Below are 72089 nucleotides of genomic sequence, written 5' to 3' on the forward strand. Positions count from 1 at the left end.
AACAAGTGAACACCTAAAACTAATTTTACATAAATTATACTACTTATGTGACAAGTTGAGAAGTTAGAACAGAATCCTACAAGGTATGATATACTGCATAGTCCATTAGTCCATGATGCTCCAACAGTTTTAATGCCTATTGAGTTATCAGGAAAAAGCCACGGAAACAGAGTAATATTCATTTCTGAAGGTAGGATACTAGACGACTGAACAGAAATGCAGAATAGCTTTTAAATGTAAAAGGTAAAGGAATAGTTAAAATTGTGTGAACATGTGTGGGCCTGTTGGAGTTCTTATTTCTTAATGAAACAGAACAAATTCAGGAACGTCATAATAAGAAAATTTCAACTATTTAATTTGGTTTCTTTTGTCTCCCAGGGCTTCATTCTTAATCTTTAGTTTCCTGAATAGATCAGCTACAAGAATGATAAGTCAGAATCAATTTTAACTCCTTAGTATCAAACTGATGAACTCAAACTAGATAGATATAGCGAAAGAATGGTCAGTGATCTCATTCTAAACCATTTGATTTTTCCTGTTGCTAAATGAATTTTCTTGACTGCAGTTACTATACATTTCATATTCCTTATTCCAATGTGCTTTTCATTATCCAAATCAGGAGTGGCCCATCAATTGTAACCAAGAGGCAAGTCAATACTAACTGTTAGGCTAGCATTCAGCTTTTGCCATATAAATTATTCATACAAGCTATGAATACAGCAAGTTAAGAGAGATGGAGTAATTAGATATTTTTGGTATTATTCCTGCTAATTTTCCAAAATATAAAATGTGGGCTACCTTGTGTTCATTGCATGTGAGATATTATTTCTAGGCAGAAACCACATCAGAGAATTTAATAAACTCCTATTAAATAATTTACGTTTTGTCTTGATGTTGTCATGGAAGTATTGCTGGGTTAATTGATCTCAGGTCATTACACATTCTTAATGTGTGAGATTTTTCATTTGGGTTTCCAAATCCACTTGTAGCTTGAACTAGGAAGTTGTACATAAGAAGATCACCAAGTGACTTGTGATAGAAATATTGTTTCGAAGGAAGAAGGGGAACAGAAGGGAAAAATGGAAAAAGTATAAATAAAGAAAATATTAATTTTTAACTTGACATCCTTGCTTTTAATATTTAATGCTTATATAGGAAAAAGAGGTATGTTTATACTGAATGCCTTGTTTATTGTGCTGAGATAATATAAAAGCATAAGAAATAAAAAGCAGGCCTTTTGATTTCTCATGGCATGCACTGCACTTCTATAAGATCTTGGAAGATCTTTTTTCTTTATTGCACTCATCATTGATTTCCTTAATATTTGTAGCTCTCTATTTTGAATATACTCAATGACTGAGCCTTTTTGGGGAGTGAATATTAACGATTTATTATACTCTATTGAGGGCATTTTTTCCTGATTCATGTCCTGAACAGTTTACAATTTCTTTTGAATTTATACCTCTTCATTCAAATCACTACACTGATGCAACTGGCAAGGTGTGGCACTTGTAACTTGGAACCTCCCACCCCAGTACCTCAAATAGTCAGTCAAGAATCACATTAAGTCCCAGAAGTGCAAGTGTTTGAACCAGAAATTAATTATAGAGACTCACTGCTGAGTACAAATGTAAACAAAACTAACTTCAATGATTGAGACACTAGAGATTTTGAGCATGCTGAGAGCTAAGTGTAATCTTAAATAGGAAATTAACACTTGTTAAAAAGAAAATGCACTGCCCGCCGTAAGAAATGGATTCCATCTGATGTTAATTCATTATTACTTTAAATCATGAGAGTTTCTTCCATGCATGTGGTGGATAAACTCAAATGATGTTGCATATGAGAGCATTGGGTGTTATAACAACTAGCATTGATCAATTATTTTCAACAACCCTGAGTCCTTCCGTTCTGGGTTCATTGACACTGAATGGTTGTTTTGAAGGCTTGAAGGATGACACCTGTGATCATATGTGAATCATGCAGTGATGTGAACTTTGTAATGGTCACTTTGAATACTGAAAGTCATAAGAACTTTGTAGTTTGTGCTTCAGGAGAATTGTTTTCCCAGGTGATAATGAAGTGGATCTGAATTCCACATGCCTCTGAGGAACTTTCAACTGCTTTTCTTCACTTCATAATTCTCATATACTTTAGATGCCGATCATATATCTTGTAGGGTACCTCTGCAGACACATGCACAAATCTTGTGCAATGATATTCACTGGCTTCCTACTCAGATTTGTTAAAGAAATATCAGGATATTCCCTTAACTACTCTTTCTTTCATATTGTGTGGGGCCTATCAGCAGCAGCAACTGAACTCGACGAAGGAGTGCTTCTCACAGGTCAGAGGCGGTTATTTAATACAAGAGCTTCAGGAGCATGAGTCCATTGTGCGGGGCCTATCAACTGAGGTCAATAAACTAAATAAAAGTACAGAGGGATAAGTGGAGCGGCCATTGTCTGGAGTAGGCCAGTGGCAAGAGTAGAAGTGACAAGCTTTGGCTCATTCAGGCTTCAGCGAGGTAAGTGGGTAGGTGGACTTCGTTTTTGGTTTTTCTTTGCATATTTTTGAAGAATAGAGAGCTTGTCGGTAGGGTTAATATTTTGCTCTAGGTGTCGGATGTGGGAATCCTGGGAATCTTCTAGTCTCCCTGATGGCCACATCTGTACCAGGTGCACCAAGGTACAGCTCTTGAGAAACTGTGTTAGGGATCTGGAGCTGTGGCTCGATGACCTACAACTTATTAGGGAAGAGTGAACAGGAGATAAAGAGGAGCTACAGGAATTTAGTCACCTCGTGTCTGCAGGAGTTAGATAAGTGGGTGACAGTCAGGGAGGCAAAGGGAAGAGCTCAGATAGTAGAGAGCACCCCTGTGGCCATCCCCCTCAGTAATTGTCATCTCGTTTTGGATGCGGTTAAGTGAGATGACCTGACAGAGGACGACCACAGCGATCGGGTCTCTGACACTTGTAATGTATTGTATGAGTATTCGTAGGTCAGAGTGCATATGACATCAGGATGTAAGTAAGAAAAATGGGAGTCTGTTGAATGAACGCGGTTGTTCAATCTACAGTGGTGTCCGAGTCACGTCAATACTACATGGTGTCAGAAGAAATCGCGGGAAAAAAAAGGAAGAGAAGACACGTAAAAGCTGTCACAGTTACAGCCACCATCAAGTTTAAGCCTACAAGGTAATCTTGCTGAGAACTGGAAAGTACAGATCCAGCAGTTTGAGCTGTTTTGCACCGCTAGCGGCGTAGCTGACAAGATGGAGAAAGTGCAATGTGCTACGTTTCTGCATGTGGCGGGGGAAGAGGCAATAAAGGTTTCCAACATGTTTGTCTTCCAAGATGATGAGCAAGATAAAATTTAAGTGTTAAAGAAAGTTTCAAGATTACAGCGAACCGAGAAAAAACCTACTGTACATCCGACACATGTTTTTCACGAGAGCTCAAGGACCATCAGAGACCATAGACGCCTATGTAACAGATTTGAAGAACAAGGCAAAAGACTGAGTTCAGACAACTGTATGATTCTTTAATACGTGACAGGATTGTATGCGGCATATGAGATGATCAAGTGAGAGGCAGGTTATTGAGAGAGGCGGATCTTACATTAGAAAATTGATGTTTGCCGTGCCAGTGAGATCAGCAAGTCAGGTTAAGGTGCTTAATAAAAAGATTGAAGTGCACAAAATAAAAACTGTGAGAACTGGCAAGAGTAGGACAAAGCCAGCTCCACAGGATGATCAAAAGGAAGTTAACTGCAACAGATGTGGTTATAAACATGGATAGAGAAAATGTCCAGCCTTTGGTCAGACATGCAAGTTATGCCAGAAAAGAAATCATTTTGCAAAGATGTGCAAATCGCAGGAGCATGCAAGGAAAATGCATGCTGTGGAATAGAGTGAGGGCAACAGTGACATGTTCATTGGCACAGTTGAAGTGGAACAGGAGATATGCATCAAGAATATTGACAATGCAGAGATGGAGGATGAAGATGATTGGACTCAGGATCTGATGATAAACAGGAGGAATGTGACATTTAAGCTTGACACTGGGGCAAAGTGCAATGTAATGGCAGCAGAAACATTCAACTCACTGGACATCAGAGGAAGACTGAGAAAATCCACCTGCAAGCTTGTTGCATATTTCGGCCCCGAGACAGCGCAATTGGAAAAGAAAACACTCACCTATGTGTACAAAGGACAAACACACAGGATAGAGTTTGAGATAGTACAGCAACATGTTCCAGCAATACTGGGCAAAGCAACATACACAAAGCTAGGCCTGGTGAAACAAACCTATGGTACTGAGAAAGAAAATGACATTCTCAAAGACTTTGCTGACTTGTTTTCTGGATTAGGATGTTTAGCAGGGAAACACGATATCCAGATTGATCTAACTGTTGCACCAGTCGTGCATGCCCTGGGAAAGATTCCAGTAGCTCTCAGGGATCGAGTAGTGGAGGAGCTACACAGAATGGAACAGATGGGAGTCATAACGAGACAAATAGAACCGACTGACTGGGTGAATAGTATGGTGACAGTGGTCACAGAAAAAAAGATGAGGATTTGTATGGATCCACAAGATCTCAACCGAGCCATCAAAAGAGCATTATCAGCTGCTCAGGGTTGAAGAGGTTGTGTCCCGCATGTCTGATGCGAAACAGTTTTCAGTATTAGATGCAAATCAAGGTTTCTGGCAGATCAAGCTGGATGAGGAAAGCTCCAAATTATGTACCTTCAACATGCCCATAGGGAGATATTGTTTCCTGCGTCTACCCTTTGGGATTTCTTCTGCATCAGAGGTATTCCAGAGGTCCGTGGCACAAATGATTGAAGGCCTGGACGGGGTGATCAACATCATTGATGATTTGCTGATATGGGGTGACACAATTGAGGAACATGATCAGAGACTGAGGAAGCTCCTGGAGAGAGCATGTGAGTACAACCTAAAACTGACCAAAAGTAAATGTAAGATCAGAACTACAGAGCTCAAATACATAGGTCACATACTCAGCGCTGATGGGCTAAAACCAGATAATGAAAAGGTCAGAGCTGTGGTACAGCTACGACCACCCAAAGACAAGCAAGGACTATTGAGGTTCATGGGCATGATACAGTGTCTTGCCAAATTCATTCCCAACTTATCGGAGGCCAGTGCTCCACTTCGAAAGCTACTAGAGAGCAATGCTGAATGGCATTGGGAAGATGAACAAAAGAAAAGTTTTGACACATTGAAGCAGTTGGTTACCAATGCACCAGCACTCAAGTTCTATGATGTCAATAAACCAATGACGATGTCTGTGGATGCCAGTTCGGAGGGAATAGGAGCTGTTACACTGCAGGATGGGAGGCCTGTGTCGTATGGATCATGAGCACTTATAGACTGTCAATGCCGATATGCTCAAATCAAGAAAGAATTACTCGCCATAGGTTATGGGTGTGAGAAGTTCCGCCAATATGTATATGGCAAAGAAATCCAGGTTGAGAGTGACCATAAACCGCTCGAGAGCACCTTCAAAAAGCCACTCCACCAAGCTCCTAAGAGGCTGCAAAAGATGCTTCCCAGGCTACAGAGGTACACTCTCACAGTCACCTATAAGCCAGGAAAAGAACTGCACATTGCTGATGCTTTGAGGCGTGCTTACCTCAAAGAGCAAAAGGAAGAGTTGCTAGGAAGAGAGCTGGAGGTCAACTGGGTCACACCTCAGCTACCCATCTCTGAGGAGAAGTTGAACATGTTCAGGAAAGCGACTGCAGATGATCCTGAAATGCAAATGCTAAGAGACATAATGAATGGATGGCCAAGAGAAAGAAAAGATGTTCCAAAGGAAATGCAGGAATACTGGACATTTAAAGAGGAAATCAGCTATGCATCAGGACTAATGTTCAAAACGGCAAAGCTCATCGTACCAAACCAAATGAGACAGAAAATGCTCAACAGAATTCATGAGTCACACCTGGGGATAGTGAAATGTAACGAAAGAGCAAGGGACATTCTCTATTGGCCTTGCATGTTAACTCAGAGGACATTGTGTCTCAGTGTGCAGTCTGCAATGAAAACAAAAACCCCAACCCAAGAGAGCCTTTGCTTCCCCATTCACTACCAGGAAGACCATGGGAGAAGATTGGCACAGATCTCTTTCACTCCAATGGTGCAGAATATCTGCTTTGTGTGGACTACTATTCAAAATATCTGGAGATCACCAAGTTAAGGGACACATCCAGTCAAGGTGTCATAACCACAATGAAGTCAACATTCGCAAGACATGGTATTTCAGATATTGTCAATAGTGACAATGGTCCACTATATGCCAGTGGTGAGTTTAGAGGGTTCTCAGAAAGCTGGGAATTTCAACATGTTACTTCCAGTCCAGGGCACGCTCAGTCTAACGGACTGGCAGAGAACTGTACAAACTGTCAAGAACATGCTCAAGAAGGCACAAAGCAGCAACGGTGACCCTTACATTGCTCTGCTTGACTACCACAACACACCGATTGAGAGTGTGGGGTTCTCTCCTGCACAGCTGTTGATGGGACGTCGTCTGAAGTCCAAACTGCCAACATCCACAACTCTACTGACTCCTGAAGGTAATGCTCAAGTACATGACAAGCAAATAAAGCAAAAGAGCTACTATGACAGACATACAAGACAGTTGCCAGATCTGCATACAGGTGAAAATGTCAGAACACAGAGAGGAGACACTTGGCAACCAGCTGTCGTTGTGAACAGACATCAGCAACCAAGATCTTTCATAGTTCGCACGCCAGATGGAAGAGTCTATAGGAGGAACAGGAAGCATCTACTGAAGACAGGTGAGAGGGAATTTCCACGTACAGATGCACAGGACATTTCCACATATACAGACATGGAAACAAACAACACCAAGAGTGATGCAGACCGCAAAGACTCGGAGGTAACTCGAGAGAGTGACACTGATGAAGGACAAGCACAGTCACAGTTGTGTTACACATGGTCTGGGAGTCAAGTCAAACTTCCAGCTAGATACAGAGACCAGATCTACCTACAGTCTCACACAGTTTGAGGCAAAGTCACACATATTATAAGTTCCAAGGTGTGAAATAAAAGGTTTTATTAGTCTGTTAGTAAAAGAAAAGCCACTGCTGTTAGTATTGTAAGATACAATGTAGAATACAGCATAAGAAGTTAAGATTTTTTTTAGTTTATGTCATGGCATACCTAGAGGCATTGTTTTGGTAATTCAGTGTTGTAAAAAATATATATATATCTTGAGAAGGGGGATGTAATGTATTGTGTGAGTATTCGTAGGTCAGAGTGCATACGACGTCAGGACGTAGATAAGAAAAATGGAAGTCTGTTGAATAAATGTGGTTGTTCAATCTACAGCGGTGTCCGAGTCACATCAATACTACAACACTGAGCCTGGTTCCATGGTGCAGAAGGGCAAGAGGAAGATGGGGAATGTGGTAGTCTTAGGGATTCCATAGTGAGAGGAACAGGCAGGAGGTTCTGTCAGCCTGATAGAGATACCCGCATGGTGAGTTGCCTCCCAGCTGCCAGGGTATGGGATGTCTCGGACGGGGTGGAGAGTACCCTAAAGGGAGAGGGTGAACAGCCAGAAGTCTTGGTACACGTTGGTACCAAAGACATAGTTAGAAAAAGGGAGGAGATCCTGAAGAAAGAACTCGGAGTTAGGTAGGAAGCTGAAAAGCAGGACCTCTAGGGTAGTAATCTCAGGATTGCTGCCTGTGCCACGTGCTAGCGAGTGCAAGAATAGCATGATCAGGCATATTAATGTGTGGCTGAGAGACTGGTGTAGGGGGCAGGGCTTCAGGTTCCTGGATCATTGGGGCCTCTTCTATTGGAGGTATGACCTGTACAAAAAGGATGGGTTACACTTGAACCAAAAGGGGTCCAACATCCTAGCAGGCAGGTTTAACAGAGCTGTTAGGGAGGGTTTAAATTAATTTGGCAGGGGGATGGGAATGGGAGTGATATGGTTGAGGAAGGGGAAAACAGAAATAAATCAAAGATAGCATGCAACAGAGATTATAGAAAGAACAGACAGGAGATGAGGCTTAATCACAACCAGTGGCATGAGTTACAGGGCAATAGAGGTGTGGTGCAGTTAAAACAGAAAACAGGAAATATTGGACTGGAAGTGTTGTATTTGAATGCACGCAGCATAAGGAATAAAATGGATGATCTTGAAATTAAGCTATAGACTGGCAAATATGACTTTGTGCCCATCTCTGAAACTTGGCTAAAGGATGGCTGCCATTGGGAGATGAATGTTCAAGGATATACAGTGTATCGGAAAAATAGGTTAGTAGGCAGAGGGGGTGGTGTGACTCGATGTATAAGAAAAAAATATTAAATCATTAGAAAGAGATGACATAGGATTAGAAGGTGTAGAGTCTCTATGGGTTGAGTTAAGAAATGGCAAGGGTAAACGGTCCCTTAATGGTGGTTGTATACAGGCGTCCAAATAACAACTGGAATGTGGATTACAAATTATAGCAGGAGATAGAAAAGGCGTATCAGAAAGGCAATGTCATGATATTCATTGTGGATTTTAACCTGAAAGTGGATTGGGAAAACTAACTCAGTACTGAACCTCAAGAGGGAGAATTTATAGAATGTCTGTGAGATGGCTTTTTAGAACAGCTTGTTGTTGAGCCCACTAGGGGATCGGCTGTACTGGATTGGGTGTTGTGCAATGATACGGAGGTGATAAGAGAGCTAAGGTTAAGCAACCCTGAGGGAACAGTGATCACAATATGTTTGATTTCACATTGAACGTTGAGAGGGAAAAAATAAAATCCAATGTGTCAGTATTTCAGTGGAATAAAGGAAATTACAATGGCATGAGAGGGGAACTGGCCGAAGTTGACTGGAAAGGGACATTTGCAGGAAGGACAGCAGAGCAGCAATGGCTGGAGTTTCTGCGAAAAACGAGGGAAGTGCAAAACAGATATATTCCAAATACGAAGAAATTTTCAAAGGGAAAGAGAACAGTACCGTGGCTGACAAGTGAAGTCAGAGCCAAAGTAAAAGCAAAAGAGAGGGCATACAAGGAAGCCAGAACTAGTGGGAAGATAGAGGATTGGGAAGCTTTTAAAAACTTTCAGAAGGAAACTAAGAAGGTCATTAGGAGGGAAAAGATAAACTATGAGAGGAAGCCGATGATTAATAAAGAAAATACTAAAAGCTTTTTAAGTATATAAAGGATAAAAGAGTTGAGGGTAGATATAGGACCAATACAAAATGACACTGGAGATATTGTAATGAGAGATGCAAAGAAGGCAGAGGAACTGAATGCGTACTTTGCATCAGTCTTCACAGTGGAAGATGTCTGCAGTATACTAGACATTCAAGAGTGTCAGGGAAGTGAAGTTTGTGCAGTGAAAATTATGTCTGAGAAGGTGCTCAGAAAGCTTAATAGTCTGAGGATGGATAAATCTCCAGGACCTGATGGAATGCACCCTTGGGTTCTGAAGGAAGTAGCTGGAGAGGCTGCGGAGGCATTAACAATGATCTTTCAAGAATTGATAGATTCTGGCATTGTACCAGATGACTGGAAAATTGCAAATGTTACTCCGCTATTTAAGAAGGGTGGGAGGCAGCAGAAAGGAAACTATAGACCTGTTAGCCTGACATCAGTGGTTGGGAAGTTGTTGGAATCGATTGTTCGGGATGAGATTACGGAGTACCTGGAGGCACATGACAAGATAGGCCAAAGCCAGCATGGTTTCATGAAAGGAAAATCCTGCCTGACAAACCTACTGCAATTCTTTGAGGAAATTACAAGCAGGGTAGACAAAGAAGATGCAGTAGACATGGTGGACTTGGATTTTCAGAAGGCCTTTGACAAGGTGCCACACATGAGGCTGTTTAGAAAGCTAAGAGCCCATGGAATTACAGTGAAGTTACTAGCATAGGTGGAGCATTGGCTGATTGGTAGAAAACAGAGTGGGAATAAAGGGATCCTATTCTGGCTGGCTGCTGGTTACCAGTGGAGTTCCACAGGGGTTGGTGTTGGGACTGCTGCTTTTTATGATGTATGTCAATGATTTGGACTGTGGTATTAATGGATTTGTGGCTAAATTTGCTGATGATACAAAGATAGGTGGAGGAGTGGGTAGTGTTGAGGAAACAGAGAGCCCACAGAGAGACTTAGATAGTTTAGGGGAATGGGCAAAGAAGTGGAAAATGAAATACAATTTTGGACAGTGTATGGTCATGCACTTTGATGGAAGAAATAAACAGGCAGGTTATTATTTAGATGGGGAGAGAGTTCAAAATGCAGAGATGCAAGGGAACTTGGGAGTCTTTGTGCAAGATACCCTAAAGGTTAACTTGCTGGTTGAGTCAGTTGTGAAGAAGGCGAATGCAATTTTTGCATTCATTTCTAGACGTATAGAATGAAAGAGCAGGGATGTGATACTGAGGCTCTATAAGGCACTCATGAGACCACAGTTGGAGTATTGTGTGCAGTTTTGGGCTCCTTATTTTAGAAAGGGTATACTGACATTGGACAGGGTTCAGAGAAGATTCACGAGAATGATTCCAGGAATGAAAGGGTTACTGTGTGAGGAATGTCTGGCAGCTCTTGGGCTGTATTCCCTGGAGTTCAGGAGAATCGGGGGGATCTCATAGAAACATTCCGAATGTTAAAAGGCCTGAACAGATTAGATATGGCAAAGTTATTTCCCTTGGTTGGAGGGTCTAGGACAAGAAGGCATGACTTCAGGATTGAAGGATGTCCTTTTAGAAATGAGATGCAGAGAAATTACTTTAGTCAGAGAGTTGTAAATCTGTGGAATTTCTTGCCACAAGCGGCTGTGGAGGCCAAGTCATTGGGGGTATTTAAGGCAGAGATAGATAGGTTCTTGATTAGCCAGAGCATCAAAGGGTATGGAGTGAAGGCAAGGGTGTGGGGATGACTGGAAGAATTGGATCAGCCCATAATTGAATAGTGAAGAAGATTTGATGGGCCGAATGGCCTACTTTTGCTCCTAACTCTTATGGTCTTGTTTAAACAGTGGGAATGCTGGGCAGGATAGTTGAATGCTCCTCTAGTGGGATGTGGGAAGGAAGGGAGATCTCCGGTCTCCCTGATGACTTCACCTGCAAGAACTGCATCCAGCTGCAGCTTCCTTCAGTCTGCCTTAAGGAGTTGGAGCTGGAAATGGATGAACTCCAGATCATTTGGGCCATTGAATGTTTGGCAAACAGGACATACAGTGAGGCAGTTACACCCAAGGTGCAGGAAACAGCTAATTTGTGACCATCAGGAGGGGGAAAAGAGATGAGCAGCAAGTGCAGAGTATTGTTATGGCCATTCACCTCAATAACATGTACAGCATGCTTTGGCAGGACTAGAGAGCAGCAGGGGAGCAGTGAGAGAGGGTTTCACTGAACTCCTGTCAAAAGGAAAATTGTGTACAAGATATTTCAGTAATATTTGAGTAACATTGTAAATGATTAAGCATTCTTTGTTTATTTACAAAATTCATCATGCTTTATATGTAAGTACATCATTACACCACCATGTCGTTTGTGAGTGTATTAGGAAATATATGGAAAGTAAAAACTAAGTAGACAAATATCCTGCAACACACACAAAATGCTGGTGGAACGCAGCAGGCCAGGCAGCATCTATAGGGAGAAGCACTGACAAATATCCTGGCTCCCGTGTTTTCCTTTCAATTAGTTTCTGGAGTTACAAAATATGAAAGCTAGCTGCTACTTAATACACAGTGATTAATTCAAAACACGTTTTTCCTATCACCACCAGCTTTGGTTTAAACCCAGAACTGTATTTGTTTTTTTTCATTTATGGCCACTTATCAATTAAATATGCAAAAGAACACTGATGCACAATATTTTATTAACAGGTTTTGTATAATTGGAAGTACTGTTGATTATGATTCAGTTTCCAGTCTGAGCTATTGTACTTTTGAGAGTTGGAGCAACTACTGATGAAGATCTTGGTCATGGCTCTGTACTGAACCACTGAGGTATAGGATGAAGCTAGCATAAACCCACGTTAATGAATCTGTTCATTTCTCCTGAGCTTCGGATTCATTTTTTTGCCATTCATCTCTATTTAATATCCCTTGAGCCTTGTGCCTTCAGCGAGATGAAGACACAAACCTGGGATTACTTTATAATTAGAAGACTTCAGACCACAACTCAGTCAGAATTTTGTTTTATGATCATTTAATTTCTAACTTTTTGTTGCAGGGCTTTATTAAAATCAAGCTGTCCTACTTCTTGGTAAATACAATGCAGGCTTGGAAAGTGCATTTGGAGTAACCAGAGTGAATAACTGTCATGCATTTTAGATATAACTCTTTGCAACCACTGAATAATATAATGGAAGAAATGAGTACTGAGGGTAGAGGATTTAATGCCAATTGAGTGGGCTGCTTTTCTCAGTGTTGAGCCTCTGGTGTGGTTTCATTTTTCACTTATACCCTCTCCCTTTAGAACCATAGAACATTACAGCACAGTACAGGCCCTTCAGCCCTCCATGCTGTGCCGACTCATATAATCCTTTTTTAAAAAAGTACTAAACTCACACTACCCCATAACCCTCTATTTTTCTTTCATCCATGTGCCTGTCCAAGAGGCTCTTAAATACTCCTAATGTTTTAGCCTCCACCACCATCCCTGGCACATCATTCCAGGCACTCACAACCCTCTAAAAGTGTAAAAAAACTTACCCCTGATGTCTCCCCTAAACTTCCCTCCCTTAATTTTGTACATATGCCCTCTGGTGTTTGCTATTGGTGCCCTGGGAAACAGGTACTGACTATCCACCCTATCTATGCCTCTCATAATCTTGTAGACCTCTATCAAGTCCCCTCTCATTCTTTTATGCTCCAAAGAGAAAAGTCCCAGCTCTGCTAACCTTGCTTCATATGACTTGTTCTCCAAACCAGGCAACATCCTGGTAAATCTCCTCTGCGCCCTCTCCATAGCTTCCACATCCTTCCTATAATGATGTGACCAGAATTGAACACAATATTCTAAGTGCGGTCTCACCAGAGATTTGCAGAGTTGCAACATGACCTCTCTACTCTTGAACTCAATCCCCCTGTTAATGAAGCCTAGCATCCCACAGGCCTTCTTAACTACCCTATCAACCTGTGCAGTGACCTTGAGGGATGTATGGATTTGAACCCCAAGGTCCCTTTGTTCATCCACACTCTTAAGTAACTGACCATTAATCCTGTACTCAGTCTTCTGGTTTGTCGTTCCAAAATGCATCACCTCACACTTATCCAGATTGAACTTCATCTGTCATTTTTCTGCCCAACTCTGCAGCCTATCTATATCCTCTTGTAACCTTCGACAACCTACAGCTCCATCCACAACTCCTCCAATCTTCGTGTTATCCACAAACTTACTCACCCATCCTTCCACCTCTACATCCAGGTCATTTATAAAAATCACAAATAGTAGGGGTCCCAGGACAGATCCCTGTAGCACTCCACTAGTCACCGATCTCCAGGCAGAATAATTTCCTTCCACTACTACCCTCTGCTTTCTTCCTTTAAGCCAATTTTTTATCCAAACAGACAAGGTTCCACTTACCCATGCCTCATGACTTCCTAGATGAGTCTCTTGTGAGGGACCTTGTCAAATGCCTTGCTAAAGTCCATGTAGACCATATCCACTGCCCTACCCTCATCAATTTCTTTTGTTACCTCTTCAAAAAACTCAATCAGGCTCATGAGGCACGATTTTCCCTTCACAAAGCCATGTTGACTATCCATGAGTAGACTGTACTTCTCCAAATGCTCGTAGATCCTATTCTTAAGAATCCTTTCCAGTAGTTTGCAGACCACCAACATAAGACTCACTGGTCCATAGTTCCCAGGTTTCTCCCTATTACCTTTTTTAAACAAGGGAACTACATTTGCCATTCTCCAGTCCTCTGGTACTTCCCCTGTAGCCAAAGAGGATTCAAAGATCATAGCTAATGCTCCAGCGATCTCTTCTCTCAATTCCCACAACAACCTGGGGTGTATCATATCCGGCCTTGGCAATTTATCAATCGTGATGTTTTTAAGAAGATCTTCTTCCGTAATCTCCACATTATCTCACACTGAGATATGATTCCAACCTCTAGGATGTTATCTATTTAGAACCTATTGACTTCAGTTTAGCCAGGGTGCCATGACGCCAAACGCTGCTTAAAGCTCAAGCGCGAACATCGTCACCTTACCTCTATAACGCCACTCTCTGGTCCATGATCAGATGAGTTCTGGACCCAAGTGATCCTGGCAAAACCCACAGCTGAATGTTGGTTATTGATGAACATTATCAATGATAGCTACCAATTCTTCACTAATTATTGTGAGTACATTGATTTGATGATGAAGAAGGCATTGAATAAGACAGCTTTCCATGTTATTAGGTAAATGCCAATGTTACATCTGTACTGGAATGGCTTGGTTAGAGGCAGATAGTTCTGGAATGTACCACTGCTCGGATGTTCTCTGGACCCATGACCTTGGCCACATCCAGTTCTCTCAGTCAATTCCTGATATCACATGGAGTGAATTAAATTGGCTGGGAACTGATTTCCATATTGATGAAGATTTCTAGAGGAAACCAAGGTTCACCAGCTATTGGATACTTCTGGCTGAAGATGGTTATTAACAGTTCAGCCTTTTCTTTGGTATACACAACTTAAGCCTTGTCAATAAAGATGGGGACGTTCTGAGAAGTTCCTCCTCCCATTAGCTGTTCAGTTGTCCACCATGATCATGACTAAATGTAACAGGATTACAGAAATATCATCTTATCTGTAGGTTGTTAGATTGCTTTGCTCTGTTTATCGCATGCTGTTTTAGCTCTTTGTTAACTGCAAAAAACAAAATTGCTCTTGGCTTCAAAGGCATAGTGTTAGCAACAGACCAAACATGTATTGTTGAATGTCTCTTTAAATAACAGCTGTCACATTCAGCAAAGCTTTGTTTTCTCTCCATCAGTATGCTGTCATTGGCCATTGGTTTATTATTGTCCCATGTACCAAGATAAGAGTGAAATGTTTTTGCATGCCAATCAGCCAAATTATTCTATCTATAGCTACATTGAGATAGTACAAAAGGGAAAACAATACCAGATTGATACAACATCTTCTGATCAAGTTGGTGCTTGCGTACAACACTCCTTCAGTCGACATCTTCTGGATAAATCATGAAGCCATATGCTTCACTTCTTTTATGTCTTTTACATTTGTTTTTGTGATTCTGGAATTGTAGAAGCCTGTGATTTGCTATTTGGAGATCGCTTGGATGTTCCAGCACTCTGCAGTCTCCAGGTGGATTCTGGGAGGCAGAAGCACGTGCAGGAGCCTCATGGGGGTTCGGCTGCAAGCCAATGTTTGACTCCATTTCGCCTACCAAAGTTTTCATTGTTCACTGATTAAAGTGATGAGGGAATTTGAAACATGGAGGCAAATGTAGAAGCTTGAAGGTCATTTGAGTGCTTTAGTGCTCTGCAGTGTCTGAGAGGATTAGGAGAGATGGAGGTAGCGTGTGTGAACTTTATGGCAAGAATGCTGCAGGATGGGTTGCAAGCCGCTGTTTGACTCCATTTTGCCAATTAAAGTCTCTATTGATCGCCGATTAAAGCAACGAGGGAGATTGAAGCACCAAGGTAAATGCAGAGGGTGAGCACCAGCTGCCTGTCTTTTGATGGTATGCTACAGAGAGAGGTACTGCTCTACCCGGAGAGTGTTGCCTGGCTTGTTCTGTGCTTTGGATGTAGACTTGGACTATAGACTTCTTTGCAAACCTATAGTTTTTTTTTAATATTCTTGGTTTTTCACCTCATCTTTCTTGCTTGTTTCGTGTGGGGTGGGGGATTTGGTGGGGGGTTGATGTATCTGTTCTGTTTTATTCATTTTTGATGCGGAAGGAGGGATTTGGGGGAGCGTGGGTTGCTGGGCCTGTTCTATTTTTGTTCATTAGCTTTGTGCGGGGGGGGGGGGGGTTCTGGGGGAGGGTTGATGATTGTGCTGCCTTTCTTTTCTTTCTTGGTTTTATGGCTACCTGGAGAAGAAGAATCTCAGAGTTGTTTACTTTGATGATAATAAAATGAACCTTTGAATACAGAACATAGTGTCACAGTTACGGAGAAAGTGCAGTACAAGTTATCAGTAAGATGCAAGGGTTGTGATAAGATAGACTTCTATCAGCAAGTATAGAGTTCAAGTCCTTGTTTGTTGTTATCAGTGACTCCTGGGTCGATAATTGAAGCCTGAAAGTTGCTTGGAAGTCTGGAAGTGCAGACCTGATTGCTGGAAATCTGCAAACCCAGCAAGTCCACTGGAGAAGTCAAAGGCTCAATGGTTGTGAATCCATGGATCTGCTGGGGTCTCTCCTAGAATTAGAAATGTGTATATGTGTAGGCGGGTGGGTGCATGGGAGGAAGGAGTAGGGTTTGCTTTGCTGATGTTTCTTTGTCGCTCGGTATGTTCTGTTTTGTGGTGTTTTGTGTTGTTCTGCCGAGCATAGCAGGCATGTTATGTTGGCATCAGAATGTGTGGTGACCTTTGCAGGCTGACCCCAGCACATCTATGGCTGTGGTGTCTGTTAATGCAAATGATGCATTTCACTGTATGTTTCAATATATGCATGACAAATGCATCTGAATCTGAATCTGACTAAGTGAATGGCCAGCAAAGTACTATAAAACCTCCTTCCACAAGCAATTCCAGGCAACTTTAGTGGCATATTGAGCCTTAACAAGGGTTTAGATTAGGGGAATTGATGAAGAGAAGAGATGGGAATTCTGAAACCTTAATTAAGAAAGGTCAAAATGCCCCTTGGTACAATCCCAAACAGAAGTGTGCTTTGCATATGAAAATTGGTGTTCCTCCAACACTACTAATTTATAGCCAATTCTATGTAACTTAACACCCATTGGCACCGTGATCCCTAAATCTCTGGAAGGATCTTTTTGACTATTTTTTTCTAGCATAAAACTACTTTAAATATTGTTAACATCAGTAGAACTTTAATCATTTATTTGCAGTGACATCGTCAACCTCACTTGTCTGCATAATAAAACTTCTCACATAAGACAATAAGACATAGGAGCAGAATTAGGCCATTCAGCCTGTCAAGTCTGTTCTGCCATTCCATCATGGCTGATCCCGGATCCCACTCAACCCCATAGCCTTCTTGCTATACCCTTTGATGCCTTTACCAATCAGGAAACGATCACCTTCCACCTTAAATATAGGCTGGACTTGGTCTTCATCACAGTCTGTGGCAGAACATTCCACAGATTTACTATGCTCTGGCTAAAAAATTCCTCCTTACCTCTGTTCTCAATTTTGAGGCTGTGCCTTCCAGTTCGGGATATCCCCACCATAGGAAACATCCTTTTCACATCCACCCTATCTAGTCCTTTCAACATTCAGTAAGTTTCAATGAGATCCCCCGTATTCTTCTAAATTAAGTGAGTACAGGCCCATACTTACAGAAAAGATCAAAAGATTGAAAGAATGCAGAGAAAATATACAAAGATGTTGCCAGGACCTGAGGACCTGAGTTAATAGAGGAAAGTTGAATAGGATAGGACTTTATTCCCTAGAGTGTAGGTGAATAAAGGGAGATTTGATAGAGATATACAAAATTGAGGAACATAGATATGATAAATGCAAGTAGGCTTTTTCCACTGAGATTGGGTGAGGCTAAAATTAAAGGTCATGGGTTAAGGGTGAAAGGTAAAATATTTAAGGAGAACATGAGGGGGAACCTCTTCACTCAGATAGTGCTGCAAATATGGAATGAGCTGCCAGCGGAAGTGATGGATGCTGGTTAGATTTCAACATTTAAGGGAAATGGACAGGTGGGGTATAGAGGGCTATGGTTCCGGTGCAGGTCGATGGGACTCGGCAGATTAATAGCAACACACACAAAATACTGAAGGAACTCTGCAGGTCAGACTGCATCGATGGCTATCTTCAGGACTGAGAAGGAAGGGGGAAGATGCTGGAGTAAAATGGTGGGGAAAGGCGAAAGAGGTGTGAAGGTAATAGGTGCTCCTGCAGTTTCTCTGTGTCACTTTGGACTTCCAGCATCTGCAGACTTTTGTGTGTTTATCATAGGCAGATTAATAGTTTGGCATGGCTGGAAAGAGCTGAAAGGTTGTTCCTGTGCTATAGTGTTCTATGACTCTATGACTTTGTATGACCAACCAATTATGGAGGACAGCATGTGTATAAATGTCACACTCCATCAGACTTCATCATGATCATCATGACTCCAGTATTTCTACTATTTTTTAATGTTTCTTTATTGTACGTATGATTTTTTTGTGTTCTGTCGCTGAGCAGCAGTGAACCATCTGATTGGCCTGTCAGCATTTCTGATCTGGCTATTGTTCACGATTGCACTTAATTTAAAAAAAACTGATTACACTGGTAAAAGGCCAACACTCTCACTGCATTTTTTGTCCTAACTGAGACCTTGAACCTTAATGCGCTCTAATACAGAATTTGCACATCTATGGAAGTTGCAGTAAGCTAAGGATTAAGATAATGTCCAGGTATGGCTAGCTTACAGATAGTGTGCTGTTATCTAGGCAGGAGAGGTCCATGAAGAGCACAGCTTGGGTTTGGAGCCTTTTGACACACCGAGACAAGGTAAATATACGGATGAAGAATCATTGGGTAACACTTACTATTGGTCTTTTAGTTTACTAATTCAGAAGTATTATTGGCCTTTAACATGTAGTAAAGTGGTTAACTCGACACTGTTACTGCTTGGGACATTCTGGAGTTCGGATTCAATTCTGGCACCATTCTGTAAGGAATCTCTATACATTCTCTCTGTGGAATGCACAGGTCCTCCCCTGGGTAGGTTAATGGTCATTATAAATTGTCCAATGATTAGGTTAGGATGAGTCAAGGTTGTACAGTGGCTGTGGTGGCTTTGCTTGAAGGGCCTACTCCATGCTGTATTGCTAAATAAATAAGTGTAGATTGTGGTGGTGGCATCCGTCAGTCTCGAGAGACCATGGATCTCTGCCTGGAGTTTCCAGGGCACAGGCCTGGGCAGGGTTGTATGGGAGACTGGCAGTTGCCCAAGCTGCAGGCCTTCCCCTCTCCATGCCACCGATGTTGTCCACTAGGACCCATGCAGCTTGGCACCGGTGACGTCGCAGAGCAATGTGTTCTTAAGTGCCTTGCTCAAGGACACAAACACGCTGCCTCAGCTGAGGCTCAAACCAGTGACCTTCAGGTTACTAGTCTGATGCCTTGCCCACTAGGCCACGCGCCTGTATTAAGTATGTGAGGAGCAAGAGGATAAGCCATGTGAGAATAGACCAATCAAGAGTGAGAGTGGAAACATGTGCATGGAACCGGAGGAGGTTGCGGAGGTACTTAATGAATACTTTGCTTCAGTACTCATCAGTGAGAAGGACCTTGGCAATTGTGGGGATGACTTACAGCGGACTGAATTGCTTGAGTGTATAGACATTAAGAAACAGGATGTGCTGGAGCTTTTGAAAGGTATTAAGTTGGATAAGTCACCGGGACCAGATGAGATATACCTCAGGCTACTATGAGAAGCAATGGAGGAGATTGTTGAGCCTCTGGTGATGATCTTTGCTTCATCAATAGGGATGGGAGAAGTACCAGAGGATTGGAAGTTTGCAAACATTGTTCCCTTGTTCAAGAAAGGGAGAAGACAAAACCCAGGGAATAATAAACCAGTGAGTCTTACTTCAGTGGTGGGCAGGTTGTTGGAGAAGATCCTGAGAGGCAAGATTCATGAGTATCTGGAGAGACATAATCTGATTAGGGATAGTCAGCATGGCTTTGTCAAGAGCAGGTCATACCTTACAAAGCTGATTGAATTCTTTGAGGATTTAACAAAACACATTGATGAAGGTAGAACAGTGGATGTAGTGTATATGGATTTCAGTAAGGCATTTGATTCCCATGCGAGGCTCATTTGGAAAGTAATGAGACAAGGGATCCAAGGAGACCTTGCTTTGTGGATCCAGAATTGGCTTGACCACAGAAGGCAAAGGGTGGTTGTGGGTGGTTCATATTCCGTATGGAGGTCGGTGACTGGTGATGTTCTGCAGGGACCTATTCTGGGACCCTTCCTCTTTGTGATTTTTTTTTAATGACCTTGATGAGCAAGTAGAAGGGTGGGTTAGTAAATTTGCTGATGACACAATAGTTGGGGGTGGGAGGTGATTGTGTATAGTCTGAAGGGTTATCAAAGGTTACAGTGGGACATAGATAGGAGGCAGAACTGTGCTGAGAAGTGGCAGATGGAATTCAACACAGAAAAGTGTGAAGTGGTTCATTTTGATAGGTCAAATTTGAAGACAGAATATAATATTAATGGTAGGACTCTTGGAGGTATGGAGGATCAGTGAGATATTGGGGTCCGTAAAGCTGAGGACACTCAAAGCTGCTATGCAGGATGACAGTGTTGTTAAGAAGGTGTATGGTGTGTTGGCTTTCATCAACCATGGCATTAAGCTCAAGAGCCATGAGGTAATGTTATAGCTATGTAAGACCTTAGTTAGACCCCACTTGGAGTACTGTGTTCAGTTCTGGTCACCTCACTACAGGAAGGATGTGGATACTATAGAGAGAGTGCAGAGGAGATTTACAAGGATGTTGCCTGGATTGGAGAACATGTCTTATGAGAATAGGTTGAGTGAACTTGGCCTTTTCTCCTTAGAGCATTAGAGGATGAGAGGTGACCTGATAGAGGTGTATAAGATGATGAAAGGCATTAATCATGTGGATTACCAGAGGCTTTTTCGCAGGGCTGAAATGGCTAACACGAGAGGGCATAGTTTTAGGGCGCTTGGAAGCAGGTACAAGATGAAAGTCAGAGGTAAGTTTTTCACACAGAGAGTGGTGGGTGTGTGGAATGCACTGCCAGTGAAGGTGGTAGAAATGAATACAACCGGGTCTTTTAAGAGACTCTTAGATAGGTACATGGAGCTTAGAAAAAAATAGAGGGCTATGTGTTAGGGAAATTATAGGCAGCTTCTAGACTAGGATACCTGGTTGGCACAACATTGTGGGCCGAAGGGCCTTCAATGTGCTGTAGATTTTCTATGTTTGCATGTAATACTTTTATTGCCATAGGGTGATTGGTGATTGATTGTGAAAATAAGGAATTTGAAAATCCACAAAGTTACCGATTGGTCAATATCTGTATTCTCTAGTCACTTCTATATAAAAATAGCATTTAATTGTTCAGATTTTAGAATAGTGTGGTGACAGGGGCAATGTAGTTCCTGTTATGTATGAATAAATAAAGAGTGTTTGTGGAGCAAGTGCAAGTTTTCAGAGTCCAGTTAATCGGTGACAACATGTGTGCCTCGACTGCTTTTGCCCATGATAGTCACAGTTACTCTCACCTTCCAAGTCTCAGATTATTCTAGGATGTTGCTGAATCCTGCAGCAGCAACACTGAAGGACCTCACTTATTTTCCCCTTAGCCTCAGAAACAGACAGAAAAGGCCTGCATTTGGCTGCATCGCAGGCTTCCTCAAGCTGCTGGCATTCAAATATTGTCCTCATCTTTTGACAAGAGAACTTCCTGGCAAGCTTCTGAGAGGATACTTGTTAAATCTTTATGTGGTCTCGTGCACAAAAAAATTGTCTCAGTGAGCACTGCCCAATTCAGCCTAACAACTAAGGAGAATCCTTCCATTCCCTGCCAATTGTTCCGACATGCAATCATTAAACAGCCACACACATGAAGCTGGAGCTGTGCTCCTCATATTCTGCTTTGTCTCAAGAGCTGTCTAAAGAGATCATATCTTATGGCTAAAACTTGGGAACTACATTAACCTGCAGTAGATCTGTAGGAAATCTGTGCTGAACTTAATATTACAAGGCATTAAATAGGTAATTCTGAAAATCTGCTGCATGAATTTTGGAAATGAACATCATGATCTTTACAGAAGTCTCACAAACAGCATCAGTGTACCACAACACTGCTGAAATGCCATTAGTGTAAAAGAATGTTTAATAACATCTAGGTTAAAGTGGTTTTTGATAAACCAAAGCTAAGCAGTACTTTCATGTCAAAAGAAGTTTCTTTACTGCCTAAACAAGTAGTCAAATATTGCCACGCTCCCCAATCTGAAACTCAGCAAGACGATATTAATAGAAACTATAGTGAAGAATATAAATATGAATTAAAATTACCATTTTAATCAGGAAAATATTTTATCCAGCCCTCTAAGACATTGTATTTTAATCAGTTTCAAATGTAAGCCAATGGGAGATTTAATCAAAAACACAGATTACAAAGTTAAAAATTTTAATATCAGTTTACCCAGTGCAAAATTGGGAAATTAAAATTCTATATCAGCTACTTGTCCACAGCTGTGCCTAAAATATACCCACTTTCTTTTATGACAACATTCTCCTTTTCCATTTATTATTTCTCAAGTTAATATGGACTAAATCTGTTAAAAATGTAGTTGCAATGCCTCCACCTAGGTAAGTTCCCTTGGTAACAATTTGATGTTCTACATGCACTAAACAAACTGAACTAAACTCCTTGGAGTGCACATCTCATGCAGCCTCTCATGATTGCAGAACACATCCTTCACAATCAAGAAAGTTCACCAACGCTGGTGAAGAGAGCTGGTCAATGCACATCAATATTCTTAATCGTCTACAGATCAGCAGTGGAAAGATTCTGAGCTGCATCACCACATGGTATAGAAACTGCACTGTGGCGGACAGGGAGGCTCTACAACAGGTAATCAAAACTGTCCAATGCATCAGCAGAACCAGCCTACCTGCCATCAAAGACATATGTACAGAAAGGTGCCAGAAAAAGGCCAGCAATGTATAAAGGATCCCACCCACCTTCCTCATAGACTCCTTGTCCAACTCCCATCAGGTAGGAGACTACATGGCATCCTTGCCAAGACCACCAGACTCTAAAAACAATTACTTTCCCTAAGCAGTAAGGCTGATCGATACCTCTATCCACTGACCCACCCCAGCACTAACCCACCACAAAAGCACACACAAGATGCAGGAGGAACACAGCAGACCATGCAGCATCTATGGAAAAGAGTAAACAATCAATGTTTCGGGCCGAGATGCTTCATCAAGACCCTGATGAAGGGTCTCGGCCCAAAATGTCAACTGCTTACTCACTTTCCTAGATGCTGCCTGGCCTGCTGAGTTCCTCCAGCATCTTGTGTGTGCTGCTTTGGATTTCCAGCATCTGCAGGTTTTTTCCTGTTTGTGACTAACCCACCACCACTATTTTATTATTTCCTGCCAGAGTCAGCTTGTGTACAGACACTCCTGTACCTAGTGTCACAATGTGTACATACAATCAATGTATATAAGCTATCTTATGTACTTATATTTATTGCATGTTTTTCTATTGTGTTCTTTATCTTATTGTGTTTTTCTTTTGCTGCATCAGAGCCAGAATAACAATTATTTCATTCTCCTTTACAGTTGTGTACTGGAAATGACATTAAGCAATCTTGAATCTTGAATGTTCCAGGATTAAAGAAGAAGCTTGTTAACAATAAGGCAGCATCATGACATTTCTAGCCCTCAGAATCCCTTTTATGATTTTATTTGAAGTCTGTTAATGTTTAGTTCAGTTTTTGTCTTATTCTTTCCAGCAAACTACATTGCAAAATCTAGAAGCCAGAAATCATTGCACTGTTTATATTCCTTGAAACATCTCACTAATTATTACATTAATTCAGTCCGAGTTGTTCTTATTAGTTGCAAAAGATTGTGTGACATATTGCTTAACTATCTGGGAATTTTTACAAAGAATTTCTGCTTATCAAGAGGATAATTTGAAACTAGGCAAGTTTTCAGTTTTAATGATGGTAACATCCTAAAAGTGAAATTTGCAGATGCTGTACTTCTGAATTCAAAACAGAAGATACTGGAGATGCTCGGTCGGTTAAGAAGAATTTGCAGAAAATAAATCAGTTTTAACTCTTCAGGTCAAAAATGTGAGGATGAGTTAGAAATCAACCATATTTTACTTTGTTAAAAGGGGGAAAGATGGAGAGAAATAAAATAAATGCTTGCAAAGACCACAAGAGACCGAATGACACGATTGGTAGTGGTGTATTGTTGGAAGATATTGAAGGCTTATTACAAATGAATGGTTTAACCAGAACCTTATATGGCGCATTCCTGCTTCAACATTTTTTGAGGGTTCAAGGTGGTTGCCACAGTTTGAAGGGAATGGAAATTGCATTTAGAAACACAGAAACATAGAAAACCTACAGCACAAGACAGGCTCTTTGGCCCACAAAGTTGTGCCGAATATGTCCCTACCTTAGAAATTACTAGGATTACCCATAGCCATCTATTTTTCTAAGCTCCATGTATCTATCCAAAAGTCTCTTAAAAGTCTTATCTTATCCGCCTCCACCACTGTTGCCAGCAGCCCATTCCATGCACTCACCACTCTCTGCGTAAAAAACTTACCCCTGACATCTCCTCTGTACCTGCTTCCAAGCACCTTAAACCTGTGCCCTCTTGTGGCAGCCATTTAAGCCCTGGGAAAAAGCCTCTGACTATCCACACGATCAATGCCTCTCATCATTTTATACACCTCTATCAGGTCACCTCTCATTCTCCATCACTCGAAGGAGAAAAGGCTGAGTTCACTCAACCTGTTTTCATAAGGCATGCTGCCCAATCCAGGCAACATCTTTGTAAATCTCCTCTGCGCCCCTTCTATGGTTTCCACATCCTTCCTGTAGTGAGTTAACCAGAACTGAGCACAGTACTCCAAGTGGGGTCTGACCAGGGTCCTATATAGCTGCAACATTACCTCTCGGCTCCTAAATTCAATTCCATGATTGATGATGGCCAATACTCTGCATGCCTTCTTGACCACAGAATCAACCTGTGCAGCTGCTTTGAACGTCCTATGGACTTGGACCCCAAGATTTACTGGAAATCTGAAATAAAAACCTGCATGAATCAACATCAAACATTAAATTTACTGCCCTTGTTTGCCTGACCTGTTGAGTATTTTCAACCTTTTAGTTCAAAGTGAAGGTAAATTTATTATCCTAGTATGTGTATAGTATGTTACCATATACCACTGTGAAATTCATTTTCTTGCAGGCATTTACAGAAAAAAGAATACGATAGAATTTTATAAAAGATTATACATAAACAAAGACTGACCAACACCAACATGCAAAAAAAGACAAACTATGCAAATAGAAATAATACTGCGAACGTAGATCCTCTGTATGGTAACATCAAGGAATTTAATGCTACTGATCCTCCCAACCTCAGCTGTATGGTCATGCTGACTTTCAGTGTAAGGTTGTTGTGGTGGCACCAAGGTTGATAATAAAATCTATTATCAGAGTACATACGTGTCACCACATGCAATCCTGATATTTATTTTCCTGTGGGCATACTCAGCAAATCTATAGAATAGTAACAATAAACAGGAGAAAGTTGAGAATCGAAGACAACAGACTGTGCAAATGCAAATATACATAAATAAATAGCAATAAATAACGAGAGCATGAAATAACAGGATAAAGAGCCCTTAAAGTGAGATTATTGGTTGTGTGAACAGCTCAATAGATGAGTGTAGTTATTCATTCAAGAGCTTGATGTGTGAGGGGTAGTAACTGTTATTGAACCTGTTGGTGCGAGTCCTGAGGCACCCACACCTTCTACCAACCAGATTTTCTATATCCATCCTATATGCAGATTTGTCATCATCATTGATTTGGCCAACATCAGCGATGTCATCAGCAAACTTAAATACTCAATATCTGGTCATGCCTGGGTGGCTAAGCACTGCTCCTATGCCAAATTTGAGTTTAATGATTTCACCACTGTTGTAGGCCAAATCAAAGGTGGTGACAAATCAGCATACAGAAGGAAAATTGAAAATCTAGCTGAGTGGTTCACAACAACAACCTCTTACTCAATGTCAGCAAAACCAATGAGCTGATTATTGACTTCAGGAGGAAAAAAACAGAGGTCCATAAGCCAGTCCTCATTGGCGAATCAGAGGTGGAGAGGGTCAGCAACTTTAAATTCCTCAGTGTTCTCTTTTCAGAGGACCTGTCCAGGGCCCAGCTTGTAAGTGCAATTACAAAGAAAATACAACAGTGTCTCTGCTTCCTTAGGAGTTTGTGAGCAGTTGACATGAGATCTATAACTCTGACTAACTTCTATAGATGTGTGTTGAAGAGTATATTAACTGGTTGTATCACAGCCAGGCATGGAAACACCAATGCCCTTAAATGGAAAATCCTACAAAAGGTAGTGGACCCGGCCCAGTCCATCACAGGTAAAGCCTTCCCCACCATTGAACGCATCTACATGGAGCGTTGTCACAGGAAAGCAGCATCAACCATCAGGGACCCCCACCATCCAGGACATGCTCTTTTCTCACTGCTGCCCTCAGGAAGTTCTGCTGTCCATGAAGTTCTCTCCCTGTTCTTAGGTCAAAGAGAGCATAAATGACATTGACCTCATCTGGGAGCCAAACTTTGTAGCTGTTAACTGGATGTCCTTTGTTTTGTTTTGTGGGAGATAGTGGCATTCAATCCTCGCCATGGTTGCTGAGCATGCCTCTGTGATTTAATATTACTTTTGAATTGCCACTTTGTTCATGAAGTGGCCTTCCAGAGGTCATTTCTTGTACTTTCCCAGATGACCAGTTCTAAGCTTATATTTTAATGTCAGCAGAAAGTGCATGGCTAAATTTTTTGAAAGGTGTGATAGAACACAAAGATAGTGTCCTCCAAATGAAGATCATTCTTCTTCACCTGATGCTGAAAAGAGAAACAGTGCTTGCAATTTCATGATTAATTGATAATGGGAACAGAAGTCATAATGTAATGAAATGGAAACATAAGAAGAGAAATACTTTCATTGCGCATTCTTTTTAATGTATATTTATCTGAATGGTGTGTTTATCTGAAAGATAAACACTGGAATAGAGAAGGAGGTCATTTTGAACATCTTGCTAGCCTGCCACAGCTATCAGACATTAACTAGTCCATCAGGCAACTACCCCTGTGCCCCTATATCCTTAATTTGAAAAGTCTCTTTTGAAACAAGTTGCCACTCTGTGCCATTAGAATTTGGGTCCAAACAGACATTTTACTTATTGATCCTAACATTTTTTTTCAGGGTTAACACTTGAATCCATTATTCTGGCTGTTACTTGCTGACTTTGGTTCTGCAGCAACTAAAAATCTGTTACCTAGCTCATTCAATGGTTCAGACAAAATACCTTTGTGTACAATTCCCTGAAACAATCTATATATAGAGTTCCAACCCTGCGTTAGATTAATACTATCTTGAGACCTAAATCAGATACATTCTGAAAGTGCCTCTTTAATCTTTCTATGGACACATAATAAAAAAATTATGAAGATACAAACAGACAAAAATTGTTAAGCTGCTGTATACTGCAGTGAGGAAATGGACAGTTGGGGGAGGTGCATTCAAATTCACTTAATACATTGAGTTAAACATAGCATCAAAACAAAATTGAGGTCATGCTATGTTTCACTGCTTCTTTTGATCATCTTGTTTGATTTGAAGAATATAAATGAATTCTTCCACTTAGTTTTCTGTGTCTCCTGAGGGCCTCTCACTGGTCTACGCCCTGAGTGGTAGCTTGGCACCTCATTTGCAATTTTATAAGAGGTCCTAGATCATAGAAACATAGAAAACCAACAGCACAATACAGGCCATTCGGCCAACGATACTGTGCCGAACATATCCTTATTTTAGAAATTACCGAGGGTTACCCATAGCCCTCTATTTTTCTGAGCTCCATGTACTTATCCAGGAGTCTCTTAAAAGACCCTATTGTATCCGCCTCCATCATCATCACCAGCAGCCCATTCCACATACACTCAACTCTCTACCTAAAAAACTTAACTCTGACATCCCCTCTGTACTTACTTCCAAGCACCTTAAAACTATTCCCTTCTCTGTCAGCCATTTCAACCCTGGGAAAAAGCATATGACTATCCACATGATCAATGTGAGGGTAGCAGACACCAACAGAATCAACAAACTCATTTGTAAGGCCAGTGATGTTGTGGGGGTGGAACTGGACTCTCTGACAGTGGTGCCTGAAAAGAGGATGCTGTCCAAGTTGTATGCCATCTTGGTCAATGACTCCCATCCACTCCATAATGTACTGGTTAGGCAAAGGAATACATTCAGCCAGAGACTCATTCCACTGAGATGCAACACTGAGCATCATAGGAAGTCATTCCTGCCAGTGGCCATCAAACTTTACAACTCCCTCAGAGTGTCAGACACCCTGAGCCAATAGGCTGGTCCTGGACTTATTTCCACTTGGCATAATTTACTTATTATTATTTAATTATTTATGGCTTTATATTGCTATATTTCTACACTATTCTTGGTGCAACTGTAATGAAACCCCATTTCCCTCGGGATCAATAAAATATGTCTGTCTGTCTGTCAATGCCTCTCATCAATTTATACACCACTATCAGGTCACCTCTCATCCTGCGTCACTCCAAGGAAAAAGTTTACTCAACTTATTCTCATAAGGCATGCTCCCCAATCCAGGCAACATCCTTGTAAATATCCTCTGCACCCTTTCTATAGTTTCCACATCCTTCCTGTAGTGAGGTGACCAGAAATGAGCGCAGTACTCCAAGTGGGGTCTGACCAGGGTCCTATATAGCTGTAACATAACCTCTCAGCTCTTGAACTTAATCCCATGGTTGATGAAGGCCAATACACCGTATGCCTTCTTAACCACAGGGTCAACCTGCACAGCAGCTTTGAGGGTCCTATGGACTCGGACCCCAAGATCCCTCTGATCCTCCACACTGCCAAGAGTCTTACCATTAATACTACAAGTATATTCTGCTATCATATTTGACCTACCAAAATGAACCACCTCACACTTATCTGGGTTGAACTCCATCTGCCAATTCTCAGTCCAGTTTTGCATCCTATTGATGTCTCGTTGTAAACTCTGCCTGCCCTCCACACTATCCATAATACCCTCAACCTTTGTGTCATCAACAAATTTACTAACCCATCCCTCCACTTCCTCATCCAGATAATTTATAAAAATCACTAAAAGAAAGGGTCCCAGAACTGATCCCTGTGCACATCACTGGTCACCAACCTCCATGCAAAATATGACCCGTCTACAACCACTCTTTGCCTTCTGTGGGCAAGCCGATTCCCTTAGATCCCATGCCTCCTTACTTTCTCAATAAGCCTTGCATGGGGTACCTTATCAAATGCTTTGCTGCAATCCATATACACTACATCTACTGCTCTACCTTCATCAATGTGTTCAGTCACATCCTCAAAAAATTCTGTCAGACTCATAAAGCACGACCTGCCTTTGACAAAGCCATGCTGACTATTCCTAATCATATTATGCCTCTCCAAATGTTCATAAATCCTGCCTCTCAGGATCTTCTCCAACAACTTACCAACCACTGAAGTATGACTCACTGGTCTATAATTTCCTGGGCTATCTCTACTTACTTTCTTGAATAAGGAATCAACATCTCAAACCCTCCAATCCTCCGGAACCTCTCCCATCCTCATTGATGATGCAAAGATCATTGCGAGAGGCTCAGCAATCTCCACCCTTGCCTCCCACAGTAGCCTGGGGTATATCTCTTTCAGTCCTGGTGACTCATCCAACTTGGTGCTTTCCAAAAACTCCAACATATCCTCTTTCTTAATGTCTATCTGCTCAAGCTTTTTAGTCCACTGTAAGTCATCTCTACAATCGTCAAGATCCTTTTCTGTTGTGAATACTGAAGCAAAGTATTCATTAAGTACCTCCACTGCATCCTTCGGTTCCATTCACACTTTTCCACTATCACACTTGATTGGTCCTATTCTCTCACAGCTTATTCTCCTGCTCACCAAGGCCATCTCATGGCCCCTTCTGGCTCTCCTAATTTTATTCTTAAACTCCTTCTTGCTAGCCTTATAATTTTCTAGATCTCTATCATTACCTAGTTTTTTGAACCTTTCGTAAGCATTTCTTTCCTTCTTGACTAGGTTTTCAACAGCCTTTGTACATCATGGTTCCTGTACTCTACCTTCCTTTCCCTGTCTCATTGGAACATACCCATGCAGAATGCCACACATATATCCCCTGAACATTCGCCATATTTCTGCCATACATTTCCCTGAGAACTTCTGTTCCCAATTTATGGTTCCAAGTTCCTGCCTGATAGCTTCATATTTCCCCTTACTCCATTAAACACTTTCCTAACTTATCTGTTGTTATCCCTCTCCAATACTATGGTAAAGGAGATAGCCTATCTCAGGTAATTGGAGATAAATACAATACTGGAAGAGACAATATCAGGACACTGTCACTGCTGAGACAGACAAACTTATACATTATTACTTGTAATCTTTAGAAAAATATATTTAGTGATTTACCCAGTACCATTAAAACAATCCTTCATTTTTTTTTTACATCCAATTTATATCAGTGTTATATCAAGGTGCATCCCTTCAACAAATTTCTTTCCAGATCACTTTAGTGTAAAATTGATTGCTTCACTGAAACCACATATTTTCAAATTTAAAAAACACCTACTGTACCTCTATTTCTGCATCATTTCATCTATGATGAAACTTCTTTCTACACTATTGTAATTTATAAATTTGCACATTACAACACCTTCCCAGCTAAACTTTTGCCCATTTTGCATGCCACTGTTCCTGAGGAGACATTGGATTGTGCATAATTAGGCGCTTGGCAAGGTCCAATAAAAAGAAGTTAGGTTTAAGCATTGTATGAGTGGGCCAGTGGTAGAGGTGGGGGGTTGAGGCTTTGGTTTATTGAGGCTTTAGCGTGGAGAGACTTAGGCTGTAGGTAGATTGTTTTCAATTATTTATCCTTTCTTAAGTTTTTATTGCACATTTACAATAGTGGTGATGCTTCTCATGTGGGATATGTGAAGAACAGAGACCTCTTGTGTTCTTGACACTGACACCTGCCAGAGTGCATCCAGCTTCAGCCTCTAGCAGAGCATGTCAAGGAGTTGCAGCTGAATCTGGATGAACTCCGGATCACTCGGGAGTCTGCGGGTTTGATAGACGGATTTAGTTGATTGTCAGGAGGGTGAAACGGGGTAGGTAGCCATTGCAGAGTATCTCTGTGACCATTACCATCAGCAACAGGTATACCATTTTGGATATTGTCAGCGGAGGATGACCTAGCAGAGGAAAGCCATGGAGGTCAGGTCTCTGGCACTGAATCTGGCTCTGTGCTTCTGAAGGGAAGGGGGTGAAGAGGAGAGCGCAGTGCTAGTGGATTCATTGACTAGAGGAACAGACAGGAGGTTCTCTAGATGCAAACAAGATTCCCTGATGGTATGTTGCTTCCTGGGTGCCAGAATTGGGGACATCTCAGATCACATCCATAGCATTCATAAGTGGGATGGGGAGCATCCAGGGGTCATGATTCACTTCAGTACCAATGTCCTGGGGAGGATGGGTGACAAGGGCCTGCAAAGTGTATTCAGGGGGTTAGGTGCTAAGTTAAAGGATTGTGACCAGGGTTGTGACTTCAAGATTGCTACCTGTGCCACTGCTCTTGAGGCCAGAAACAGGAAGATCACAGAGCTTAACATGTGGCTAAGGAGATGGTGCAGGAGAGAGGGTTGATTTTTGGATCATTGGGCTCTGTTCCAGAGAAGATGGAACCTGTACAGAAAGGATGGTTTGTACCTGAACTGGATGGAGACTAGTATCCCAGTGGGAGGGATAGGGTGGGTGGGGGGGGGGGGTTCAACTAGAGTTGCAGGGGTTTGCAGATTGCCAGAATAGATGGAGGAGTGGTTGCGGAGAAAACACGAGGAAATCTGCAGATGCTGGAAATTCAAACAACAACACACACAATGCTGGTGGAACACAGCAGGCCAGGCAGCATCTATAGGGAGAAGCGCTGTCGACGAAGGGTCTCGGCCCGAAACGTCGACAGCGATTCTCCCTATAGATGCTGCCTGGCCTGCTATGTTCCGCCAGCATTTTGTGTGTGTTGTTGGTTGTGGGGGAAGATGTTTTTAAGCCTGCATATAAAATCAGGGTTGAATGTGATGGAATGAATGTTCTGAGCTTCATATATTTCAATGCAAGGAGTATTGTAGGAAAAGCAGATGAGCTTGGGGTATGGATCAGCACCTGGAATAATGACATTGTAGCCATCAGTGAGACTTGGTTGCAGGAGGAACTGGTCTTGAAGCTCAATATTCCAGGGTCCCATAGACATGATGGAGCAGGTAGGATTAAAGGTGGAGGAGTGGCATTACTGGCCAGGGAAAATGTCACAATAGTGCTCAGACAGAACAGGCAGGAAAGCTCACCTAGTGAGTCCTTCTGGGAGAAATGAGGAATAAGAAAGGTTTAACCATGTTAATGGGATTATACTGTATTATAGACCACCCAACAGAATTAAGAGGAGCGAATCTGTAGAAAGATCTCAGACTGTTGCAAGAAGCATAAGATTGTCATAATAGATGATTTTAACTTTCTCCACGTATTGACTAGGACTCCCATATTGTAAAGATGGGAAAGAGCTTGTCAACTGTGTTTAAGAAAATCTCCTTAATCAGTACATAGTTCAAAATCCAATATTCAAAGTATATTTATTATCAAAGTATGTATGAAGTATACAACCTGCAGATTTGTCTTCCAACAGACAGCCATGAAAGAAAGAAATACCATGGAACCTGTTCAAAGAAAACATGAAACACCCAACGTGCAAAAAAAGAACAAATTGCACAAACACACCGAATATAAAATATCAAATGACAAATCCTTTGCCTAGGTATGTCCAGTTTAGTTCAGTTCATTTTAATCTAGCACTGTGCCGTTCATTGATTGCAGGACACAGAACCAGACCAACCAATCAAAATCGCACAAAACTGCAAATCAAACTGTGTCAATTAAACCTTGCCCGAGACCCAAGACTCTGGCAGCAGTAATTGAGAGAGAGAGAGGGACTGATCAAATGCAGGCACTTTCGTCCAGCAACAGTGAGCAAGGGTGGGGGGGGGGGGGGGTCTTGAGAGGGAGAGAGAGCGAGAGAGACCAGTCAAATGCTGGCACCTTATTCTAGCAGCAACGAATGAGAAGGAAGACAGGGACCAGTCAAATGCAGGCAGACCAAGCTGAACTACAGCTTGCCTTCCTCTCTCATCCTTGTTAATTTTGATCTTGCTCGACACCTTAATTGGCAAAATTGGTGAGTAACAGAGTCTAAGTTTCTTGGCCTCCAGGCCTCAGACTCCACTCCAAACCTCACCAAAATCCCTCGGAGACAGCAAAGGCCAGATCGCTTAATCAGCCAGAAAACACACTATCAAGATGTAAATCACAGGTTCCAATTGCGTGCAGATTAGTAGCAGAATCATATTTGAAAAAAGAAGTAAATGAAATAGTTTTGTGAACTGCCTGAAGGATAATGCAGTTGGTCACGTTGTTCACAGGTGCCATCTTCCAAAGAAGTCTGAACTAGAGAAAGTGTGATACTAGATCTCCTATTAGGGAATAAGACAGGGCAAGTGACAGAAATTTGTGTAGGGGAATACTTTGCACTTAGTGGTCATAATGCCATTGGTTTCAGGGTAGTTAAGGGAAAAGGTAGTTCTGTTTCTGGAAATCGACAGGCCAAGTTTAATGGTGTAAGAAAGGATCGGGCAAATGCAGATTGATATAGGTTGTTTTCTGGCAAAGTTGTACTTGGTAAATTGGAGGCCTTCAAAAGTGAAATTTTGAGAGTACAGTGTTTATATGTTGCAGTCAGAACAAAAGGCAAGGATAACAGGTTTATGAGAGATATTGAGACCCTGATTAAGAAAAAGGAGGAGGTGCATAGCAGGTAAAGGCAGGCAAGAACAAATGAGGTACTTGAGGAGTATAAAAATACAAAAGGACACTTAAGAAGGAAATCAAGAGGGCTAAAAGAAGACATGAACTTGCTCTAGCAGATGAGGCGAAAGAAAATCTTAGGTGCTTCTACGTATATATTAAGAACAAAAGGATAGGAAGGAAAAATTGTTCTAGAAGATCAGAAGGAGGAGATCTTAAATGGACAAGGACTTTCTGTATCTGATTAGAGATAGTCAACACGGCTTTGTGCATAGTAGGTCGTGGAGGCCTAATTCAGATTATTGTTTACAGTTTTGGTTAGCTACCTGCATAAAAGATGGAAATGATATAGAAAGAATGCAGAGAAAATTTACAAGGATGTTGTCTTATTGACTTATAGACCAGAGTTATAGTGAAAGGTTAAATAGGTTAGAACTTTATTCCCTAGAATGCAGAACACTGAGGGGAGATTTGATAGAGGTATACAAAATTATGAGGGGTGTAGATATGCTAAATAGAAGCAGGCATTTTACACTGAGGATGGGTGAGATTACAACTAGCGGTCATGGGTTAAGGGTGAAAGGTGAAACGTTTAAGGGGAATATGAGGGGAAACTTCTTCACTCGGAGGGTGGTAAGAATGTAAAATGACTGTCAGTGTAAGTAGTGGATGCGGATTCGATTTCATCATTTAAGAGAAATTTGGATAGGTACGTGGGTGGGAGGCATATGGAGCACTATGATCCAGAGTCTGGTCAATGGGACTAGGCAGATTAATAGTTCAGCATGTAGATGAGCTGAAGAGCATGTTTCTGTGCTGTAGAGTTCTATGACTCTATGACTCTAAGCTTCTTTAATCTACTCTCTATTAACGTCATCTATATTGCATCAAGTTCTGGTCAACCATCATCTCTGTGCTTGGTGACCTATGCAAGCCCCTGTTTCATTGAAGGTGCTATTTTAAAATGGCTATTTTAAAATTTAGGTATGACTAAATTTATCACCACAAAGAGTTGTAAGAGATCTCCAGTAATCTGTAGCTGACTAAATTTGTCATTCAGTGAATCAGATGGTTGTTTCTGCATTCTCATTTTTGCAACATTGCCTGTGAGAGTGAAGGTGAGAGTCAGAAGCATCTCATCAGTGAACCATCTCTTTTAGAAATATATGTGCTGACTCCTACTTAATTACACTGAATGTCATTATTCCTTTAGCCTCACATGGTAACTTGTTTGCAGAATCATCAGGCTCTGTGAACCTCTAAACTACTAGACAGCGCAGTGATATTCAGCTGTACTGTTGCCGTCTTGGCTGACATACAGGATGTAGAGAATACTACTTGTCAGATATTATTGGTGCTGTGTGATTGTTCATCATATCATTCAGACTGCTGCCTCTGTTTCCTGTAAAAGAAAACATGCAGGCATGTGTCTTCAGTAGTGTATTGTTTTTCTAGATTACCATCAAGGTAATATCATTAGCATCCCATCTCTTTCTCTTACCAGAATAATAAGATTAATATAACTGCCTGACCGGTCACCAGTTTTAAAGACAACTTGGTACTTAGGATAATTACATTCCCATTTGTGTTATGTTATTATTCACGTTGACTAGAATATTGATTATGATGACTGCTTTCAGTTAACTCCAGACGCAGAAAAATCCTCTATTAATAAAACAAATGGATGTAGTAAGAGCAGGACCTCACTCTGTTCAGTGACATCATGAATGCATTCAAATCCTCTGTGGTAAACAAAGTAATTTCTTTCTCCATGAGACAAAAGACAGAAAAGACAGAGATAGATAGATAGAGAGAAAAAGACAGAGATGGAAATAGATAGATACAGACAGATACAGAGAGACAAAGATAGAGAGAGAGTGAGTGAGAAACAGTGAGAAAGGGAAAGGGGAAGGCAGAGAGAGGAAGAGGGGAAAGGAGAGACAGAGAGAGGAGAGAGAGAACCAAACTGAGAGAAAAGCACCATCAAATTGATTGTTCGTGCTGTGATATACTTCTCCATGCTTTTTGTTTCCATTTAGTAATTACCTTTGGGGTGTTTTAGCATTCATTATGCTACACTGTGATCTGGTGAAGCCGAAAGAAAATGATGTTAAGACAGATGTTGCCAATGCAGATCATATTGCTCTGTGATTTGCTATCAATGATTTAAAAAGAATCATTAGGATGCTGGTCACACTCTCCTTTAGAGAGATCCTTTATTTGGGATAAAGACAAGACATAAGAGATGACCTATCACAGACTTCTTTTGGCAGGAGAATCTATCTGTCTTGTACACTTGTCTTGTACAAGGCTGGATCTGCCATGAGAAAAACATTTCTTCTGTGATTTAACTATTCAGCTATGTAGCTAAATCTCTATCTAAGGTCGTGTTGGTCCTAGCTTATCTTCAAAACATATTTCTATTTCCATTTGCAAACACACTGAATCACTACTATCACCTTCAGAGGGAATATGCATTAATTTCCTAAAGCATTCCCTCCACAAAAGTGGTGTGACACTTCTTGGTGTAATAATACTATTGTATTCAATTAGCTATTTGTAGGGAATTAAAATAAAAAAGGAATTTACTTCTTATCCAGCAGAGGGAGCAAAAAAGAATGTTGCATCACATTATATTAGTTTGTGAAGTACTATTACACTATGAAGTTACTATACTACAAAGGCTTATACTTTTGACAAATATGCCTAGATTAACTGTTCATTGAATCTTTTAAAGTAGTTCACATTGATTATAACATCACTTCACTTATCTGGAACTTTACCAAAATGGAATGTATTAAAAAGAATGAAGAGGCAATATACAGTACTTTAAATAACATAAATTTCTCTTCTTCTTTGGTTGTCCATCGAAATTCGTTGACGATGTCCACTCCTTTAATGGTGAATAAATTTAAAGCTCTAGAGAAAACTGGGGATTAACATAATTTTTTGGAAGAGGCAGAAAGAATTGATTAACCTGTGCAAAAGTCAATGACGTTCTTGGTTTTAGATATATTTGCACTGGGAGAGAAGGGGAAAGGAAAAGTGGGTGAGAGTGTGTTTCTGGAGCAGGTGCTGTGGCCCTTGAGCAAAGAACTTAAGGGAGCATTAAGTTTCAAGACTTTGGCCTCAATATCCCCTTGTGCAATTGGATGCTGGATTTCCTCACTTGCAGACTCTAGTCAGTTTGGATTAGCAACAGCATCTCATTTACAATGTCCATTAGCACAGGTGCACCACAAATCTGTGTGCTTAGCCCTCTGCTGTACTTGCTTTATACTTATGATTGTATGGCTAGGCACAGCTCTGTAGTCATATTCAAATTTGCTGACGATACCACTGGCGTAGGCTAAATCAAAGGCAGCCCATATAAATCAGCATATAGGAGGGAGAATGAAAATCTGGCTGAGTGGTGCCACAACAGCAATCTCTCACTCAATGTCAGCAAGACCAAGGAGCTGACTATTGACACAAAATGCTGGTTTATCGCAGCAGGCCAGGCAGCATCTATAGGAAGAAGTACAGTCGGCATTTCGGGCTGAGACCCTTTGTCAGGACTCGGCCCGAAACGTCGACTGTACTTCTCCCTGTAGATGCTGCCTGGCTTGCTGCGTTCCACCAGCATTTTGTGTGTGTTGCTTGAATTTCCAGCATCTGCAGATTTCCTTGAGCTGACTATTGACTTCAGGAGGAGGAAACCTGAGGTCCATGAGCCAGTCCTCATTAGAGGATCAAAAGTGAAGAGTGTCAACAACTTTAAATTCCTTGGTTCTATTATTTCGAAGGACCTGTCCTGGACCCAGGATATAAGTGCAATTATGAAGAAAGCACAGCAGTGCCACAACTTCCTTAGAAGTTTGCAAAGATTAGGCATGACATCTAAAATTCTGGCAAACTTTGTGCAGTGGAGATTATATTGATTGGCTGCATCACAGCCTGGTAAGGAAACTCAATGCCCTTGAATGGAAAATCCAACAAAGTAGTGGATATGGTCCAGTCCATCATGGGCAAAGCCCTCCCTACCATTGAACATATCTACACAGAACCTTGTTGCAGGAAAGCAACATCCATCATCAGGGACTCTCATCACCCAGGTCATGCTCTCTTCTGGCTGCTGCCATCAGGAAGAAGGTACAGGAGCCTTAGGACTCACACCACCAGGTTCAGGAATAGTTATTACCCCTCAACCATCAGGCTCTTGAACCAAAGGGGATAACTTCACTCGACTTCACTTGCCCCAACATTGAAATGTTCCCACAACATTGCGACTCACTGTCAAGGACTCTTCATCTTATGTTCTCTATTTTTTATCATTATTATTTCCTTCCTTTTTTATTTGCACAATTTGTTGTCTGCTTGCACACTGGCTGAATGCCCAAGTTGGTGTAGTCTTTCACTGATTCTATTATGGTTAGTCTTAACTCAACCCCTTCCAATATCCAGCTTTGCCCTTGTAAGTTAATCCCTTCCAAAGCCTGGACCTGTTCTCGTAGCTCATCCCATCCCGATGTCAGGCTTTGGAGCTTCAGAAGAAGTTGTCGTTGAGCTATCCTGCTGAACTCTATGATTCCATGGAAGGGTTCCTCCCAGTCCTGCCCCTCAATTTGTGAAAAAAAATTCTGAGGAAGGGAAGCTGATATAGGCTTATAGGGGCAATATGAGGGAATAGGTGTGGCAAAATGGAAGGTAATGCAAGAAGCAGAGCACAGTGGGAAGAGAACAAGTGAGATTGAAGGAGGGGGTGAATGGGGTATAATGGTGGTGGCAGAGTGGGGATGGTTGGAGGAAATGGGAATGTTGGAAATGCCCGATGAGTTCTGTCTCTCACAGCATTACACAAAATACTGGAGTAGAATAAGCAGTTGATATTTCTGGCTGAGACCCTTCACCAATTCCTCTTCTTAGATGCTGTCTGACTTGCTGAATTCCTCATATATTTTGTGTGTGTTACTTAAGATTTCTGGCATCTGCAGAATCTTTTGAGTTCTATCTCACTTCTTGTTTCTCCCTGCTCTTTCCCCTTTCTGTCACTCTCAGTAACACACCATTTCCCGTTCTTTATTTTCTATGCAACCTCTCCCCCCCTCCTGGCTTGTCCACCTCGCCCCAGCTACCAGATACTAACTCCCTTGTTCTCTTTTCATTCTTTTTAAACTAATCAATTTTGTCAGGCCTGCACAGGCAAGCCCTCCAAGTCTCTACCCAGCTAACTGAAGTCACTTTGCACTCATTTCCAACTCATCACCAACAACCTATTTAAACTCAGCCCTCATCCATAGTCCTTGTTCACCCATCGAACCAGCCGACCTCAGCCAATTGTTCCTAGCCTTCAGTTACCTTGTTACTTTGTCATGTTAACTATCCATTCTCTCCTGTTTTGTAGTCCCTCGTGGCTTGTTATAATGTAGTTTATTATAGGCATGATTGTTCCCTGTTAAATTGTGACCACTGCTTTGCATTTGGTCCAGACTCCTTTACATTTCTTGACAGGATGGGTGCACCAGCAAATGAACCAGCACCTTAACAAGTATATGATCCAGAAGCAGCAGGAAACCATTATCCATCTGTTCACCACTCTCAACCAACTCTATATCTCATTATAGCAACCCAGCACTAGCCAACCACTTCCCTCAGAGTCCCTGATCCCGGTGTCCTAACCCTTCGACGAATCCCAAAACCAGTACTGCATCTTGCTTTCCTAGTGCACCTTGCACTTCGAGCTGTAGCAATCTTGGTATTCTTGGACCAAGACTAGATTGCCTACGTCTCTATTGTCTGGGCGAGCTCTGACATAGGCTTCTGCTAACTGGTACAATAAAACTACTGTACTAACTGCAATAAATATGACGAATTCACCGCCGTGATGCGCTGGGTGTTTGATCACCTTGGAAGTGGAAGAGAGGCAGTGAATTAGATACTTCGCCTGCATCAAGGTTCACGCTCGGTGATGGATTGCACTGTGGAATTCAGGGCTCTCACAGTGGAAAGCAGCTGTAATGTGAATGTGCTGTGCGCTGCCTGCCCATTACCATCGTGGACTCTCAGAGCACTTAAAAGATGAGCTATCAACCCAGGAGATACACATCAACCTCTGGCTCTCCATGTTAACAAGTGTATCATGCACCACCCCTACAGATCTCCAGCCAGAAACCCAGTTCCCCTCCCAAAAGCATTTCAGGCTGCAGGACTCTTATCAACAATGCCTGCAGAACCCTTGCTGTTTAGGAGAGCTCGCCTAACACCTCCACCCCCACCCCCAAGAGTGTGAGCGTCTGTGGAGAAACAACTTGTGTGCTCACTGAAGAGCAGCCGATCACTCACGCACGCCCACTGAATCCAAGAAAGCATCGTCACCAGATGGAGGCGAGGGGCCTCCTATCTGCTGAGCTCCCCACTGGCCACTTGATCCAGTACCATAGCCCAACACTCTGTCTGTTCTCCTCCACACCCTGATGACTCTATGCGCACAGGAGGCTCTGGTGAATTCCAGTGCAGCAGGCAACTTTCTAGATCAGACATTGCAGTATAGGTTGGACATCGTACTGAGCCTATCTCACACCCTTTCTGCATCAGGACCATTGACGAGTGTCCGTTGGGGTCTGAGATGGTCAGAACATGCATACGGCCTGTGCTCATGAGCATTGGAGAGCGCCACGAATCCATCCAATTTCTCCTTATCGACTCACCCAACACTTCTCTCATCTTGAGTTACTCCTGGCTCTCCACTCACAACCCTCACTTCGCCAGGTCATCCGGTTCACTGCTGAGTCGTGGAACTGCCTGCTGAACCATCTGCCTGTAACCACAGGTAAATCAATAACTCAATGGAGATCCATAAATCAGTGGAGACGGAAGAAACTCTTGACCTCACCAAACTCATGCAAAATACCATGACTTAGCCATTACCTTCATTAAAAGAGAAGGCAGCAATGGTCACCTCACACACTACATGACTGCACGATCGAACTCCTTCCAGGCTCCAGCTCTCCCTGAGGTAATCCGTCCTCCCACTCCACTCCTGAGATCCAAACCATGAACGACATCGTCACTGAAGCACAACAGCATGGCTTCATTCAACCATCCCAGTCCCCAGCCAGTGCAGAATTCCTTTTTTGTCAAAAAGAAAGAGGGGTGTCTCCATTCCTGCATCGACTACCATGGACTCAACAAAATTACCATTAAGAACTGTAACCCTTGATGGATAGTGCATTTGAAACACTCCACAGGACCCAGATCTTCACCACATTGGATCTACAGAACCCTTACAACATGGTTAAAATAAAAGGTAAAGATAACAGGTGAAGGGAGCTTTGGTTTTCAAGAGATATTGAGACCTTGGTCAAGAAAAAAAAGGAGGTGCATTGCAGGTATGGGCTGATAAGAACAAGTGAGCTATTTATGGAGTATAAGAAATGCAACAGAACACAAAAAAGAAATCAGGAGGGCTAAAGAAGGCAGAGGTTGCCTTAGCAGAGAAGGTGAAAGAGAACCCTAAAGGATTCCACGGATATGTTAAGAGCAAAAGGATTGCAAAGTACAAAATATTATAGGTCCTCTGGAAGATCAGAAAGGTAATCCACCTGCAGAGGAGGAGGTGTTTGCTGCCTTGAGGCAAATTAAGGTGGATAAATCCCCAGGACCTGACAAGGTGTTCCCTTGGACCTCATGGGAAGTGTGCAGAAATTGTTGGGGCCTTAGCAGAGATATTTAAATCATCTGTGGCGACAAGTGAGGTGAGGTATCATTGTTGTTCCGCTGTTTGAGAAAGGCTCTAAGAATTAACTAGGAAATTATAGGTAAGTGAGCCTGACCTCAGTAGTGGGAAAGTTATTGAAAGTTATTCAAAGGGACTGGACTGAGTCCCGATAAAGGGTCTTGGCATGAAACATTGACTGTTTATTCTTTTCCATAAATGTCGCCTGGCCTGCTGAGTTTTTCCAGAATTTTGTGTGTGTTGTATTGGATTTCCAGCATCTCATGCTTGTGACAAATACTTAGTGATACCTATCAGACATTCCAACACTTCAGCTATATTCCACACCTTCATCAATGAGCTCCTCTGAGACATGCTAAAAGGTACTTGTTTGTCTACTCCAATGACAACATCATCTTCTCCTAAGACCCCCAGAATCACATCTGTCAAGTTTATTCATTCCTTCAGAATCTCCTCGAAAATCAACAATACTACAAATGAGAAAAATGCCAGTTCCACACCCCAATCACTTTCTCCCTGGGTTACATTACTTTACCTGATGCATAACTATAGACGCTGAGAAAGTGCACACTGTATTTGAATGACTTTGACTTTGTTCCCTCAAACATCTACACTGCTTCTTGGGTTTCTACAAATTCTACCACCATTTCATCAGAAACTAGCCAAATTACTGCTCCTTTCACCTCCATCACCAAAACACGTAGCTCATGGATAACCTGGCTGGCAGGCGTGGGCTATGTTTCTGAGGAGCTCAGGAGGCACTTCACCACTGCTCCCATTCTCCGCCAATCAAACCCTTTGTGGTAGAGGTGGACATTTCTGACATGGGTGCTGGGGCCTTCCTCTCCCAGTGAGAAATTGATGGGAAGACCTTCTTCTCATGCAAGTTCAACTCTACACAGCACCACAATGGAATAGGAAATGGAGACATTGGTTAATGTCTTCCTGATCTGTACTGACCAACAGAACCTTATATCCATTCAACAGACCTGCCAGATTAACTCACATCAGGCTTGTTGGTTCCTCTTCTTTGAGCAATTCAACTTCACCATCTCCTACTGACCCAGCTCCAAGACCACTAAGGAAGATGCCCTGTCATGACAGTTTGACCCAGCTGAAACAGGGATCGACCCACAGCCCATCATTCCATCCTTGCAGATCTTCATCCTGGTCATCTGGGATCTTGAGAACCAGATCAGCCAGCCCCTACAGCTCGAGCCTGCTCTGGCTGACACACTTGGCAACTGCACGTGCGTGCCAGTGGCTGTGCACTCTGAGGCACTCCAGTGGCCCCATTGCTTATCTCTCTTCAGCATGACATACCCTGGATTTTCTGCATTGCTGGTTCTGGTGGTCCACCATGATTGCAGAGGTATGTCAGTTTGCCACAGCCTGCCCTCAATGTGCCCAGTCCAATTCCTCCAACGAGCGGCCCTCTGGGCTCCTGTGTCCCCTACTGATCATTTGACGCCCTTGGTCCCACATTACCATGGATTTGCCACCTTCCTTTGGGACCATGGTAATCATGACAGTGGTAGACCAGTTCCCCAAGATGCCCCACTTCATTGCCCTCCCCAAACTTCCATCAGTCACTGAGATGGTAGACTTCTTTCTCCAACATGTAGCCTGCCTCCACAGTTTCGCTTTTGTCAGTGAATTTGTCCTCTGGCTATCACCTGAAGACCAATGATCAGTCAGAAAGAGCCACTCAGTGAATGGAGAAGTTTCTGCAATGCTTTGCAAACCCTAACCCTTCCACATGGAAGAACAATCTGCTCAGGGCTGAGTTTCCCACAGTCTACACACCTCCTCTGCCATGGATCTGTCACACTTAGAAATGTTTTATGTCTACCAATCCCTGTTGTTCCCTGCGGAGCAGCTAACGCTTGTCAGAGCCCTGGTTTGCTAGCGCCAGAATAGTTGGAAGAGAGTGGGGAGGGCTATCCCAGCTACCAACTGTGCCTACTGCCACTAGACCGATGCTAGTGGTGTCCAGCCAGATTACCCCAGCGTGGGGCTCATGTCTGGCTGTCCACTTGAGATCTGCTCCATGCACTGAACTCTGTAATTTCTTGCCCAAGTTCATCAGTCCCTTCAGGGTCACCCATCACATCAATCCACTCACTTAGCATCTCGAGCTGCCACCATCCCTCAGTATCACATCTGCCTTCCATGTTTCCTGTCTGAAGCCTGTTGTCCATGGACCACTCAAACCACCTGAGCCTGCACCTCCAGAACCTAGAATGATGGATGGTGACCCAGTGTACATTTTTCATCAGTTGAAGGATTTATGTCACATTATATGGGGTGTGCAGTACCTGGTCAACTGGGAAGGGTCTGGGGTGCCATCCAGTTTCACTTTGCACCTTGGATCCATCACTTAGAAAGGAGTTCCACCAGACAGATCTAGATTGTCCTGGGCTGTTGGGTGCCGACCTCAGGAGGGACTCCTGTCAGGTCTCCACGGGCAGGCACATCTCAGTCTCCACCCGACTGACAGGAGTCACCTGCCACTTATTTCCAGCTCATCACCTGCAGCCTGTTTAAACCCAGCTCTCATTCACAGTTCTTGTTCACCCATTGAAACATCCAGCCTCAACCAGTTGCTCATAGCCTTCTGTCACCTTGTTGCCTTGTCATGTTAAGCATCTGTTCTCTCTTGTTTTCTATCCCATCATGACTTGTTATTTTGTTGTTTATTATTAAAATGATCGCAAACTGCTACATTTCTTGAAAGGTTTGGGCAGTAGACTTTCATACTTGGTGAAAGGTTGCAAAGTAAGGTGCTTTCAGTCACGTGGATAGACAACACATAGTGAAGACATGCAGTGAATTTGCCTACGATTCGGTCTCCAAAGAAGAGGGGTGCAATTCACACACTAACATGACTCATACATAGGATTTTGCAGTAATTACAAAACACTTCACAAGACACCAAAGATGACACCTGGAGTCTAAGTGAAGAGTAAATCTGATATCCATGTTAAACAGCACACCCATGCTTTGATTTACTACAGTTGAAACAGCTGAATGTTGATGGTTGTAATACAAAGAACCAGCCCTCTAATTCACTGACATATGTATAGCACACATATCTGGAGAGATTCTGTAGAAGATTGTGATCAAGAATGAATAGCCTAGGCGATGTCATTCACAGTATTGTGTGAGTGGGATCATAGATAACCTATTATCTTGGTTAATTATAAGAGTGACAGAATTAAGAAAATAGAGCAAAATGACAGAAAACTTTTTCATTATAGAACCATCAAATAGCAGAGTTGCATAACTCTGAAACAAGCATTTCAGCCCACTGTTCCTATGCCTAACTATATTAATCACACATGGCTGCATCGATTCCATATTCATTTATACCCTGTCCATTTACATATCTGTTCCTGTGTCTAAACCTCAGCTAGAATCTCATTCCAGATACCAACTTCTCTTTGTGAGAAAATTTTACCTCTTAGATCTTCCTTAAACCTCCTCAATCTAAACTTAAAAGCATACTTTCTAGTTTTAGATATCCCTACCATGATAAGCAGACACTGACTATCTACCCCATCTGTATCTCTCATAACCTTATATATCACTATCATGTCATCACTCAGCCTCCTTTACTGTGGGGAAAGCAGACCTAGTCTATCCTCTACTGCTAACTTAAGCCCATCAATCGAGGTAACATTGTTATGAATGAGTTTTGCCTCTCTCTAGCTTGCCTATATGTACATGGTAACATATAATGGTTAGTATAATGATTTACAGCACCAGCAATCGCCAATCGGAATTCAGTTCCTGCTGGTGTCAGTAAGGGTCTTGTCTGTTCTCTACAAGACAGTGTTCTTCTAGGTGCTCCAGTTTCCTCAAGCACTCCAGATATACGAGTTAGGGTTAATAAGTTGTGGGCTATTTTGTCACAGGACGCTTCATGACACTTCTGGGCTGCTCCGACACATACTCTATTTGGTAATTGACGCAAATGGTGCATTTCACCGTATGTTTTGATATATTGCTATCTGTATATGTGACAAATCATCATCATTATGGACTGTGCCATCAGACATAGGTGATCGATTGTCCTTAGCAAATTTTTTTACAGGTGGTTTGCCGTTGCCTTCTTATAGGCAGAGCCTTTACAAGATGGGTAAATCCAGCCATTATCAATACTCCTTTGAGGTTGACTGCTTGGCCTCAGTGCTCACTGAAAACCATCCACCAACTGCTCCCATGGCTTCATGTGACCCTGATTGAGGGCTAAGCAGGTTCTACATCTTGCCCAACGGTGACCTGCTGGCTAGTGGAGAGAAACAAAAAACACCTGATAACTCCTTTGGTAGAGACGTATCTCCACCACCCCCCCCCCCCCCACCACTCAGCACAAAAAAGTTAACTTTTAAATCTTTCTGATAGAATTGTGACCAGAACTACATGCAATACTCCAAATACGTTCTAATCAATGTTCTGTACATGTGCAATAGCACATCTTGTACACAACTGTTGTAGACAGAATCTCAGATGCTGATGAGGGGAGGCATACAGAAGTAAGATAGAACAGTCGGTTGAGTGGTCTCACAACAACAATCTTGAACTCAGTGTCTATAAGACCAAGGAATCAACTGTGGGCTTTAGTAAGACCAAGAAATTGACTGTGGACTTTAGGTAGGGAAAATCAAAGGAATACACACCTGTCCTCAATGAGAGCTCTGCAATGGAAAGCATGAGCAGTTTCAAGTTCCTTTTTGTCAACATCTCTGAAGATCTAACCAGGATCCAATAGATTTCAATTGATGCAATTGCAAAGAAAGTATGTCAATGGTTATATTTCATTGAGATTTTGAGGAGATTTGGTATATCATCACTGGATAGGATAGAAAGTGTTGTAGAGGTTGGCAAACTCAGCCAACTCCATAATTAGCACTAACCTCCCCAGTGTTGAGGGCATTTTCAAAAGGCAATGCCTCAAATAGGCAACATCCATCATTAAGAACCCTCATCACCCTGAACATGCCTTCTTAATATTACTGCCATCAGAGAGAGGAGGTACAGAAGCCTGAAGACACACACTTAATGCTTTAGGAACAGCTTCTTCACTTCTGTCATCAGACTTCCAAACACAAAATGAACCAATCCATAAATACTACATCTCTATAGTACTTTTCTTATTACACTGTACTGGTTCAGAAAAAACAACAAATTTCACAACGCATGTCAGTGATATTAACAGACATGAGAACGTCCAAGGCAAAACACACAAAATACTGGATGAACTCAGCAGGTCAAGCAATATCTATGGAAATGAATAAACAGTTAACGTTTTAAGCCAAGATCTTTCTTTAGTCCTAATGAAGGGTCTCAGCCTGAAAGGTTGACTGTTTATTCATTTCCATAGATGCTGCCTGACCTGCTGAGTTGCTTCAGCATTTTGGGGGTTTTGCTTCAATGATATTAAACGTGATTCAGATATGAATTTAAATCTTATACACAGTGCCTCAACTGATGAAGATAATTGTATCAGATATTTTCTTCATTGCACTGTCTACCTATATTTCAGTTTTCAGGAAATAATGTACTTGCAGTCCATGGTCTCTCTCTGTTGAAAAAGACTCCACAGGGTCCTACTATTCACTGTATATGTCCTACCCAAGTTTAACTTTACAAAATGCAACACTTTGCACTTAACTGAGTTAAATTCCATTTGACATTCCCTCTCTCACTTTCCCAGTTGGTCCAGATTCTGTTACAGTAAGAATCTTATGTGTTATAAGAAACTTATGTATGATAAGACCATAAAAATATAAAAGATAGAAGCAGAATTAGGCCATTTAGCCCATTGGAGCTTACTCCTCCATTCCATGATGGCTGATCCCAGATCCTACTCAGCTCTATATTCTCACCATATCCTTTGATGCCCTGACTGATCAGGAAACGATCAACTTCCACTTTAAATATACACATGGACTTGGCCTCCACCATAGTCTGTGGCAGAGCATTCCACAGATTCACGACTCTCTGGCTAAAAAAAATTCCTCCTTACCTCAGTTCTAAAAGGTTACCTTTCAATTTTGAGGAAGTGCTCTCCAGTTCTGGATACCCCCAACAGAGGAAACATCCTCTCCACATCCACCTTATCTGGTCCTTTCAACATTTGGTTGGTTTCAATGAAATCCCCCTCCCACATTATTCTAGTAAGTACAGGCCCAAAGCTGCCAAAAGCTCCTCATATGTTAACCCCTTCATTCCCAGAATCATCCTTGTGAGCCTCCTCTGGACTCTCTCCAATGACAACACATCGTTTCTGAGATATGGGACCCAAAACTGTTGACAATACTCCAAGTGCAGCCTGACTAGTGTCTTATAGAGGCTTAGCATTATCTCCTTAATTTTATATTCTATTCCCCTCAGAATAAATCCACAACATTGCATTTGCCTTCTTTACCACAGATTCAACCTGTAAATTAACTTTTAGCGTGTCTTGCACGAGGACTTCTAAGTTCTTCTGCACCTCTGATGTTTGAACCTTCTGCCCATTTAGATAATACTCTGCACTATTGTTCCTTTTAGCAGAATGCATTATCGTACATTACCCAACACTATTCCATCCACCACTTTTACCCATTCTTCCAAATTGTCTAAGCCCTGCTCTCGCCACTACCTACCCCTCCACCTGTCTTCATATCATCTACAAACTTTGTCACAAACCATCATTTCCATTATCTGAATCATTGCCAAACAGCATGAAAAGTAGCGGTCCCAATACTAAGCCCTGATGAACACCACCAGTCACTCACAACCAACCAGAAAAGGCCCCTTTTATTCCCATTTGTTGCCTCCAGCCTATCAGCCATTCAACTACCCATGTCAGTATCTTTTCTGTAACACATTCTGAAAATCCAAATAAATGACATCTACTGTCTCTCTTTTGTCCGCCCTGCTTGTTACTTCCTCAAAGGACTCTAACAGATTTGTCAGCCAAGATTTCCCTTTACAGAAACCACGCTGACTTTGACTTTTAGACTCCAAATACCCCGAAATCTCATCCTTAATCATGGACTCGAACACTTTCCCGGTCACTGAGGTTAGGCTAACTGGCCTATAATTTCCTTTCTTTTGCCTTTCTTCCTTCTTAAAGGGTGGAGTAGCATTTGCAATCTTCCAGTCCTCCTTGACCATGCCAGAATCAAGTGATTCTTGAAAGATCATAACCAATGCATCTCTTCAATGCATCTGTTATCTCTTCAGCAACCTTTGTTAGGGCTGTGGGATGTAGTCCATCTGGTCTACTGTGTTAAGTGCTGGTTATTAAACACTAAATATGGATAAAGATACAACGCTGTTTATTGTTTGTGCTATTGGATATTTTGTAACAGGAGTATAGGTGTTAAGTGTAACTTAACAACTTGTGGGTTGAGTTAAGAAACTGTAAGGGTAAAAGGACCCTGTTGGCAGTTATATACAGGCCTTTCAACAGTAGTTGGGATGTAGACCACAGATTACTAAGGGAAATAGAAAAGTCGTGTCAAAGGGCAATGTTATGATAGTCATGGGAGATTTTAACTTGCGGGTTGATTGAGAAAATTGGGTTGTTAATGGATCTCAAGAATGTGAGTTTGTTAAAACCCTTTGAAATGGCCTTTTAGAGCAGTTTGACATTGAACCTACTGCGGGATCAGCTATACTGGATTTATTATTATTAAGTGAACTGAAGGCGACGGGACAAGGTAAACGAGCCCTTAGGAACCAATGATCACAATATGATTAAGTTCAATTTCAAATTTGATAGGGAAAAAGTTAAGTCTGACATAGCAGTATTTCTGTGGAGTAAAGCAAATTACAGTGCCATGAGAGAGGAGTTGGCCAAAGTAAATTGGATGGAACTGCTGGCAGGGAGGACAACACAGCAGCAATGGCGTGAGTTTCTGGGAAAAGTGAGGAAGGTGCAGGACCCATGTATTCCAAAATCAAAGAGATACTCAAATGGCAAAATAGTACAACTGTGGCTGACAAGGAAATTCAGAGTTAATGTTGAATCAAAAGAGAGGCATACAACAAAGCAAAACTGTGGGTAGATAAAGGATTGGGAAGCTTTTATAAACCCACAGAGAGCAACTAAAAGAATCATTTGAAGAGAAAAGATGAAATATGAAAACAATCTGGCAAGCAATATCAAAGTGGATAGTAAAAGCTTTTTCAAGTATGTAAAAAATAGAAGAGAGACAAGAGTGGATATAGGATAGCTAGAAAATGAGGCCAGAAAAATAATAACAGGGGACAAGGGGATGACAGCTGAACTAAATAAGCATTTTGCATCAGTCTTCACTGATGAAGACACCAGCAGTGTGCCAGATGTATACGTAGAAATAGAAGTGGGTGCAGTTCCTATTACAAGGAAGAAGGTACTCAAATAGCTGAAAGGCCTCAGGGTACATAAATCACTCGGACAAGATGAACTGCAGATTAGGGTTTTGAAAGTGGTCATGTTGGAGATTGAAAAATCATTGGACTCTGGCATGGTGCTGGAGGACTAGAAAAGTACAAATGTCAATCCACTCTTAAAGAAAGGAGGAAGCCAGCAGAAAGGAAATTATAGACCAGTTAGCCTGACCTCAGTGGTTGGGAAGATGTTGGAGACAATTGCTAAGAATGAGGTTATGCAGTACTTGGTGACACAGGACAAGATAGGACAGAGTCAGCATTGTTTCCTTTCAAGGAAAACTTGTCTGTTGAACCTGTTGGAACTCTTTCAGGAGATTACAAGTAGGATAGATAAAGGGGATGTAGTGGATGTTGTATATTTGGACTTTCAAATGACCTCTGCCACACATGAGGCTGCTTACCAAGTTAAGAACCCATGGTATTACAAAGAAGTTACTAACATGGTTAGAGCATTGTCTGATCGGTAGGAGTCAGTGTCTGGGAATATAAGAATCCTTGTCTGGTTGGCTGCCACTGACTAGTGGTGTTCTGCAGGCATTGGTGTTGGGACCACTTCTTTTTATGCTGAATAGCAAAGATTTAGATGATGGAATAGATGGCTTTGTTGTCAAGTTTACAGATGATACAAAGATTAGTGGAGAGACAGGTAGTTTTGAGGAAACAGGTAGGCTTAGACAGATTAGAGAATGGGCAAGAAAGTGGCTAAGGAAATACAATGCTGGAAAATGCATGGTCATGCACTTTGGTAGTAGAGATAAATGTGCAGACTGTTTTCTAAACAAGGAGTAGAGCCAAAAATCTAAGACTGAAACAGACTTGGGAGTCCTTGTGCAGAACACTCTGAATGTTAACTTGCAGGTTGAGTCATTGGTGAGGAAGGCAAATGTAATGTTAGCATTCATTTCAAGAGGCCTTGAATACAAGAACAGGGATGTGATCCTAAGGCTTTATAAGGAACAGGTGAGGCCTCACCTTGAGTATTGTAAACAGTTTTCGGCTCGTCATCTAAGAAAAGATGTGCTGGCATTGGAGAGGTTTCAGGGAGGTCCACAGGGATAATTCTGTGAATAAAAGTGTTAACATACAAGGAATGTTTGATGGCTCTGGAGTAGTACTCACTGGAATTTAGAAGGATGAGGGGGTTCTTGAAACTTTTTGAATGTTGAAAGGCCTAGACAGAGTAAATGTGGAAAGAATATTTCCCATGGTGGGGTTGTCTAGAACAGGGAGAGCACAGCCTCAGGATAGAGGGGCATCCATTTAAAAAAGAGATGCAGAGAAATTTCTTTAGCCAGAGAGTGCTGAATTTTTATAATTTGTTACCACAAGCAGCTATGGAGGGCTGGTCATTGAGTGCATTTAAGGCAGAGATTGATACGTTTTTGATTGGACACGGCATCAAATGTTACGGTGAGAAGGCCGGGAATGCTTTGAGGAGGGGATAAAGAGATTAGCCATGATCGAATGATAGAGCAGACTCAATGGGCCAAATTGCTTAATTCTGCTCCATTGTCTTTTGGTCTTATAGTCTTAACAAATATTGCAGATATTTAATTACTGCTATTGACCATCCAGAAGTTCTTTGACCCTCATGATTTTATTATAAGTTTATTATTCTGCCTTCTTAAGGGGAAATAGTTCCTGCCTATCCAATCTTTCCTCATTATTCAAACCCTACAGTATGGCAATATCCTTGTGACTCTTCTGCACCACTTCTAGCTTAATTTCATCTTCCATATACTATAATGACCAAAACTGCACAGAGTACTCCAGGTGTGATCTCACCAATGTCCTGTACATCTTTAACTTGAAATCCCCACTCTTATTTTCAATGAAAGCTAGCATGCCAAATACCTTCTTCATCACATTGCCTACTGTGTCGCCGTTTCAAAAAATTATATACTTGTATTCCTGGGTCTCTCGGTTCTACAACACTCTCCAGGGCTCTGTCTGGCTTTACTTCTCAAAATGCACCACTTCCACTTCTCTGAGTTTCAGTGAGAGTTACAGGAAGATACTTCCCGCTTGGCATTGCTACTGGCCGCACCTCAAACAGTGCCATTAGGTCTGCTGCAGGGTCATCAGTCAGGGAACACCATTCATTGATGTTTCGCTCCCTTAACCCTGGTACATCTCCTGGTGGCGGGGCAGTGGCAGGGATATCTGCCTGACACTCTCTACAGCATCCAGTGAGGTTAGTCAGTCTCCCATTTTCTGTCCTCTGTCTTCAGCCACAGCCAAAATTAAATTCTATCTGACATTCCTTTTCCTGTTTGCCTAGCTTCCATTGTAACTTTAGACAACCTTCTTCACTGTCCACCACTCCATCAATTTTAGTGCCATCGACACACTTTTTGCAACCCACATTTTCATCAAATTATTAATGTACATGACAAGCAGCAGTGGGCCCAGCATTTAATTCTATGGTGCACCACTGGTCAGACCTAATTTAGTTGTTGCATGTGGTAAGGTCATTAACAGGTTCTGTTGGAGCATAATTATAAAGGTTTGTCAAAAGGGTGGACTTCCTTCAACTATTGTGCATGATTAAAATTTATTATATAGGCTTGCATATCAATAACTTGTTAATTTAATGTAAACCACATCAAATGACTAATGAATGGAAAAGCTGATTTTATATTTTGCATTAACATTATATATACCTTCTTAACAAAACAAATAACAGAGGTATAAAAGAAAAGGTGGATTTTACTTTGTCAATGCTGACTTAAGAAATATTTTCCTTTTGAATGATGCCAAAATACAGAAGTTTAAATAAAAGAAGAAGTTACTTGAACATTTAGTTGACTTCATGTCAGGGAGAGTGATGTGAAATAGAGGGTCGAGCTAGCGTGCTAATACTTTCTCAATTTTCCTTCATTATCCAATGTGAGGAAATAATGCTGTGGAATATCAATCACTGAAGGTATCTTGGTTAGAACTGAAGAGTAAGAGAGGAATTAGATCATGATGAGTTGTCATCTAACAACAGCAATGAAGTGACAGAAGATATTAACCGCAAATGGTACAGACTCACTGCAAAAGCAGTGTGATTTTGAGGAGAGACTTTGGAGGGAAGGAATTTGCCTTGGGTACCTAGTTCTCAACTCATAAAGAATATCAATCAGCATCTATATTCACTTACATGCGTACCACTCCTACGTTGTACAAGATTGTAAAGATATTCACAATAACAAAGTCAGACAAATTGCTATCAAAATTTTTTAAATTATGTCTGCACCAATCCACACAGCTTTGGTTTAAAACAGGAAATGGAGGCTAAACTGTGCTACAAGGAACCAAATATAGGACTGGAATTAAGTTTTGCAGGCTAAAAATGAATTTGGAACTAAAAATACTGTAAATAGAAAACACCTTTTTGAAAGGAAATACAGAAAATGCTATAAATATTCATCAGATCAGGCAGAATCTGTGAAGAGACAAAATCAGAATTAATTTTTCTGAATATTCAAAATATTCAAATTGATGATTTTGTATTAGACTAGATAAAAAAACGATCTTCAAATGTGCTTTAATTACCGAGAAGTGGAGAGCACAAAGGAATTCTTTTTTCCTAGAGAGCTGTAAAGCCATTGAACAAATTTAAAGGCTCTAAGGTTCAAAGGTCCAATTTAATATCAGGAAAATGTATACAATATACATCCTGAAATGCTTTTTTTCACAAACATCTACGAAAACAGAGAAGTGCCCCAAGAAATGAACAACAGTTAAATGTGAAAACCCCAAAATCCCCCCCAGTTCTCTCCTCCCTCGTGTAAGCAGCAGCAAGCAATGATCGCCCCTCCCCCCAGCAAAAATAAAACACACCCGCTACCAAGCACAAGCGTGAGCTAGGTGATAGCAAAGACACAGAAATTGCAGTTACCCCTAAGACTACCGCATTTCACCCAGCATTCGAGAAATGACAGGTTCTCTATCTCGCTAATAAGGGAAAGGGAGGTGTCCCATATTTTCACAGCGTATGGGAGACGTAACAACAACCCGCTTGTTTATGATGTTAAAGAGTCCGTTTTGTCATTTTTTTTAGCGCTGTGCCTGATGATCGCAAAGATCTTGGGTCTTTGGGCCTCCCTGATGACACGAGTCTCCTGCCGTGACACCGACCCATGATCTGCCCATCTCTAGAGCCCCAAGATCTTAGGCTTTTGTACACGAGCCGGACTCTCAGGCTGAACCCTTGGCGTGCCGAACAACAACGGCCGGTTTGGACACCCCGAGAACGGGTTCCATTCCGGCAAAGAACCAAAGTCAGCGTGTAACTCCAGGTCAGGGTCTTCAAAAGAACCCTGAAAGGGGAAAGTAAAGATATTAAAGAGGACATAGATTTGTTTCCATAGAAACAAGCAAAGAAGTCACCGTTTAGTGCCGTGCAAGCAAAGGAATCGCCGTTTAGCGCCTTCAATTTAAATTGGAGATCACTAGATTTTGAGGTAATCAGGGAATCAAGGAATACACGTTTGGACAGGAAAATTGAGCTGATGCTCAAGATTGACCATGATCAGCTAATTTAAAGAGCCTGATCACCTATTCCCAATTGCTATGGACAATGTGATGCAGAAGCAACTAACAGTCCTCGGGTTTCAATGCCAAAGTTGTTGGTCTGGGAAAGAATGTAATGAAACATTATCTGGAACTTTGTCAAGCCTACCAATGGAAGGGTATACTTGTATCTGAGGGAGGGTAACAAAGGTTCATCAGGTCAATTACTGGAGTGGAAAGCTTGCCCTATGAGGACTGGTTAAGCAGTGGGGCAATTGTGGATGTTGATGGGGTATTTACACATTTGTTGTCTTTTCTGGCTAGTGTGGCTGGAACTAGAAATTAATGTCTCAGGAACTGAAATCAATCACTCATTGTGGAAAGAAGAAATGATATGAGTCCAAGCATTCAGTCAATGAGAATATTCATAAAAGATAGAATTTTATCTACTCAGTCAATCAATGGTTATGGGATTAATGCAGGAAGCTGGCACTGAAGGCACATGCACACAGGTCTAAGTTCTCAGGGATTTTTGATATCTAAGGCTTGTCTCATTGCACAATTACACCAGATTCCACAGAAAATGGCAGCATTTATAAGCACACTCAGATTCTTTGTTCTGTTCCTAAAGTAGCATGCTGCATTAGAGTGAAGTCTAGCAAGAGCTTTACTGTAGAATTATAGCCTCTTGAGATTTTTTTGTGATTGTTAAATGTGTTGCAGTCTTTCTGAGTTCTAAAAGGTTGCATCAGTTTTGAGGACTAAATAGATTTTATTTCAAAACTATCTTAAATTAAATCTATACCTATTTAACCAGCTTCTTTCCTTCCAAAAAAAAGTTTGCAATAGCATCCTTTTATATAAAAAAAATCAATTTAACTGCATCCTCACACAAAAAAAAAATGCAGTCAATTGCGGTATTACTCCAGTACAGTCATCTTCCTTGATTTGATTCCATGAAGCCACTGCAAAGATGTGGCATAAAAGCTGAGGCTTTGTGATTTATAAAATCTAATTTTAGATAGACCTGTCCCACACACCTAACAAAAGGTCAGATTGGATGTTCATTTCTTCAGTGTGTTCCAGCTGGTGTATAGGCGGAATATTGCTGCAGATGCAAGGTGTTGCTGAGCTCTATTAAAATATGTAACCATGGGAAAAAAACTTCAGAATTCAGATAATGCACTTCCCTCTTATAATTTGGATTTCCAGCATCCACTGTTCCTGTTTTGTTTTGTAATATTAGGTAATGATTCTATTTCCTACACTTAGGTTCTGCTTATTCCTATTGCCCTTTTTCAAGTTTCACTCTTTTTTTTATCATTTAAGCTTTCCTGCCTACCTTCAATCACAAACGTTCCTTTTTAACTCTTTTCTACTTCTATATTTGTTGTATCACTAAAGTTTCCAGTTCTGGCAAAAGGCCATTAAGAAGAAGCCTCAGCTCTGTTTCCCAGTTCTGGTGAAAGGCCATTAACCAGAAGCCTTAGCTTTATTTTTTTCTTTACAGATATTTCCTGACTTCTCAATATTTTTAGCATTTTGCTTTTTTTCCCTGCAGATTTTTCACATAGAGAGTTTGTTTTTAAGCTGTTTTGAGATAGTTCACTGTACATGATTTCAGAATTTCGAAAGGATAGTGATACTCAAGAAAAGGTAGGTAGCAACCTTTTTGTTATATCATCACAATTACTGATGTGATTATACTCATAAGCAGCTTGGTTCTAATCTGTCACTACACATCACAGTAATAAGCTATGATTTACGAAAAGTAATTCATCGAGGATCTCTGACTGAGAATGAATATCTCACCCAAGAAAATTGAATAAATGTGCTTCTTAATGTCTCCCTGAAATGCCAGTGAGGAAATAGAATTTCAGTCTGCTTGTAATATTGATTGTTATATTTGCATGCCTTGGCAATGATGGAAGATTACCCATGCAGTTTAAAGGCCAGAGATGCCAATCATTTTGTTTCCAGTAGTCTGAGTAAGCAATCTCTTCAAATTGTGAAAACCTCAATCAAAAAGCCTGAGAGGAGAGCAATTGCTTTCCTCCTCTCTATATTATCACCGTCTTGGATAGTGCAAGAGGATATACAGACAGATGATAGTTTTCCAGTTTCACTAGGCTATCTAAATCGCTGGTCAAACTTTGTCTGCATGACTGAATGTGTAGATAACAGTCTGTAAGATTTCCTACTTTTCTCAGTGACAATTCTGACAATTTATTGTGCAATGCTTGGCTGATGAAAATATTCCTATACTAAAAAATCTATAGATCTTGGATATTTGATCAGTAGCATTTGACTTAGAGTTATTTCACATCTGACATTCATCACTGGGTTCAGTTATTCAACCTAAAAGCCTTACCATACCTCAGCAACAAAAGAGCTAGGCGTGGTTTATTGCATCAATAGAGATAAGCTACATACTAGATGGTTGGGGATATTAATCAAAATATTGTGTCAAAGAAAAATTCAAATCGTTTTTCACTGCTGATGCATTATATTAACCTGCTACTGGGGTTCATCAGAGTTTTTAAATATATTCTCCTCATGTAACACTTATACCAACATTAAAATTTCTCATTAGAAATTGCTTATTTTATTTAGAGATACAGCCCTTCCAGATCAACGAGTCCATGCCACCCAATTGTATCTATGGAACATACATCTTTGCAATGTGGGAAGAAAACAGAGCCCCTAAAGGAAACCCAGGTGGTCATGGGGCGATTACTCCTTATAGACCGTGGTGGAATTGAACCCAAGTCACAGGTGCTGTAATAGCGTTACGCTAACCAATATGCTATCATGTCACAGCAATCAAGCAGCATTCTATCACGTCTCTCTTGTTGTGATTCTGAACCCAATTGTTTATTTTATTCCTCATGCTAGCCCTTCTACCCTTTCTAAGAAGAAGGGAGTATTTCATGCAGACCATGTACATTAACAAATAGGCTAATAGCTTAGCTCTGTGTCATGTTTCCACATAATCCTGATTTCTACTATTTGGGCTTTAACATGAGATATTTTTTGTCCAAGTTACTCAAATAAAATTGGACAAAAAATACTATCTTAGGTTAAAGCTCAAAGAGTTGTGCAATTTCCTGTCCCACATTAATATTGTTTCTCCTGAACTTCTTCGTTTCATCTATTTGCCTCATGTTTTTAATTGTCTTTATCAAGTTTTACTTATCATTATCCATCTTTGCCTGGAATTGTATGAGGGACAAGGGAAATCAGAGTGCTTATGGTTGTAAGTCCAGGATGAGGATGAGCATGGGGATGAATATCATGAAGGTGTGATAGTGTGAGGCTGATGTTGTTTCTAACTTAGAGTGGGCATTTAATGGCTTAAGTGTTCAGGTTCTCATGGTGATGAATTAGGTTTAGAGATCTGATATTAACAGCTGTGATGGGGATTTAGGATTTAGACCGACTTTGTACAGAATTAGCCTTGTTTCATTGGTGAAATCTTGAAAAGGAACGATTTTTTCAGAATCAGGGATCCACTGTGAGCTAATGAAGATGCTCTGAGCATGGAAGATGAGTTTCTTCTGAATTCTGTGTATTTTTATTTGAAGAAAATGATTATTGATCTGACTTCTTTGTGGATATAGCCAATTTGTTGTAATATTCCAAGTAAAGATGACACAACATTTTGGACTATGGGTTAAGTGTATTGTGTAATTTCAGAAGTTTGCATCAACCATGGTGTTACCGTTCCAACTTGACCTTAGTTCTGGTTACATCATCATTGTAGCTTTGAAGGTAGAGTGTTTCCATCATATGCCCTTACTTTCCATAATAATTTGAAACAATAAATATTACCTTCTTAATTAGATGAATATCACTAACAGCATGAACGGGATATTAAGTTCACTCTTGCACCTTTCAATGAGGTTCTGACAGTTTTCATTGCTTTCATAAATTATACATTGTATTGTTCATTTTTTCTCTTCCCTTTGTGCAGGATGAATTATTTTCAGTTGCAACACATCCATTCCATAAACCTTCATTATTAGCATTGTCCAGGAATTCAACTCTGTTTGCTAAAGTGGCACTTATAAATAACGCAACTGTTTTAGAAAGTGGCTCAAAAAGCTCCTAAGAGCATTGTCAATTAATAATGACTTAAACTAAAGAGAAGCAGCAGTCACCAAAGAAAAGCAAACAATAGCAATTACCTTATTTATTTCCAAGGATATGTCTTTTCTGCAGATAAGAAAATTAAGTTAAGAACGTAACACATTTCAAAATCATTTGAATACGTTATTTCCTGTGCAGAGTAATTTTCTTTGGCAAAGCAAAAATGGAGAAGAAAACCTAATTTAAATGCACTATACTATATCTTGCCAACAGGTTCATAAAGGGGGGAGGGTAAGCAGCCAGAAGCCCTGGTAGATATTGGCACCAACGACATAAGTAGAAAAGGTGAGGAAATCCTGAAGAAAGATTTTGTGAGCTAGGTAGAAAGCTGAAAAACAGGATCTCCAGAGTAGTACTCTCAGGATTTCTTCCTGTGCCATGTGCCACATACTGCGGTGAATGTGTGGCTGAGAAACTGGTGCAGGGGGCGGGGATTAAGAATTCTGGAAAATTGAGATCCCCTCTGGGAAAGGTACAATCTGTACAAAAGGGATGGGTTACATCTGAACCTGAGGGATCAATATCCCTGCAGGCAGGTTTGCCAAGCTGTTCAGGAGCGTTTAGACTAATTTGGCAGGGGGATGGAACTGAAGTGATAGGACAGAGAATGAGATTGTTGGTTTACAAACAGAGGCAATGTGTAGTGAGACCACTAGCAAGGAGAGGCTGATGATAGGGCAAAATTGCAGTCAACAGGATGAGTTGCAATGTAAAATAGAAGGGGGACAAAATCAAAAAGGTTGATGAATACAGACTGAATTTGTTATATTTGAAGCAGACAGTGTACAGAATAAGGTAGATGAACTTGTAGCACAGTTACAAATTGGCATGCATGAAATTGTGGGCTGAAAAATATAATAGCTGGGAGCATCATGTCCAAGGATACACATTGGTTCAAAAGGACTGACAGGTAGACAGAGTGGGTGGGGTGGCTCTGTTGGTGAAAAATGAAATTAAATCATTAGAAAGAGGTGACATGGATGGTAGGGTTGTGGGTAGAGCTAAGAAAATACAAGAGTAAAAAGATCCTGACAGAAGTAATACAAAAATTTCCAAACAGTAGCAAATATCTGGTCTACAATTTACAATAGGTGATAGAAAATGTGTGTCAAAAGAGCAATGATACAGTGACAATGGGAGATTCCAATATACAGGTAGATTGTGATAAACAGATTGTTGCTGGATCCCAAAACGGGAAACTTCTAGAATGCCTAAGAGATGGCTTTTTTAGAGCTGTTCATGGTAGAACCTACCAGGGTATCAGCTATTCTGGATTGGTTGTTGTGAAATGAATTGGAAAATGATTTGGAAATTATTAGAGAGCTTAAGGTAAAGAAACCCTTAAGGGTACAATGCTCATATTAGGATAGAATTCACCCTGCAATTTGAGAAGGAGAAGCTAAAGTAATCTGTATCAGTACTACAGGGGAGTGAAAGGAATTACAGAGCCATGAAAGAGAAGCTAGCTAAAATTGATTGGAAGTGAACACTGGCAGGGTTGAGAGCAGAGCAGCAATGGCAGGAGATTCTGGGAACAACTTGGAAGGTGCACAATAGATACATCCCAAGGAAGAATTAATCTAAAAGCAAAATGATGCAATCATGGATGACAAGAGAATTCAAAGCCAACATGAAACCAAAGAGAAGACATATGGCAGAGCAATAATTACTGGGAGGTTAGAGGATTGGGAAACTTTTAAAAAACAACTAAGAATCATTAAGTAGGTAAAGATGGAATACAAACGTAAGCAAGCCAACAATATTAAAGGGGATACCAACATTTTCTTCAGATATATAAAGTGTGAAACAGGTGAGAGTAGAAATCAGACTGCTGGAAATTGATGCTGGAGAGGTAGTAGTGGGAGTCAAGGAAATGGCCTCAGTGGTTGGGAAGACGGTGGAGTTGCTTGTTAAGGAGGTTGTTTTTGGGTAATTGGAGTTACATGATAAAATAAGCCAAAGTCAGTGTGGTTTCCTTAAGGGTACACCTTGCTTGACAAATTAGTTGGAATTCATGCTTAAGCTCCTTCTTGCTAGCCTTATAATTTTAATTATAATTTTCTAGATTCCTGTCATTATCTTGTTTTTTGAACCTTTCATAAGCTCTTCTTTACCTCTTGACTAGATTTACACCAGCCTTTGTGCACCACGGATCTTGTACCCTACCATCCTTTCCATGTCTCATTGGAACATACCTACTCAGAACCCCACACAAATATCCCCTGAACATTTGTCAGATTTCTTCTGTACGCTTCTCTAAGAACATTTGTTTCCAATTTATGCTTCCAAGTTCCTGCCTGATAGCCTCATATTTCCCCTTACTCCAATTAAACACTTTCCTATCTTGTCTGTTCCTATCCCTCTCCAATGCTATGGTAAAGGAGATAGAGTTGTGATCACTATCTCCAAAATGGTCTCCCACTGAGAGATCTGACATCTGACCAGGTTCATTTCCCAATACCAGATCAAGTACAGCCTCTTCTCTTATAGGCTTATCTACATATTGTGTCAAGAAACCTTCTTGAATATACCTAACAAACTCCACCCCATCTAAACCCCTCACCTTAGAGACATGCCAATCGATATTTGGGAAATTAAAATCTCCCACCACAACAACCCTGTTATTATTACATCTTTTCAGAATGTGTCTTCCCATCTGCTACTATTCCCATCTGTCCCTGCTACTATTGGGTGGTCTATAAAAAACACTCGGTAGAGTTATTGACCCCATCCTGTTCCTAAATTCCACCCACAGAGACTCTGTAGATAATCCCTTCATGTCTTCCTCCTTTTCTACAACTGCGACTGTGACTCTGATGAACAGTGCCATCATCAATAGTAACAGGGAACAATGCAGACTTAGTCTTCTTAAAGTCCATCACTGTCTCCTTTGCTAATGTTGAGCTGCAGGTGATTCAGCTTGCACCATTTGACAAATTCCGCCAGCAGGGCCCTGTATTCATCCTCCCATCCTCCCTTTATACACCCAACTATTGCTGAGTCATCAGAAAATTTCTGCAGATGGCATGACTCAGTGTTGTATGTAAAGTCTGAGGTATACAGGGTAAACAGGAAGGGAGCCAATACAGTCCCCGGTGGGGCCCCAGTGCTGCTTATAGCCACATCTGACACACAGCTCTGAAGCTGCACAAACTGTGGTCTGCCAGTCAGGTAGTCCATTATCCAGGATACAATGAAGGTGCTAATCTGCATTGAACGGAGCTTTTCCCTAGCAGTGAGGGATGGATACTATTGAAGTCACTCGAGATATCAAAAAACATGATCCTCACAGTGCTGGCCTGCTTATCCAAATGGGAGTGGGCTCTGTTCAGCAGGTAGGTTACAGCATTGTCGACTTCAATGTGCTCCTGCTAGGCAAAATGCATGAGGATTGAGGGCCGTTCTGACCAGGGGTTTGAGGTAAGCCAGGATCAGCCTCTCCTGGGTCTTCATGGTCAAGTCCACTGGACTTTTGGTCGGCCATTCTTGGGTAGTGGGACGACATATCATGTTTTTCACACAGATGGGACCCTTTCTGGGTTGAGACCCGGATTGAAAATGCTTTGGAGAACTCCACAGAACTCAGCACGCTCCTTCAGAACCTTGGGGTTCACACCATCCGGTCCCAATACTTTGCAGTGTGAGTTTCCCAAGAGCCCTTCTCACCTGTTTTATCGTGAAGTTGAGTCATTGATTACTGGGGAGTTAATAGAAAGTGGGGGCAGGGGGTGGGGAAGATTGGGATATTGGCAGTGTATGTGGAGGTGTGGATTGTAGGTATAGGGCAAGGAAGGGGTATAGACAGTGGTAGCCTTTATTGTTCATTCACATGTAGTGGGAAGGAGGGAGGAGGAGAGGTGTTGGTGCTGAGGGAGCAGCGAACAGTCCTTGATGGTATTACAATATCCACACAGGAATTGTTGCAGCCAGTGATGTTATCAGTAAGTCTGTTAATGTCCTCCCCATATGGTCCATAAAGCAAATTCCTATCAGTAACCTTGAAGCAGTCATTCAAGGCCTTGATAGCCTCTGGAGACCATTTCTTTACTGTCTTAGTGGTAGCTAGCTGTTGTTGTACCTTGGGCTTATAGAAGGGCGTGACATGAACCAGGTTGTGATCTGATCTTCCAAGTGGGGGGAAGCTGTAGAGTTGTATGCATCTGTAACATTGGCATACAAGAGATCCAGTGTTTTATTTTCTCTTGTATGACACTTGATAAGCTAATCGAAGATGGGTAGCGTTGTTGAGAGAGAAACACGGTTGAAGACTCCCGATACTGCAATGAACACATTAGGGTGTTACGTCTTGACTCCCGTGATGAAAGTGTGAATGACGTTACACATAGCATCAGCATTGTGTTGGGAAGGTGGAATATAGACAACGAGCAATATGGCGTGGCTGAACTCACTCGGTAGACAAAATGGTCACAAATTCATAGCGAGCAGTTTGATATCTGGACTACAGATTCATTCTTTCACCAAAATGTAACCGGGATTACACCATCTATTGTTCACGAGCACTGCAAGCCTACTGCCCATCCTCTTACTGCATTGGAGATGAACTCTGTCTGCTAATATCATTGAAAACTCATTCACAGTAGCAAAGGAATCTGGGATTTGCTCCAGTAACCAAGTGTCAATGGATGGTGAAAATGCTCATGCAACCAAGCCAGAAGAATGGTGCAAATATTCTTAACCAGATTAATGTCTGTTGTCATTTCACAGTATTGTTAGGCAGTATAAAAACAAACAAAAGAAACACTTAAATAACATTAAGACGAACAAACACAATTAAATTGAATTGAATTGACTTTATTACTTACATCATTCACATACATGAGGGGTAAAAATCTTCACGTTACGTCTCCATCTAAATGTGCAATTTATAGTAATTTGTAATGAATAGTATGTACAACAATCAGACTCAGGTTTATTATCACCAGCTTGTGATGTGAAACTTGTTAACTTAGTAGCAGCAGTTCAATGCAATACTTAATATAGAGGAAATAATAATAATAATAATAATAATAATAATAATAATAAATGCAAAAATCTTGATCAGTATACTTTATACAGTATTTGTATATTGGATAGATTAAAAATCATGCAAAAAATAGAAATACTGTATATTTTTTAAAAAGTGAAGTAGTGTCCAAGGGTTCAATGTCCAGTTAGGAATCAGATAGCAGAGGGGAAGAAACTGTTGCTAAATCACTGAGTGTGTGCCTTCAGACTTCTGAACCTCCTACCTGATGGTAACAGTGAGAAAAGGGCATGCCCTGGGTGCTAGAGGTCCTTAATAACGGACGCTGCCTTCCTGAGACACAGCTCCCTGAAGATGTCCCGGGTGCTTTGTAGGCTAGTACCCAAGATGGAGCTGTCTAGATTTACAACCCTCTGCAGCTTCGTTCAGTCCTGTCCCATACCAGACAGTGATGCAGTCTATCAGAATGTTCTCCACGGTACATCTATAGCAGTTTTTGGTGTATTTGTTGACATACCAAATCTCTTCAAACTCATAATAAAGTATAACCACTGTCTTGCCTTCTTTATAACTGCATCAATGTGTTGGGACCATGTTAGGTCCTCAGAGATCTTGACACCCAGGACATTGAAACTGCTCACTCTCTCCACTTCTGATCCCTCTATGAGGATTGGTATGTGTTCCTTTGTTTTATCCTTCCAGAAGTCCACAATCAGTTCTTGCGTCTTCCTGACAATCAATATAACATAGAAATACAATTGCACCAGCGTGAGTTACTCAGTCTGATGGCCTGGTGGAAGAAGCTGTCCCAGAAACTGTTGGTCCTGGCTTTTATGCTGTGATACTGTTTCTCGGATGATCACAGCTGGAACAGTTTGTGGTTGGGGTGACTTGGGTCCCAAATGATCCTTCAGGCCCTTTTTGCACACCTGTCTTTGTAAATGTCCTGAATAGTGGGAAGTTCACATCTACAGATGCACTGGGGTGTCCGCACCACTCTCTGCAGAGTCCTGTGATTGAGGGAAGTACAGTTCTCATACCAGGCAGAGATGCAGCCAGTCAGGATGCTCTCAATTGGGCCCCATCACACCATAAGACCATGAGACACAGGAGCAGAATTGAGCCATTTGGCCCATCGAGTCTGCTCCACCTTTCAATCATGGCTGATCCTTTTTTTCTCCTCCTCAACCCTATTTTCCAGCCTTCTCCCCGTAACCTTTGATGCCATGTCCAATCATAAACCTATCAAGCTCTGCCTTAAATACACACAACGACCTGGCCTCCACAGCTGCCTGTGGTAACAAATTCCGCAAATTCAGAACCCTCTGACGAAAGAAATTGGAATTAAATGGGCTAATGAAAGTCCTTTGGTATTTGGGGCCTACACCAACCTTCTTCAACCATCTGAGGTGAAAGAGGTATAATGCTTTTTTCACCACACAGCCGGTAAGTACTGACCACGTGAGATCCCTGGTGATGTGGATGCTAAGGAACTTAAAGCTGTTCACCTTCTCAACCCCAGATCCATTGATGTCAATAGAGGTTAGCAGGTCCCCATTCCTCCTGTAGTTCACAACCAGATTCTTTGTTTTTGCCTCATTGAGGGGGAGGTTGTTTTCTTGACACCACTGTGTCAGGTGATGACTTCTTCTCTGTAGGCTGCCTCATTATTGTTTGAGAAAAGGCCAATCAATGTAGTATGGTCAGCAAATTTAATTAGCAGATTGGAGCTGTGGGTGACGACACAGTCGTGGGTATTCAGAGGGTAAAGGAGGGGGCTTAGGACACAGCCCTGAAAGGCACCTGTGATGAGGGTCAGAGGGGCAGAGGTGAGGAAGTACACTCTTATCACTAGCCGGTGATCTAACTATAAGGCCAGGATCCAGCTGCACAAGGCTGGGTGAAGGCTGAGGTCTCTGAGCTTCTTGTCGAGCCTCTACGGAACTATGGTGTTGACTGCTGAACTGTAGTCCAAGAACATAAGCATCTTCTCCAGATGTGTAAGGACGGTGTGTAGAGCTGTGACTATTGTATCATCTGTCGATCAGTTGTGTCGAGAGTCGAACTGTAGGGGATCCAGTTTGGGGGTAGCATGCTGCAGATGTAGTCCTTGACCAGCCTGACAAAGCACTTGCTTATTATTGAGATGAGTGTGACAGGACACCAGTCATTCAGACATGTTACCTTGTTCTATTGTCGCATGCTGCTGCCTCGCATGGCGCACACATTCTTAGTAAAGATGGAATATGAAATTAAGCTAGCCAGTCATATTAAATATTGCACCAAAAGTTTCCTCAGATTCATAAAGAGTAAAAGAGAGGTGAGACTGGATATCGAAACACTGGAAATCATTGCTGGAGAGGTAGTAATGGAAGACAATCTGAATAAGTATTTTGTGTCAGGCTTCACTATGGAGGACACTAGCAGTATAGAGGCAGTTGGAGGTGTCAGGGGTCATGAAGTGACTGAAGTTACCATATCTGGAGAGAAGGTTCCTGGGAAACTGAAATATCTGAAGGTAGATAAGACACCTGGACCAGATGGTGTACACCCCAGAGTTCTGAAAGAAGTTGCTGAAGAAATGATGGAAGCGTGAGGAGTGATTTTCCAAGAATTACTAGATTCTCGAATGGTTCTGAAAGACTGGAAAATTACAAGTGTAATTACACTCATCAAGAAGGGAGAGAGGCAGAAGAAAGGAAACTATAGACTGGTTCGTCTGAACTCAGTGGCTGGGAAGATGTTGGAGTCAATTATCAATGATGAGGTCTCAAGGTACCTGGAGGGACATGATAAAATAGGCCATAGTCAGAATGGTTACCTCAAGGGAAAATCTTGCATGATAAATCTGTTGAAATTCTTTGAAGAAATAACAAGCAGGATAGACAAAGGAGAATCGGCTGATGTTGTGTACTTGGATTTTCAGAAGGCCTTTGACAAGGTGCCACACATGAGGCAGCTTAACAAGCTACAAGCACATGGTATTACAGGAAGGATTCTAGCATGGATAAAGTAGTGGCTGATTGGGAGGATGCAAAGATGGGAATAAGGGGGGCCTTTTCCAGCTGACTGCCAGTGACTAGTGGTGTTCCATAGAGGTCTTTGTTGGAACCGATTCTTTTTACATTATACGTCAATGATTTGGATGATGGAATTGATGGCTTTTTGTGAAGTTTGCAGTCCATATGAAGATCGGTGCTGGGGTATATAGTTTTGATGAAGTAGAGACGCTGCAGAAGGACTTAGACACATTAGAAGAATGGGCAAAACAATGGCAGATAGAATACAATGTCACAAAGTAATGGTCATGCACTTTGGTAGAAATGAAAAGGTTGACTGTTTTCAAAATGGATAGAAAATACAAAAAACATGCAGGATTCCCTGAAGGTTAATTTGCAGGTTGAGCCTGTGGTGAGGAATGCCAATGCAATGTTACCATTCATTTCAAGAAAACTAGAACATAAAAGCAAGGATATAATGTTGAGACTTTGTAAAGCAGAATTGAGAGCTCACTTGAAGTATCATGAGCAGTTTTGGGCCCCTTATCTTAGAAGGGTTGTGCTGAAGCTGTATTTCAGCATTGAAATGGCTTGTCATATGAAGATTGTTTGATGGCTCTAGGCCTGTATTCAGTAGAATTCCAAAGAATGAGGGGTGACGTCATTGAAGCGTTTCAAATGGAGAAAGGCCTTGATAGAGTGGACATGCAGAGGATGGTTCCTATGGTGGGAGAATCTAAGACTCGAGAACACAGATTCAGAATAGAAGGGCATCCTTTTAGAACAGAGATAAGAAGATTTTTTTTTTTAGCCAGAGAGTAGTGAATCTATTGAATTCTTTGCCACAGGAAACTGTGGAGGCTAAGACTTTATGCATATTTATGGTAGAGGTTGATAGATTCTTGATTGGTCAGGGCATGAAGGAATATGGAGAGATGGCAGGAGATTGGGGCTAAGTGGGAAATTGGATCAGCCATGATGGACTGGCGGAGCAGACTAGAAGGGCCAAATGGCCTAATTCTACGCCTACATCTTATGGTCGTATTGTCTTATGATGACATGCTAGAACAGAGTTAATGGGCCAAGTGGCCTAATTCTGATTCTATATCTTATAGCCTTAAAGTTTTATTCCAGAATGCATGGCTTGATGTGTCTGTCTGCATGTTTTCAGACTTTCTACTATGAGTAGCATAAATAAAAGTCTGGCCTATAACTAAGGAAGGCAGAGGAGACAGTGAACGAAGGGCAGGGTATTTTATTGCTCATTTCAAATACATCCATTGATGATCTAAGAAACTTTAATTCCTGTGTCTCATTAAATAGTCACCAACCAAGTACTCACCTTTCCAGAAACAGAATTAGATGGTGAGGTATTGTATTTTCACTTGATTCAGAGTTACACATAGACACTGATGAGCTGACTACAAGAATACCCTATAAGAGTCCACTGTGATCAGTAAGTACAGTGTGATCAAGAGCGTGGAGGGCTAAGCTTGCCATTTTGGATTCAGAAGGTTACTTCTAGTCCTTCTGCCCATACACAGAAAATTAATAGAACATAGAACATAGTGGATCCTATGCATCTTAATCTTCTGAATAAGCCTCCCATGAGGAAACTTGTCAAATGACTTCCTAAAATTCTCGTAGGCAACATGTACAGCTCTTCAACAATCATCCTTGTCACTTCATCAAAAAACTCAATCAAGTGTGTAAGACAAGAGCTGCCCCACACAAAGCCATATTGGCTCTCCTTAATTAGGCCATGGTTTTCAAAATGATCATAAATCCTATCCCTAAGAATTCCCTCTAGTAACTTCCCTACCAGTTTCCCTATGTGACTCACCAGTGGTTTCCAGGATTATCCCTTGTTCCCTTCTTGAATAATGGAACAACAATAGCTACTCGCCAATCCTCTGGGACCTCACCTGTGGTGAGAGAGTACACCAGGATATTGATCAAGGCTCCCGCAGTCTCTGCACTTACCTCTCTCAATAACCTGGGGTATATCCCTTCAGGCTTGGGGACTTATCTACTGTAATGCTCATTAAGAGGTAGAACACTAACTCCTCCTTTACTTTGAAATGCCCTGGTATATTAATACTCTTGGCACTGATGCTCCACATCCTTCTCCTTGGTAAAAACTGATGTAAAGTACTAACTTGGACCTAACCCAAATCCCTCTGCATCCAAGCAAATGTTTCCCTTTTTATCCTTGAGTGGCCCTAGCCTTTCGCTAGTTATCTTCTTGCTCCTGATGTATTTATCGAATGCCTTAGGGTTCTCTTTAATCCTATTTGCCAAGGATTTTTCACCGCAGTTCCTGGATTTCCTAATTCCCTTCTTGAGCTCTTTGTTGGCTTTGCTATAATCCTGAAGAGCTTTGTTTCATTCTAGCTTCCTAAGACTTACCTACTTCTCATTTTTTCTTTTTGACTAAATTCATCATTTCCCTCAAAAGCCAAGATTTTCTTACCTTGCTATCTTTTTTTCTTCCTTATGACTGGAACATACCTGCCCTATATTCTGTGCATTTGGTATTTAAACACCCTCCACATGTCCAACGTAGACTTGCGTTCCTGCATAATGCTTTCATAATTTACCCTGTTCTTGTTCAATATTCTCCCACAAAGTCTATTCATATGCTTATCTGTAGATGCATTAAAACTTAAGGAGCTCTCGTCGTTGTTCCTTAACTGCTCAACCACTGAAAGGCCAAACACCCAACCAGATTCATTAGACAACTACAGCTCCTCCTCTTGTTGGAATGTCTACATATTGATTTAAGAAAGCCTTTTGGATGCAGCCAGCAAATTCTGCCCCATTGAAACTCTTGCACTAAGGTGGTCCCAGTTTATATAAGGAAAGTTGAAATCCACCATTGACAGCCACCCTATTGTTTTGAAACATTTCCTTAATTTTCCTGCAGATCTGTTCTTCAATGTTCAATTTTTCAATCGAAGTAAGAGGCTGAGAGTAAGAGACTGAAGCATTCCGGAGGAAAGTTCGGTTTTCTTTTCTTTAACTAATTGGGGAAAAGAGGCTCTACTGCGTAGGCGCGTGACGTAGCACGCCAAGGTTTAAAAGGGAGAGAAAAACTTTCAACGGTCTTTTCAATCGAAGCAAGAGGCTGAGAGTAAGGGACTGAAGCATTGCGGAGGAAAGGTCGGTTTTCTTTTCTTTAACTGATCGGGGAAAAGAGGCCCTGCTGTGCAGGCTCGTGATGTAGCGCGCCAAGGTTTAAAAGGGAGAGTGCCATATACAGCAGCCATCGTTGGAGTGAGACGGCTTTGGCTCAATCAGGCTTCGGCGAGAAACAGGCAGACGCGAGGGTAGGTTCCGGTAAGTTTCTGTTTTCTTCTTTTTTTTTGTTCAGACTAGAGAATATGCCAGGCAGGATATTGGAATGCTCCTCTTGCAGGATGTGGGAAGTCAGGGAGACCTCTGGTGTCCCTGACAACGATACCTGCAAGAAGTGCATCCAGCTGCAGCTTCTAACAGACCGCGTTAGGGAACTGGAGCTGGAGCTGGATGATGTCCGGATCATTCGGGAGACTGAGCAGTTTATAGATAGTAGCTTCCAGGAGGTAGTTACACCTAAGGTACAGGGCACAAGTAATTGTTTTACCGTCAGGCGAGGGAAGGGGAAAGGGCAGATGGTGCAGGTTTCCCCTGTGGCCATTCCCTTCCAGAACAGGTATACCGATTTGGATACTGTTGGGGGGGATGGCTTATCTGGGACAAGCTGCGGCAGCCGGATCTCTGGCACTGAGTCTGGTTCTGCAGTGCAAAGGGGAGGGAGGAAGAAGAGGAGAGCGGTAGTGATAGGGGACTCCATAGTCAGGGGTACAGACAGGAGGTTCTGTGGTTGTGACAGAGACACCCAGATGGTTTGTTGCCTCCCGGGTGCCAGGGTCAGGGATGTCTCTGATCGCGTGCACAGCATTCTGAAGTGGGAGGGTGATCAGCCAGATGTCGTGGTACACATCGATACCAATGACATAGGTAGAAAGAGTCAGGAGGTCCTGAAGAGTGAGTACAGAGAGCTTGGTAGGAAGTTGAAAAATAGGACCTCGATTGTAGTAATCTCCGGATTGCTGCCTGTGCCACGTGCCAGTGAGGGTAAGAGCAGGATGCTCTGGCAGATGAACACATGGCTGAGAAACAGGTGTAGGGGGCAGGCTTTCAGATTTCTAGATCATTGGGACCTTTTCTGGGGCAGGTGGGACCTGTACAAGAGAGACGGGTTACACCTGAACTGCAAGGGGACCAATATACTTTCAGGGAGGTTTGCTGGTGTTATTGGGGAGGGTTTAAACTAGATTTGCAGGGGGATGGGAACCAGAGTGCTAGAGTAGATAGTGGAATGGGGATAAAAATGTGATGTTAGTAGTTCATGCAAAGTCATAAATAGTAAGGTTGTGTATGGTGGTAGCAATCTTCTGAAGTGTTTATATTTCCATGCGAGGAGTATTGTGGGAAAGGCAGAAAAGCTGAGGGCCTGGATTGACACGTGGAATTATGACATCATAGCCATTACTGATACTTGGCTACAGGAGGGGCAGGACTGGCAGCTCAATGTTCCAGGGTTCCGATGTTTCAGACGTGATAGAGGCAGAGGGATGAAGGGTGGGGTGGTGGCTTTGCTAGTCAGGGAAAATATTACAGCAGTGCTTCGGCAGGACAGATTAGAGGGTTTGTCTACTGAGGCCATATGGGTGGAGCTGAGAAACAGGAAAGATATGACCACATTAATAGGGTTGTATTATAGACCACCCAATAGTCAGTGAGAATTGTAGGAGCAAATCTGCAGAGAGATAACAGACAACTGCAGGAGACAGAATGTTGTGATTGTAGGGGATTTTAATTTTCCACATATTGATTGGGACTCCCATACTGTTAAATGTCTAGACGGGTTAGAGTTTGTGAAATGTGTTCAGGAAAGTTTTCTAAATCAATATATAGATGTACCAGCTAGGGAGGATGCAATATTAGATCTCCTATTAGGAAATGAGTTAGGGCAGGTGACTGAAGTGTGTGTAGGGGAACATTTTGGTTCCAGTGATCATGATGTCATTAGTTTCAACTTGATCATGGATAAAGATAGATCTGGTCCTCGGGTTGAAGTTCTAAACTGGAAAAAGGCCAAATTTGAAGAAATGAGAAAGGATCTAAAAAGTGTAGATTGGGACAGGTTGTTCTCTGGCAAGGATGTAATTGGTAAGTGGGAGGCCTTCAAAGGAGAAATTTTGAGAGTGCAGAGTTTGTATGTTCCTGTCAGGGTTAAAGGCAAAACAAATAAGAATAAGGAACCTTGGTCCTCGAGGGATATTGGATAAAGAAGAAGAGAGAGATGTATAATATGTATAGGCAACAGGGAGGAAATAAAATGCTTCAGGAG

This window comes from Hemitrygon akajei, chromosome 3, assembly GCF_048418815.1.
Source record: "Hemitrygon akajei chromosome 3, sHemAka1.3, whole genome shotgun sequence".
NCBI classification, from domain to species: domain Eukaryota; kingdom Metazoa; phylum Chordata; class Chondrichthyes; order Myliobatiformes; family Dasyatidae; genus Hemitrygon; species Hemitrygon akajei.